The sequence below is a fragment of the Podarcis muralis genome, chromosome 3 (genome assembly GCF_964188315.1).
Source record: "Podarcis muralis chromosome 3, rPodMur119.hap1.1, whole genome shotgun sequence".
In the NCBI taxonomy this organism is placed as follows: domain Eukaryota; kingdom Metazoa; phylum Chordata; class Lepidosauria; order Squamata; family Lacertidae; genus Podarcis; species Podarcis muralis.
This window is the reverse complement of record NC_135657.1, coordinates 60,400,969-60,458,265: the sequence shown is the minus strand read 5'-3', so window position 1 is coordinate 60,458,265 and position 57,297 is coordinate 60,400,969. Positions and strand designations below refer to the sequence as shown.

Genomic DNA, 57,297 nt, shown 5'->3' with positions numbered 1-57,297 from the left:
TTGTCCCCAGCGAACTCAAATTCCCGCCCCCTCCCTTTAAATTCTGCTTGGCGCTGGTTCACATTTGGGGAAAACAAAAATCAAATTCGTTTCTGTTTGTTTTCTCTGGATTGTCACCTAGGAATTGCCTTTCAGGAATTCCACTGCAGTGAACTCAAAATCCCCATTGCCGCCCTTTTAATACTAGTTGGCTCTTATTTACATTTAGGGAAACAACATGCAGATTTAGAAGCTACTGTATTATTGTTCTAGTCTAGACCATGGGTAGGCAAACTAAGGCCCAGGGGCCAGATCCAGCCCAATTGCCTTCTAAATCCGGCCCGCGGGCGGTCCGGGAATCAGCATGTTTTTACATGAGTAGAATGTGTCCTTTTATTTAAAATTCATCTATGGGTTATTTGTGGGGCCTGCCTGGTGTTTTTATAGGAGTAGAATGTGTGCTTTTATTTAAAATGCATCTCTGGGTATTTGTGGGGCATAGGAATTCATTCCCCCCCCAAAAAAAACAAAATATAGTCCGGCCCTCCCCAAGGTCTGAGGGACAGTGGACTGGCCCCCTGCTGAAAAAGTTTGCTGACCCCTGGTCTAGACCCATGTGCATAGCCAGGGTTTATGTTGGGGGGGGCAGAACCTCAGTTAATTGTTTTTATTGATTTACTTGATTTAGGGGGGCACCTGCCCCGCTGGTCCCCCTTGGCTACACCCATGTCTAGGCCCTATCATTTAGGATTTGTGCTCCTGTTTTAAGCAAAACCTCCACCCATATAAACCCATTGTCAATAACGTACATAGGTGGAAGCCCTCTTGGAGTCTTGTGAAATATTTTCCTCCAGCCATTTATTGCAGCCAAAGTGTAAATGTTGCATTGGGTTGTGGGAGAAACTTTTTTGTTGACTTCTAACTATTGTTTTCTGAAAAATGCACTGCAAACTTCCTTCACAGTGAGGTTTGATGTGTGAGAGAGAAACGAAAAACTGTTAGCCATACTGTGTAGCTTCATGTAGTTAGACACTGTTGCAGTGTTTCTCCCTGTTTATTTCTTTTTAACATAAACTTCTGACAGCACAATCGTATACATATTTCCTTGGAAGTAAGTTCTGTTGTGTTCAGTGAGGCCTCCTCCTATGTAAGTGCGTACAGGAATGCAGCTTCAGACTACTAAAAGCTACATCTCTTTCTACAAGGCAGATTTATTTATTAAATTTATATCCTGCCTTTCATCCCAAGGGAGTCCAGCTGCTATATTCCAGGAAGCCATTATATTGTCCAGACATTATATTGTTCCAGAACAAAACAACTTACCACAACCTATGATCAAGGCTTTATAACTATGAAGCCCCTGCACTTTGATGGCATGAGGACATGGAAGGAACGAAGGAGGGGATATATGCTTCCTTAAAACATATACAGTCATACCTTGAGTTGTGTTTGCTTTACGTTGCGTTTTTTCAGGTTACAAACGCGGCAAACCCAGTCTGCGTGCTTCATGCATGCGCAGGAGCGCTCTATCATGACATGCGCAGAAGCGGCACTCTATTTATGGACTTTGCGGGGTGCGAAGAGCACCCCGGAATGGATTGCGTCTGTAAGTAGAGGTACCACTGTATCTTCAAACAGCAGATTGGCAGTAGAATGCATATGGAGATTCATTGCCTATTTTTCTTACAAATGAAACTGAGCAAAGATGTTAAATGTGTTTTGGGGGTGCTATCTGCCTTTTGGGCTGTCAGTTTGCCACTCTTGTTAAAAAGGATCACAGCATTTCATCTCTCTTACTGTCCTGATCTAATCCTGCAGAATGTAGAAATAAAGAATTAGAAAAGGCCATTGATTACTATGCTGCAGTACAAAGAGCTCTGCAAAAGAACATAGGAAGCTGTCTGAGTAAGTAAACAGAGAAAGCTATCTAAACATGGAGATTACTCCTACCCCTATGCTCCATTCCCCAAATGCAATGGTAATATATAATATAAACTTAAAAATGATGACTCACACTTCAGGCACCAAAGATCCTTCACTGGTCAAATCAAAAAGAAAGGAAGGAAGGAAGACACTTTGATCACCTGGCTTTTTCTGAAACTGAGTAGGCTGCTTTGCCCAGCATGCTCAGAATAAGGCAAAGCAGGTGAGATGAAAAATGAGAGAGGATTTTGGACTGGGGAAGATGCTGAATGCTAGTTAGTTAGGCTAGGTGTTTTTAGAGCCAATCTATGTGTCAAGAATAATCACATGACAGAGACTTTTGTGGACCCTATCACTCCTCCAACCTGCATGCTTGAATGTTAGGAGAAGAAACTATGATAGTGTAAATCCTTCACTCGGACACGTACAGTGGTACCTCAGGTTAAGGACTCAATTTGTTCTGGAGGTCCATTCTTAACCTGAAACTGTTCTTATCCTGAGGTGCCACTTTAGCTAATGGGGCCTCCTGCTGCCGCTGCGCGATTTCTGTTCTCATCCTGAAGCAAAGTTCTTAACCCGAGGTACTATTTCTGGGTTAGCGGAGTCTGTAACCCGAGGTACCACTGTATGTTTCTCTGTAGACTGAAAGCTGTTAAGAGTCAACCCAAAGGCCTCCCTCCACTTCTCCCTGATCCTAAATGTACTATTTTTGCCAGAGGAGGGAAACTGGCTAAGAACTTTTAAGTGATATGATGAAGAATGAGCTACAGAAAACACACTTCCAATGCAGTCCTAGGGATGTCTAATCAGTAGTCCTGGGATCAGTGGGGCTTAGGTGGCAATGCCATACCCTCTTACTTGGGAGTAAGTCTAATTGAACTCAATGGGGTTACTTCTGAGTTGACTTACATAGGAGTTCATGGTTAGTCTCAACTGCATTTAGAATTTAAGTGGGCTATAACTGTCAGTTTGCATTTCTTAGTACAGAAAGTATTGATCTGATGTGTAGAGATCTTTCCTGTTCTGCAGCCCTGTTTAGGGAAGCTTTTAATGTTTGATGGATTACTGTATTTTAATATTTTGTTGGAAGCCGCCCAAAGTGGCTGGGGAATCCCAGCCAGATGGGCAGGATATAAATTATTATTACTATTACTATTATTATTAATTCAAGAGGGTTTTGGAAGCTTCTCTGTGTGACAGAAAGTTCATGATGTTTGGGTTATTGTTTAGGTTATAGCTTCAGCTGGTTTAAACTGGTTCTCTTATCTCTTTCTGTCAAGGTCATGCTGACTATAAAAATACGGCTAGAAGAAGCCTGGGTTTCACTTTCTCTTTCTATCTATCTGTTCTAGTGTGGTGTTCTGTTCTGTATGCTATGGTGTTAAGGTTTAGTCTTATTATAAGTTGTTAAGGTTAAGTCTGCTGCAACTGGATTTCTCATGGACTGTGCCAATCCTGAATGTATTGGATCTGTGAATAGTATGCTCATTTGCCTTCAGTAGCAGTAAAGCTCTGCTGGGTGAAGTATAATTGCCTCTGGTCTATTTTTGGGAACTCTGCAATGTGTTTAAGTTTTTTTCCTCCTCTGGATGACAATACAGTGGTGCCTCGCAAGACGAAATTAATCCATTCCGCGAGTCTCTTTGTCTTGCGGTTTTTTGTCTTGCGAAGCACGGCTATTAGCGGCTTAGCGGCTATTAACGGCTTAGCAGCTATTAACGGCTTAGCGGCTTTAAGAAAAAGGAAACAAACTCGCAAGAACTCGCAAGACGTTTCGTCTTGCGAAGCAAGCCCATAGGGAAATTCGTCTTCCGGAACGACTCAAAAAACGGAAAACCCTTTCGTCTAGCGAGTTTTTCATCTTGCGAGGCATTTGTCTTGCGGGGCCCCACTGTAACTTGCTCATTGCCACAGGAAGGTCCGGCAACTGATAAGTCATAGCTGAACCTGGGAATAGCCTTTTGAAAAGTATTGTAGCTGAGACAATATCAAAAGTCTGCCTGAGTTAATTTGTTGCCTTTCTACTAAGGCACCTAAGATGTTGTGAGTTTGGGGGATTCCATTGTTGATGAAACCAGACAGATTTCTTGGTGAGGTAATGACCCTAAATATTGGTCATTGGTATAAGAAAAGAATTTGCAAATGGGAGGGACCTCTCCTTTACCTGACTGATAGTGAGAAAGACAAAAACCAAATTGTGTGTGAGCTAGAGCTGGGTTAAAAGCAGGCTACTGGCAGAATCCAGCAAGTGACAGCCATGCTTGATTTCTGCTTGAATCCAAGGCTGTGACTACAGGAGAAAAAAGACCTTCTAGGTTGTTAATGCTGTGAGCCCCTCCACCATAGACTCAGGTTGCATATATGTGAAAATAAATCATATATCAGAAAGACACCTCAGTCTCTGCTGTCCCTCATTCCAAGGAAACCGAACCCTTGGAATCCCACACTGCTCAGAGATTGGGGTGGCATGCACCACTAATTTAAAATATTATAATTACAATTTAAACTTCTGCAATAAACAAATAGTACAAAATATTCTCAGGCCAACTTCAAGAGCTGGTGGCACAGGCTTCCTGGTCTGGGCTTCCACACTTCTACCTTCTCTCAGAGCACACAGTAACTTCTGAAGTTGCTGGACATAGGCGCCAACTCCTGGGGCCCAAGGGGTCTTCACCTTCCATCGCCATTCAAATAGTGTGTGCACACCACATCATGTGATCAGTTATGCAGGGTGGGGCCTACTTATCCCCCCAATATTTTATTCAAGTTGGAACCCCTGCCCTGGGAAAGTGGGAGGGGGGCTACTCCACCAGGCTGTTGATGATTTTTGGATCTATAAAGTTTTTTATTTGTACATACAAACCATTGACTGATGCTGCCGTAGCATATAATGAACATACAGGTGCAAACCAGCTGTTATATCAAGTGTGGAGAACCTTTGCCAAACCCCCCCCCCCATGTTGCTGAACTACAGCTCCCATCATCCCTGGCCACTGACCATGCTTACTGGTGCTAATGCAGTTGTAGTTCAGTAACATCTGCAGGATCGATGGTTCCTCACCTTACCTAAAGTAGGTCTACACATCACTTGTGAAAACTCCACAAACCATTTCCCCAGGAGAACTCTGTAGAAGTGAATCCTGTACCAAAGCCCATTATAGAAGCAGAGTGGCCAGAGGCAAATCATCAGTGGCGTAGCGTGGGGGGTGCAGGTGGTGCCGGCCGCACCGGGTGCAACATCTGGGGTTAGGGCAAATCCACAGGTTAGGGGGTGCAAATCCACAGGTTAGGGGGCGCAAATCCATGGGTTAGGGGGCACAAATTACTTGCCTTGCCCCAGGTGCTGACAACCCACGCTACGCCACTGCAAATCATGAAAGGGTTTCTGTGCGCTGAACAGGTCTGTAGAAGAAGCTTTTTTGCTGAAATACCCTCTTTTACATTGGGAAGAAGGCAGATCTGGATCAACTAGTAGGTCTCTATGTGACTCCCACCAGTTTAACGATGGCAGCAACAAAATGAGTCCCCCCTGCTTTACACTATATAGAGAAAATATATATATTCTCTCTATAGGTTAAGCAGGAGTGGAAGGACTGTGGACTTAGTTCAGTTCTGGTATTCAAAATGAATTCCTGGGCTTACAATTCTTTAAATTCTTTTGAATCAGGTTGGGGCATCTCCAGGTTCTGGCGGGGCCAAAACAGATCCCGCAAGTATGGAGTCTGCTCACGCAACATTAACAACAGAGGACAGGGCTTCTGTACCTGTTTCGCTCGCCCCACCTCCTCTCCCTCTCCCAAGAGAGCTTCTGTTCCTTTCTGTGGGCGGCACCTACCCTATTCTTGTGCCTTTTTTTGGCAGCAGCTTCCCTCCTTCTGACACTCCCTCCGAGAGCCACACTTCCTCCTGTACTTTGCTTCCGAAGGCGGCTCCTTTCTAACCATTCAAAGAAACCGGAGGAGGAGGAGAAGGAATCCTGCGCAGGGGAATCTGATCAAGGTGAGCGTGGAGATGGGGGCGCACCACGAGGGTGGGCAACCGGTGGTGGGCGGCGGCGGCATGGAGGGGCTCGGTGGTTGGCCAACCGACTCAGACCTGGGGCTCATGGATGGGGGGAACAGGCGAATGCATGCAGCCATTAAGTAAAACCTGCGTTTTTGGCGCCGAGATCCAAGCCGGTGGCGATTTTGGGGAGCCCGGGGATCTCTCGCCCTGGCCCTGCTTAGGAAGGAGGCGGCGTGTCAACCTGCAGTACTTCCGCACCGGGGTCCCCCACGTGACCTGCTGCACGCGGTTGGGGACTGAAAGGAAGAAGCCGCCGGTGCGCGTCACGTATTATTTTTTATTGTAAGAAAAAGGGGTGGGGAAGGAGTCTTTAGACCCTCCTTTTCTTAAATTAAACAATAAAAAAAATCCGTATTCTTTGCTACTGCTAAGGGTTTGTGATGGGCTCTCACCCCTATAAGGCGCGCGCTGGTTTCATATGGAATCAGGGCTGATCTTCTCCCTAGTAAAATAAAATAAATCAACATGCTTTGCGGGACTTAATGCTCAGCATAATGGCAGCACCAGGGTGGCATTCCTAAGCAAGCTCATTTTGGGTGGGCGGAGTGAGGCTGGCTTCCAAGCAAAAAAGCCTGGGGTCGGGGCTGCAAGGCTCGCTCCCGGGGCGGCACGTGCGCCGCCGTCCGCTTTCCTCCAATCGGCGCCTGCGAGTTGTTTCCACGCCAACAGTTCCCACTTCCCCGCGTCCGCCCCGCCTCCGTCTTCTCATTGAGTCTCCAGCACAGGTTTCCTCACGGAAGAGCTGACGCGCGGCGTGCCTTCTGGGCTTGCTGCTGCTCTTGGAAGCAAATGACGAAGAAAGCAGTGTGGGGTGGGGGACGCGCACAGGCAAAAAGCTGTTTTGCCGAGGTAGCCTGGGAAAGGAGGGTTTGTGGGAGCCCAGGGAAGCAGCAGCAGCAGCAGCAGCAGCAGCAAGGAAGGCTCCCTTGGCGTGATCTGAACCCAGAGGCAACATTGCCAAATTAGGGTGTGCAAAGCATCAGGAAGGAAGTTACTCAGCGACTGGTTTGTAGAGCGCTGAACTAACCCACACGAAAGGAATTTGTGGTCCTAAACACAACCAACCCATTTCCTGCCTCTCCTGCACTCCTAGGACCAGCATCCTAAGTCAACTCCCCCACTAACATTTAGCTGTTGCAGGGGTGAGGAATCTCTGGTTCCCCAGGCTCCAGTTTCCACTTTTTCCAGATAGCATGGCCACTGGTCAGGGGAGATGGGAGTTGCAATTCTACAGCTTCTTGATCTATTGGGATCCAACTTCATGCCTTAGCACGCTGTGAAAATTTGGAGATAAATATATCCTTTCAACACCTTGGAATAATGTGTGAACAGAAACATATTCAAGGAGACATTGGCCACTTCCTGCCACATTTATTCTATTTCAAGTATTCCAGTCTTCAACTGGGAATATACTTGTTCCAAGTTGTTGCATTTCATGTAATTGTGGAAGCAGGATCATGACAGTGATAAATGTGTGTGGCAGCTACAGTCATTTACTCACTTGCTGGGCAGTAAGTCTCATTGAACTCAATGGCTCTTCTGAGTAGACATGTTTAGGATTCTACTTCTTAACTGGAAATATGGCAATTTCTTAGCCATCATGGTTATGGTGAATAGACAGGAAATTAAGAGACAGTCTGCTAAAGTCTCTGCCCTGCTTCTAATATGTTCTGTGTTCTGTGTTAAAATGATAAGGTGAATGTCTCTATTGAAACATCATCTGGGGGCAGTAATAGTTTGTGGACTGATTCTTGAAGAAGAACTTGCATGTCTGTCAACTCCTGTTCAAGGGTTTAGTTCTGGACATTCTGTGGGAGATATCCAACTAATTTGTCCCATCAGCACAAGGATTTCTGCTGGCACAATGAAACTCAATCCCCCAGCCCCTAAATCTGTTTTGGGATTTCCCCCAGCTCTTCAGTGCAGATTTTGGATGGGTGTGGGGTATGTGGGCAGGAGAGAAGACAGAGGGAAAGTTCTGCTGTGTAAGCAGAAATCCTTGTGCTGACAGGACATGTTAGGGCGGTATCCAGATATGCAGTTCATATACAGAAACAATAATTTTATCCAGTAAAAATGCCATTGGTTGGCTTAAGAAGTAATTTGCTTCAGCGGGTCAGTATCATTGGAGGTGGCAATGTTACAGCATATGTTGTCAGGATGCTGTGGTCTGTGACCACCTGCCTATCTATGATAAAATTATGTTTTTGGTGTTTGGCCGTTTTACTCTTCCACTTTTTTTTCAGAGGAACTGTGAAACCATTTCATGTGCAATGTCTCTTTTAAAAATGTATACCCAATGAGACAAATATGTGTGGAAACACTTATATTCCACAAGTATACAGATCAGAGAGACAGCATTGACTGCAGTTCTCTGCTGAATGTACGCCCAGTGGCAAATCCTAGTTTACTGCTGTGTAATGTGTGGCATAATCCTCATGGCACGCTACCAGCTTACACAATTCCACCATCAACTGTAACTTCATTGTTTTTGGAAAAACAACAACTTCTCTTTTCTTACCAGAGGAACAAAAAAGATAAAACTAATGACTGGCCTCCACATGTTCACTTTGCATTGCTTCATGTGACTGCCGTTACTATATAATGAAACACTTGTGTTCAGGGCTTACTACACAGATTGGGTCATTTCTCTAACGCAGAGCAAATTATCATCAAAGTTTGATGTGGCAGCATGATAAGCACTGGCTGATGCACACGGTAAACTCCTCTAGTGCTGTTTTATGTGCTGTGTGGAGCATGTTAAAGTGACAGCAATGTGTCAGCAGCAACGCTTAAACCTTTTCTCAGCCTATGGACAGATATTCTGTTACAGTATTACAGATATTCTGTTCTGTGTATTTCAACCTGTTGCACTTTGGGTGCCACACATGCATGTTCACACACACATGCCCTTTCTGAAAGCATATGGAATACAATCCTTTAATTAGCCATGCTGGAATTAAATATGGCACTTCTCTCCAATTTAGACCAGAGCTGAAGGAATAAACCACCTGTGGTCTCAAAATTAACAATGCTTATTCCAATAACCTGAGCACAAAATGCACATGGACCATAAAATATCTAGAACCAGTAATCGGAGAAGACTGTGCCAGCTTTTCCTTGTGTTTTGTTGAGGAAAGTAGTGATTTAAATCCTGCAGGTTGTATCCAGCTCAAGTCATACTCCAAGTAGACCCACTGATATTAATGGATTTAAGTGAGTTAATGGTGGCCAATTTAAAAAAATAAAATGTAAAAAGATGGTGAATCACAGAATCATAGCATTGGAAGGGACCCTGAGGATCAACTACTCCAGGCTTCCTGAACCTCAGCCCTCCAGATGTGTTGAGACTACAATTCCCATGATCCCTGACCACTGGTCCTGCTAGCTAGGGATCATGGGATCCCTAGCTGTAGGGAGTTCCTAAAATCCCTAGTTGTAGGCCAAAAACATTGAGGAAGCCTGAACTAGTCCAACCACCTGCAATGCAGGAATATGCAGCTGTAATTGAGGCTGTGCATGAGACTGGGATCGCGGGAAGCATGGCTGCCGCATCCCCACACTGCCCTCTCCAAGAAGCCTTGCAAGGCTCGGATCCACAGAGGGTGGCACGAAGAGGGCACAGCAGCCATGCCACTCAGCACTGGTGTTGCTCCAGTGGCGGTAGGGGCTGGGCGGGCACAGTGGACTCTGTTTGTAGACACATGCACACATGCACCCTTGTGGCATGGAGACACTCTCCGCCGCTGGCACTGAGTCCACAATAATCCAGTGTGGTGTGATCTGGAAAAGAAAAGAAAGAAAACTGAATGGAACAAGTTGTAACCCATTAAATAATTTATTTGTAGGCAACAATGAACATTGAACATGAAATCGGCCTTTTAGTTGAAGAGATTCGGAGACTGGGGACCAAAAGTAAGTATCAGGAACTTAGTGGTTAAGAAAGAAAGAAAGACGGTAACGGTTTAGGAATCTACCTCACTCTCAAACCATGGGAGACTGGATGCACATCAGTCAAGATTTCTGTACTTAACTTTCTGAGAACAACTCAAATGTGATAGGATACAGTTACAAAATTTGTTCCAGTCTGGAGAATTATCTTTAGCACCTCTGTTTTGGGGTTCACCTATGACTTACGTACTGTAGGAAGTGTCTTCAGAACTCCCATTTCCAGTTAATGTTTGTCCAGCTTCCATTTTCCTGGGCTCTGATCTAGCAAATTCCTAGCTAGCTATGCTAAGAAGACTAGCAGAGTATGTGTGTTTGGCTTTCACTGGCAAAGGCAGCTCTGCTCTGCATTGGCTTCTGTGCTACCTAAATGTGGAGTTTACAGTGAGGGAAAAAAGTATTTGATCCCCTGCTAAATTTTCCCGTTTGCCCTCTGATGAAGAAATGACCAGTCCATAATTTTAATGGTAGGTTTATTATAGCTGTGAGAGACAGAATAACAACAGGAAAACCCCCAGAAACCCAGAAGACAAAAGTCATTCACTTTGACTGATGATATACACCAGGCACCCTCAATCTTCGGCCCTCCAGATGTTTTGGACTACAATTCCCATCACCCCTGACCACTGGTCCTGTTAGCTAGGGATGATGGGAGTTGTAGTCCCAAAAAATCTGGAGGGCCAAGTTTGGCCATGCCTGCTTTATGCCATAATAACTTTTTTTAAAAAGTTTTTAAGGTGTGACAAGAATTTTTACAGTTACCCCTGAGTTACTTTAGCTTAACTAGGCCTAAATGATTTTGGGTTGTATTAATAGTACTCAATATAGAATCATAGAATTGAAGTGTTGGAAGGGACCATGAGTTCGAATCTGCTTTTGTCCTTCCAACTTCCTGCGAGTTGAGGGGGGAGAGGCTTCACCAATTTGCCGTCTCACACAGATCCACTTTTTTTGTTCCCCTTAATGGCCCATCACCCAGGCGATCACCTCATCAGGAGGCTGGCCTGACTATTCCAATAATTAGAAGCCTTGATTGGATTTTAACACTTGCTGTAGCCTTAGAAAGGTCTCTGCATGTAGTCTAACATCCCAAAGTCATAAAAGTATTTTTCAGATCTGCTTTTAACTGAAAACTGTTCACAAGGCACTTTACAGCAATTCTAAAAACCTAAGTAAAAGCAATTCATACAAAGCACAAAAAAACACCAGGACAACTAAAATAATAAGACCAAAAGTGTAAAATCATGCATGAAAATCATGTAAAAGACAATGAATTAATGCTCGATGAAATAAAAATATTGTCTATAATCACAATGTAATTATTTCTTTTGTCTAGATCCTGATGGGACACTGAGTGTGAAGTTTGGCGTGCTCTTTGCTGATGACAAATGTGCCAACCTTTTTGAAGCTTTGGTGGGGACTCTTAAAGCTGCAAAACGAAGGAAGATTGTTAGTTACCCTGGAGAGCTGCTTCTGCAAGGTGTTCATGACAATGTTGACATTTTGTTACTGCAAGAATAGCATAGCTTTCTACGTTCGTTATTTTTTCAGACAAATGAATATACAGAATTCTCAGACCAAGGCCAAGTTTGCATGAACGTGTATTTTGTTATATATCTTTATAATGAAAATGAATGTACTTCTTTGGGGACCTAAGCCTTTCCTTTCCCTTCTATCATTTTGTGAATGCATTACTGCAAATGAGTGTTGGATAAAATGATATCATGATCTCCCTTTTTCTTTTGTCTCAGGTATTGCATTTTTAAACTGTCCAAATGGTTATTAATGTTTGAACAGGAGATTTTACAAATAATTTAGCTGTGTTTACTAGCTAAAGGCATGAATCCTCAGTGGCCATGCTTATGTTGGTTTCTTTTTTTTGTTTTGCTTTAATTTTTTTATCTTTGTAACTAGGGTAGCCACTAAGATATTGTCGTCGTTCCCCCCCGCCCCCCGGACACAGATGTGTATGAGCAAGTAAATAAATAAAGCTGCAGATTTAGAAATAATTACTGTAATTTAAGTAGAAATACAATACCTCTCACCATAGTGGGGAGTGAAGACTGCTCAGTCTGTTATCTAGGTGCTAAGCCCTGAAGGGCAACTTCAGGGCACTTCCTGTTCTTTATTTTTAATGGTCCTTTATCTTGAAGCCAGGCTTGGACAAGGCAACCCTTCAAATGGAGGAGGCCTTCAAACCAGCATCAATTACTCTAGGCAAAACAAAATAATACAACAGAAGAACAGACACACACAAAGAAGCTTGAAAAAGTCTGTATTTAATAGACTCTTCCCATGTGACATTTGAGAGGCACAACACAGTAGTCTTATGTGATGTATCTCTTTCTGGCCTGTAGCACATCAGAGGGGTTGTGCAAGGGATAGAAAATGTCTTAGAGACCCGATAAACAAGATAACTGCACGACACTTTCATTTTGAATGACCACTGTGTAGGACGATTATTAGAGAGCCCGATTCCTCTATAGAACTTGACGGTGCTTCCCGTCTGGGAAAATGGGCAATTCATACCTGTTTTCCCCCAGGGAAATTGGGTGGGCTCCTATAGGCTGCAGGCTGCTGGAGGTCCAGCCCTTGGTCCATTTGAGAACCAGAGAGCCCAGAAAGGCCTCCCTCTTTCTAACTTGAAGCCTCTGTGGAGATTGTAGTTTCTTAAGGGCGCATGGAATTGTTGATCTGTGAGGGATATGCTATGTGATTCTTGGGGAGGGTGTGTGTGCTTTAAATGTGCTTTGAATGATGGGAGGAGCATCTCATGAAAGAAGAAAGCGTTGTCCTGGAGAATCAGCCAAAACAAACAAACGAAACCAAACTGTTCTACAAGCACATTCCATGATCTTCCACTTCTCTGCTCAGGATAACTGAACTGTTCTTCAAATGTGTGTCATTTGTTCAGAGAACTAATAGTATGACATTTCTGTCCCAATAAACATTCAGGGGGAATATCCAATAGCTTTAAGGAAGTGGCAGTACAATAACCACCCATATTTTGCTACTTACCTTCTAAGTCCGTGGTGAACTTCTCTCCATAGTTCCGTCATGAACTTGAAATGCACTGATGAGTCTGTTGGTTTTGCACTTTCTTTCTCTACTGAATCAGTGGCAAAGTGGTCTTCAGTGAAAGCTTGCCAACAGTCCTGAAAGCTCCAGCTAAAATAGAAAAGAAAAAAGACACACATATGATAGTTATTTTTTGCCATCCTTTGTCTGTGTAAATAATTTCGCTTTGACTCAAGAGACTTTACTTTGTATGTTTGCACCAGCAGAATTTGGTTCAATAAAAGTTTCAACTTTCCCCCTGCTCTACGATGAATATTTTCAAGTTTACAAATCTCAGCAGTACTCATGTATTTCTTTCAATACTGGAAGACACTTGAGCACAGGAACCTTGTTCTGTTCCTCCTCTCCTATTCTACACACATATTAACAGCCTCAGGGCTGATTCACACATGAAGTTGAAAATGCCGTTTCCTTCCTTTGAGGAATATTGTCTCTCCATGTTAGGTGACGTGAGTGGAGCAGCTGGAAAAATGAGGGGGAGAGAAATGGAGCTACCAAGGGTGGCAGGTAGAGGGAAGAAAGAGGGCTGCTTCAGGAGTCAGGGGAGATAGAGCATATGGAATTGTCAGAGACAGGGAGGGGCTGGAGCACCAGAGTGAAGGCTGAATCTGGTAAAACATTCACATAAAAATACATTTTTTAAAAAGTGTCACCCTCCAATTAAATTACCAGTCACATGAGTTTTCATTAACTGAACTGTAAAAACCACAGATCTAGTATGTTACAACACTGGGATCGCAGGGGGGTGGGGAAGGATCCCTGGTGTGGCTTGTTGTAGTTGTTCTAAGAAATTCCCTCAGAACCATAATCTGATCATAGGCTATCTCTATGGCCTACATGTTTCCTCTGATTTGTTGGTGCTTTTGTTGCCATCCTGTGTAAGAATAATGAAGGTCCATGAGGATCTGTGCCTTGGGTCAGTGTTTTTTGTGGTGCTTCCAGCCCCAGATCTGTACTGTGCATACATGCCCACAGGTGGGAGTGAGATCTCAAGTCTGGAACACAAGAAAGGCTAGACCTGGGGCTGGCAGGAACTTGAGCTGGTCACTGGGAGCTAGCAAGTACCGGTACTCCAAATAGCAGATCTACACCACACTACTGAATACCACCCCAGTCTCTGAGCAGTACAAGAGTCCAGGGATTCTAGGCATTTACTGGTATACACTTTACTTGGGGTTTGTGTTTCTTTTGGAAATGAGGCACAGCAGAGACTGTGGTGTCTTTAGGATATATGGTTTATTTATGCGTATATAGTATATATAATATATACAAACTGAGCCTACGATGGAGGCGTTCACAGCATTAACACCCCAAGGGGGCCTTGCTTCCCCCACAGCCACAGCCTTGGATTCAAACATCAATCAAACATTGCTCTATCTCTCTCTTGCTTCCCAGCTTTCTGCTTTGCTTCTAGCTCACATCACTCCAATTCTCTGCTCCCAACTCTGCCCTTGTCCTTCCAACTACCTGCAAATTGAGGGAGGGGAGCTGCACCCATTTGCTGTCTCACACAGACCTTTGTTGCCCTTTATTTTGTTCCCCTTTGTTCACTCAGGCTATCAACTCACCAGGAAGTTGGCCTGGCTAGTCCAATAATGAGAAGGGGGCCCAGGCATTCAACCTAATCCCCCCAAACTCATAACAATACATTTAAAGCACATCCAGTGCACACTTCAAGCCCATGACTTCCCCCAAAGCATCCTGGGAACTGTAGTTTCCCACCCACAGAGCTACAATTCTTTCTCAGCACCCACAACAAACTACAGCTTCCAGGAGTCTTTGGGGGAAGTCATGGGTGTCAAACGTGTGTTGGATGTGCTTTAAATGTATGGTGTGGATCTGCCCTGAGTTTCATCTGAGCTGTTAGAGACTTTCAAAGGCTCCATCTCTTTGCTGAGAAAGAGAAATAAGAAGAGAAGGAGAAAGGGAAAGGTGCATGGTGGTAAGGATGACATGAGCAGGGTAACAAGGATATGTATGTCCTATGATTAGCAGTTTTTAATCAGCTATTGCCTTCTGGATTTAATAAACATGTGCAATGGAAGTGGAACACATAGACAATGTTCCAGCCTTGAGAAGCAGTCAGAAAGTATAGATATTGCGAAGGTGTAATTGCAGGGGTGGGGAAGGCTATGGTGTTAGTCATGTGTTTGTCAGAGTTGCTCTAAAGAAGCCTTCATAAATTCTAGTTCCCTACTCCATAAATAAACAATAACTTGACTTCAAATCTTGTTGGGCTGAACCTCGCTAGTAGAAAACCCGCGGGAGCAAATAAGAAGAACTGCCAGAAAGCAAGGAGCTATCGGTGCGCATGTAGGGTAAATCAATTGCAGTCCCTTGAGAGGCCTTTAGTTGTCTGAAACATCTTGTTTTAGCTGGTATATGCAATGTTTGTTCCCCCATCCCTGTGTTCTCTTATTGTTTCACTGCTAGCAGTCTTGTGGGTTGGCAGGTAGTCCCTGGAGAACATAAATGCAATGAAATTACAGAAGGAAGTAGGCACAGTGGAGACTTGGGGTGTTTTCACACATGAGGCTAAAGCCGTGCTCGTTTCAATCGATTCAAGCCTCAGCTAAGATGTGAAAAATGCTCTTGGAGGTCTGCTGAAATCTGTTTGGAAAAATTCCGAGCACAGGAAATGTGGTTAATAGAATCTATTTGGAAAATTTCTGAGCACAGGAAAGATTTTGTGTGTTTTAAAATAGTGGTTAACGAATAACCCCCTACATTCTTAAATGCTGCTTTGAAACCATCCAAGAGCATTTATTCTGCCTCCCTCCCTCATTTTTGGCTAAGAAAAGCCCCCCTGTCAGTGCTGGGATGACTGAAATGGAACAAAATTTACCTGCCTTAATCAAAGACTTCATGAAATATGCCTTTTACTTTATTTCAGCAGGGATTATAGGTAAACGTTTCTCATTTAAGAAATTTAATTTTAAGTGATTTTATTCTTTGTATCTCTTTTGTAACCACATTGTACATGGTTTAGAAACTATGGTGTTAAATGGTATATACATTGTTGAAATAAATAAATAAATAAATAAATAAACAATAAAACCAATAAACCAGATGGTGCTGCTGCTGTAATGTCCTGTGCTCTGTAGTCTCTGCTTACATTTCCTGAATGGTGCTGTTTCACAGTTGACAATCCCAGGAAGTGTTTTATCTGGCCTTTTCACAGTTAGCTTCCAAGAATGTGGATTTCCATTGTATTCACCTTATACTGTTTTGCCCATTCTTCTGCCAAACCAAGAATCCCTTCAGTTATTTCTGTCATATTTCAAGGACACACAAGTCATTACACAAACAAACATACAGCCTCAACCCACATTTCTTTATATATTATGTTGTTGTTGTTAATGCAGGAGTAGGATGCTCTTCCAGGGTAACATTCGCAAGCAAGCAAGCAAGCAAGCAAGCAAGCAAGCAAGCAAGCAAGCAAGCAAGCAGTATGGCCACTGAACCCCTTCCATGCCTGTCCATTCTTGGGCCACAAACAGGGATTTTTTTCCAGCCAGAACTCACGGGAACTCAGTTCCTGCATCTTTCAGGTGGGTGCCATGGCCATTATAAAAGAATAAGGGAGGCATTCATGGTGAGTTCCGCCACCTCTTTTTCTAGAAAAATAGCACTGGCCACAAACCACTTCCCCACCCCCACAGCCAATGAGCTTGGCTCAGTTTCTTCCCTGTAAATGCTCCCCAGCCTTTGCATGACACCATGAGAAGACCCCTTGTTTCCTTCCGTCAGGAGTTGCTGAATTTGTGTGTGCTCCTTGGTGTGGTGAACTGCCAAACAGCAGGTGGCAGCTTGTTGGAGAAATACCTGCAGGTTATGGTCTGACTCTGCCCACCCAGGCTGGCCAAACGGATCATCTGGGGCAGGCAGGAAGTAGTATAAAGTGCTTCCTGTTCCAAGTTGAGCCTTGCTTGAGCCATGTGGTCTTCCTGAGCTTTGGTGTATCCCTAACTTCTGGTTTGCTCTTTGATTCTGCCTCTTGGTTTGCCTGTTGGTTCTGACTTACTCGTTCCTGACTCCTGGCTCAACCCATGGCTCCTAGTTTGCCTCAGACTGCTACCCACATCCCAGCCCTGATGCCTTCATAGAATCTAGTTCTTCCCTCAGTGGTATCTGAACAGGAGCAGCTGGCAGGGAATGGCGACACCATGGACCTGTCCTCTGAGCAGCAGCATTGCTGCCCCAGACATAGATGGTGCAGGGAAGTGGCAGGGCGCTGGTGAGGTTGGGACAGTTCGGGTACAGCGGTGGAAATTCTGGATTGGCTTGTTGTTGCTCTGCTCTGCTCCTACACTGTCCTGATATGCAGTGACACCACCATCAGGGTGCTAGATCTATAGCACCGCCCTTCCCCGCTACACAAGTCTGCACAATATGTGACACACCAACTATGTATTGTGACATGACAGGTGCTCTAAATTTCCCTGTGGTGCCAGTTTTGGGTGAGCAGAATAAATATCAAGCTCCTAGTAGGCGACTCTACATGGCTGCTGAGAAGCATTTGTGGGAGAGGTATGTATCTCCAGAATCTCATCCAGCAATGTCACCTGAAAAAATGTGCTAGGTATCTCTACTGCTGTTTTGTTAACAAGGGATGCAGAGTCTGGTGTTACAGAAAGCAGAAATAAACAGCCACATTAGGGAATGTTAAAAACAATCACTCTCGTGGAATTCAGAGGCTTATATTTCCTTCCACAGCAGGAAGGAAGTAAATTGAATTTTCAGGGACGCATACAATAAATATGGGAATTCCTCTTGAGAATACATTAGCCAAAATTAGACCAGAGGGGGAAAAAGGTTTTATCCCTTTCATCATCATTATTAACCGTAGTGACTAATATAATATAATTCTATGTTGTACAAGGTGTGTTTTTAATAGGCAGCTTTTAATTGGGAGTATGTCTAATAAATAGAAAGGAGGACATTTTAAGATCTGAAATTGATGTATGCAAGGACAAATATAATTACATTTTTATTTCTTATTTTGTTTACACTTAATATTTAATGTTTTTCCAGAAGAAAACTTTACATTTTGGAATAGTATTGTTCCTTCATGCAGGCCTGGATAGGAGAGGATGGGATGGGATAGGACAGGACAGGATAGGATAGGATAGGATAGGAGTTGCTGCTGCTGCTGCTGCTGCTGCTGCTGCTGCTGCTGCTGTTGTTGTAAGGGCATATGCCCTGGACAGCAGGTTAGGGGTGGTCTTTACTGCACTTTAATCATTACTGACACTGTGCCAGGGAATGGGGAAAAAAGCCTTTTGATAAGAGAGGCCAAACTAGCCATGACCATTCAATTTAATTATGACCCATTCATCTAATTTATAGACTGAGTGGGTGATTGTGGGACACTTGTTAAAGACCAGCTCCTCCACAACCTGTGTTAAATGTTCAGCCCTGAAATGTGTGATGTCAATATAGAAATAGTGCCTTTGAGCATGTGCAGAATGCCTCTTTCTTGCTGCTGAGGTAGCTGGGTTGGTTGACAGGAAAGTCATGAGCCTTCAAATCAGTAAGTCTTGACTTCGCTTTTCATCTTTTTTTTTAAAAAAGTAAGCACTGTGGAGAGGCTTGTCTTTAAAAATGACTAGCCTGGAACCCTTCTTTCCCCTGCCTTCCACCAGGGAGAGACTACAGAGCATACACCAAAGTATCTTAAAAAAAAAAACCAAAAAAAAACCACAAACCAAGTTTATTTGATTGCTGAGGTTTACAGGACACAGATGTTGCAGAACTTTCATATACATTGCAGGATGACAGATCAAAATGTGAAAGGAGATACAAAGGCAACTTTACCATTGGATGGAAGTTCTCACAAAATCGTTCCTTGCTGGTTTGATTAGGGTGAGACTTACTCCAAATGGCTAAGCAGGTGGCTCAGTTCTCCAGTTGCTTTTCAACACAGCCCACTCGCGCCAGCCTGCAAATGGCAAAACTATTTTTCAGGTAATCATCTTTATTTACTCCTCAGCCCTTGAACTGAATTGACCAGGTTCAGTAGAATTCTTTCATGTCTTTCTCCTTTGAAACATTTTTGCAACTTGTCAAGGATCATTTTGTTCATGTGTGTGTTCATCCTCAAAGTCCCCGTTCTTTTCCATTATCACTGACATAGCTAACTTGCTGCTGCTGCTTGGATGGTTGGGGTGGGGTGTGTGTGTGAGTTGGAGAGGAGGAGTTGGGAACAAACAACCTGCTATTGATATATTTTACATATTATAAATATTCAAATAAATAGAAAGACTTTAGACCCTTGGCATTCACAAAGTGGTGTGTGTGTTGGCAGTGCAGACTTTTGCCCCCTATAGCATTTTATTTTTAGATCGGGAACTGCTTTCACACATCCCATCCTTGGGAGTTGAAATCTAACATTTAGAGGACCACCCGTTAGCCATTCCCTGCTGTGAGTGTCTACTCAGATGTAAGCCCTGGCAAGTTTAGTGAAAGAAAAGCCTGCTTCAAAGGATTAGTGCTTCCACATCTCTAGAAAGATAAGATTTGTACAAGCCCTAACAGTGGATATACAGCTGAAGTAGATTCATAGGATCAGGGACGCAAGGATTTATTTTAAACTCAATTATTGTATGCTCACAATAATGCAAGTCTCTGCCACTGCAAACACACAGTAAAAAACGGGCCTCTATCTTCTAGATCTCTTCCCTGGTCTTCTAATATGGAAATATGTCAAAAATGCTTTGCAGGCTTGTCTGCAACAGATTTAAGGCTTTAGCTGAGTATCTGCACAGACATGTAGGCCCCTAAATGTGTTGTGCATTTTCAGAAAGATTAGCCTGGATTAGCTCTCAAAGATCATTTCTCAGCAGCAGCTAGAACTGCTTTTTTCCTGCCATCGATAGGGTACAGGTGGTGTTGTTTGGATTTAAAAAAGAGAGTAGCAGTGCTAAAGAAATAAAACTTATTTATTGGCATTACAACTGGGCAGGGGTTTTAAACAGATAATTGAAAAAAGACAATCGCAGGGGTAAACAAGAGTAGGTTGTTGTTTAATACCTGCACATAAAACTAATTATTCTAGTTGAAAACCACAGTACATATATTTTAAGGTGTAATGAAAAATATATTGAGCAGTATTGTGCAACCAACCCCTCTACTAATCTCAAAAGATTTTGAGTCCACGTATGGCTCAGGTGAAACAGCAAAAAGAATCTTTTATTGAAAAAGCAAATTATAAACATGTAGATCAAAGAGAAGACACAGAATCTTCTTGCATTTCAGGCTATAACCCATTTTGAGCTGCATATTTTATGGGCTTCATGATAACTGAGTTTTGTTCACTGTCTTTGCCAGCAAGCACCAATAAGAACCACAGCAACAACAAACAGAGACCCGTTTACTGGTATTTGCTAGAGAAATTGAAAAAATAATAAATGCAGACAGTGGAGCCAAAGATCTACAAGGAAAGGCAAGAGATGCAAAATTTAAGTGTTATACTAATTCTAAACAAAAAGTAATCCTATGCTCCCTGAGAGGGCAGATGGGGGCCACATAGGAAGTAGTGGAAGGGTTGCCCCACCCTCAAAGAGGGAGGCCAGCCACTGGAGAAACCTCCTAGCATGGTGGTGGAAAGCTCCTTCTCCATTCCTCTCCTGCTAGTGGTGTTCTGCAGGTTGTGGAGCTGAAATAGAGTCTCTCACTAGGACATGACAGTGTCTATGGAACTGCAGAATCCTTTGATCCCCTCCAAGCAGGGCCCAAACTATGCCAGCCTTGGAACTGTCTCAGTTAATTCCCTATGGCTTTTGGACATAGCTAAGATGGACAGGGAGGCTAAAGAATGCATGAAGAGGTGTGACAAGTGTCAGGCTTCAAGACTGCTGCCACTACATGCTCCAGTGAAACAATGGGAATCAACAAAAATGCCATGCTCAATGACTTCATATTAGCTTTTCATGCCCCTTCCAAGGGTAGACCTTCTTGATTGTTGTTGACTCATACTTCAAATGGTTGGAAGTGGTTTCTGTTTCATCATTGACATCCTGTGTTGTTGTCAAGGCATTATGCAGACTCTTCATAACACACAGGCTGCCAAACACCATTGTCGCAGTCAACGGGGCCCAGTTCACATTTGTGGAATTCTGTCCATTGGACTGATCCGACAGGTCACTTCAGCAGCCCCTTTTCATTCAGCATTGAATCGCCAGTCTCAGCAGATGGTCAGGACAACAAAGGATGCATTCAAGCTGATTTTTTTAGGGTGACTGAGACTGTTGCCTTGCAAGTTTTCTCCTGACAGAACACATCACACCACATTCCACAACTGGAAGGAAACTTGCCGAGCTATTAAAGAACAAGAGGCTAACAATTCTGTTTGATTGTAGGGCCCTGACAATCAGCATCAGGTGCAGTCCAAAGACCTGCACGTGTTTGCCCCGGACGACCTTGTGGATGTCAGAAACTATGGCCCTTGTGCTACATGGATTCCTGCAACTGTGACCCAAGCTATGGACTCAAAACACCAGATGGCCATGTGTTATTGACATGTAGGCGAGATGACAGGGTGCTTTCCAGATCTACCAGTTATCTCTGAACGTGCTGGGAATGCCCAAATGGAAAGAAACAGCAAGACATTGGCTACTTATAGGGTTGCCATATTTTGAAGAGCAAAAAATAGTACATATTTGTTGACTTCTACTTTTAGCTATGGATTGCTATGACAACTCTCATTTTACATACGCATGAAAAAGAGGACGTGTCCTGGAAAAGGAGGACGTATCCTGGAAAAAGAGGATGTATGGCAACCCTAGAAGAGCTTTTGTGCCTGGATAGTGGCAAATATCCAAATGAAGGGTTGAGCAGCATGTCAGCAGCACCAATTCACAGCTGGCACCAATCAGCCCACACAACAGCTTGCTCACATTATCTTCAAGACTATGTGAGCTTAGCGGTCAGGGTGTGGTGTACGTGAAGCACCGTCTTTTTCTGCATCACAAGCAATTGCCTGTTGCATGATTTTTTTACCTCCATAAACTGTTTGTATTTACACTGGTTTTGCTCATGCATTATGTGTGTGACTGGCAAACTCTTCACAATTTCCCCCCAAAAGATTGCACTATGAGCCTCCACCACTGGGTGGCTTCTGCTTTCCTTCACAGTTTTTTACACAAGGTGGTATCCTTGTGTAAGCAACAGTACTCTCCCGTTGTGGAAATAGAGGGAATGACTGGGCTATTTAATCATTCCTAGTGCAAAGAAACGACAGAGTCACCCACTCTAGAAGGAACTGTTGTGTCTCTCTGCATGACTCACTACTCTGGGCTTGCCTCTTTCTAGATAGCCCAGACCAGTGATTCACTTAGCATCACTGAGGTTTAGCAGCAGCAAATAGCTGGTTGTCCATAGAACCGGTCCAAGATACAGTATTTTGTCAGGTTTACTGGGATCAGTTTCTTGACTATTTGCCTTCCTGATCCTTGTCTTTCTTGAACAAGAACTAGCCAGTGATACTTGGCTGCCTGGGTCTGGAGGCTAGTAGAGACCTCTTTGTGTGAGTGGTTGAGATGCAACCTTTATGAAAGTGATGGTGGTGCAGTTCCTTCTCAAGACATCCTCCTCTGAACCCTAAGGTGTTTGACAACTCCTGGCTAGCAGTGAAATGGCTTTGGTCATCCTGGTTGGTTACCTATACCGAGTGGGAGATGAGGAGAGTGCAACTCTATTCATTTTCATTTATATCAGTGGCTTTTGATACCATCAACCATGGTATCCTCCTGGAACACCTCTTCAGATTGAGAATTGGAGGTATAAAGTTATATTGTTTCTCCTTCTATCTGCAGGACTGCTGTCAAGCAGCGGCATTAAGGAATTTCTGCTTGGCCATTAGCTTCTGGCCTGGTGGATACCACAGTTTTCCATTCTGTGCCCCACACTACTTAACATTTATATGAAAGTGGGTGTTGCTTTCTGGGGATTTGGAGAGCTATGACATCCGTATGCAGATGACAGCCAGCTCTCTTTACCCGTACCACTGGCCATGTGGCTTTTTGTCTCTTTGTAGCATGACAAGTCACTGAACACTGAGATATCAGAATGAAATCTGAAACACATGTTGATTCTACATTTGAAGTCTGACTGCTCAGCTAGACTACCATACCAGGTTTTTTGAAAGACGATAAAGCAAAACACAACTCAAGTCCTACACCTCCTTGCAAGACTGGTATCAGGTTGTAAGATTGGCATGCACAGTTTGGGTTACAAGAGTGGAAACCCATCTCAACCCTTGCCTTAACATCAAGAGATCTTCCCAGATATTCCAAAGGTTGAAATACTGGAAGCAAAGTTGAGATCCAGATCCAGGAAAAGGTTTTGCATATTTCCGAGAAAACCCACCTCAGTCCCCACAACAATTTCCCAGAGGGTTAGGAACAAGCAACGCCTCTGAAATGCTGTGATTATGGCAAGCAATCCTAACAGCTTCAAAAATAATAAATTTGTGGGAATAGAAACTGACTCGGCAGCAGGTTTTCTAACCAGTTATTTTGAAGAATAGACAACATTTTGAATTTCAGGCTCTCTATCCTACTGATTTTAAAGCATTTGAATGATCAGTTAGGAGGACTCTTCCTTCTATCAATGTTCATTCCCACTGTTCACACGTCTTACTTGTCCTGCTTTCAGTGTGCCCATGTCACCTCCGTCTAGGCATTCATGTGGCGGAGACATTGACCCACGTGCCTCCCTAGATGCTGGCACATTCTGCCTTGGTTGCTTCCAGCTGGGCTTGGGGCAATCCCTGACATATTCTGTTGGTATTCACCTGTGCAGGGAGAAGGAAACGCCTCTTTCGCACAACTAAGATCGCACTTCTAAAGCCCTCCGCTAATCTGGACTGACGCCTCCTGGTCTTATTCTCACAAAGCAATTAGAATCTCCACCCGATTGGGAGTCCCTGCGAGAGCAGAGGATGAGGGACTAGATAGGCCTTTGGACTGATCCCGCAGGGCTCTAGTTCTGCTTTTACCCCAAAATATGAACTGGGGTCGGGGTGGAGGCATGCGGAGTGAGCATCAAGTCCACACCACGAAGGGTGCCCAGCCAAACCATATCCCCACAGTGATCACGAGACCTTGGCGTCCCGACTCGAGGGACGGATCCGGCCGCGCAGCTGGAGGGAACCCCTTTCCCCACGGGCAGCGAGCACAACCCTCAAGTCAGCTCCGGGCTTTGGAGAGGAGGGGGGCAAGCCGAAGCGCCTCCCCGCTGCCGCTAAGCCCGGCCTCTGAGCCGCGCCTTCCTCCGTCCTCCCTCCCTCCCCTTTCACTTGCTCTTTGCTTTCCCCTGTCACCAAGGCCTGGCAGGCGAGAGAGAAGCAGGAGGAGGAGGAGAAAGAGGAGGCAGCGGCGGGCGGGGAAAGGAGCGCCGCGGAGCAGGCGGGGGGAGCAGCAGAATCAAAACAAGCGAGACACGCCTTTCCCGCTCGCTCCCTCGCTCGCGCGTCTTGCCGTGGCCCGGCGGCTGGGGTGGGTGTGCATGCGGCGGGGCCGTGGAGAGCGCGCGGGAGGGCGCCTTTGCTCCTCCGCCTGACAATGGAGCTGCAATAAGCCGCGGTCGGTGGCGGAGCCCAGCAGCCGAGCAGCAGCAACAGCGAGAGAGGAGGCAGCAGCAGCAGCCGCCGCCTCCGCCACCGTCGCCTTCTCCGCCTTCTCTGGCTTCCCGCTGCCGCGACCCGCTCCTCCTCCTCCTCCTCCTCCTCCCTCGGCGATGCCGAACCAGAAGAGTAGCAAGGGCAAGAAGAACAAGCGCGCCAACAGCAGCGGGGACGAGCAGGAAAATGGAGCCCTGGCGGCGGCGGGGGCGGCGGGCGGAGGAGCAGCGCTGGCCGCCGTGGTGGCGGCGGGGGGAGCCAGCGGGCCGGCGGCGGCCGCAGGCAGCACGGGAGGCTCCGGAGGAGCGGCGGCGGCCGCGGGCTCGGCGCCGGGAGACTCCAAGAACGGTAAGCACCCGGGGAGGCCGAGAGGGGGGCGGCCGCGCAACTTCTCCCACTCTCTCGCTCTCCCTCTTGCGCGCACCATCTCGCTCGCTTCCTTCCTGCTCCCGCGGATGGGCAGGGCGGGCGGACTCTGACTGGCGGCGCCCTAGTAGTTGCGAAGCTGCCCGGGCCTTCGATGGCGCAGCAGTCCGAGGATGTTTAAAAAAGAAAGAAAGAAAGACCGGGGGGGGGGGGCGAGCGAAAGGAAAGCGCGGGCCCTGCTCCGGTGCTCCGAGGGCGGCCGCAAGTGCGTGCGCGGCCTGCCCGCCCGCGCTCGCCTCGCTTGCAAATGCACATGGCTCGAAAGCGTGCACTGGGAGACCGTGCCTCCCTCCCTTAATTGTAAGGGTCCCTATCTTGGCCACCCTCCGCCCCTATTTATTTGCAAAAGCTTGCGCTTGGAACCGAAAGTAGGGTGGCCTGCCTTTTCGGCTCCTGTGCCCGGCGTGGCGTATTGAGACACTGCTGGGCCTGAGGTGTCGGACTCAACATGAATGGATTTGAGTCATCCTAGTGCAAGGCTGTGTGTGTGTGAGAAGTCGGGAGATGCGGGGAAGTGGCCTAACATCTACTAGGCATGCTGTACACGTGCGCACCCCGCTTCTGAGGCCTGCAGTTTTCGGCAGCTGGCCTTTGTTTTAACACAACCGGAATCGTTTGGTTCTGTTGAAAGAAATGTGCAAATGCTGGGGTGCTGTTTGTTAGTAAGACTGGTCGGTAGATAGTCCCGTGTCCATGCGTTTAGTCCTGATTCTCTCGCGTCCCTGCCCATCAGTATCTGTTACCTGAGGCATGGGAGAGAGAGGCCCCACTCATCTGCATTACTGTTATTGAATATATTAGGTGCCGAGTAACTAGGTTAGATAGTGAATGCTGAATAAGCATTAGAAGGGCAAAATAGAAATTATTTGTATTAATAGGGCAGGGTAGAAATTTTTGTATAAATAAAGATCCTGACCATGATTACCAAGTATGCATACCTAGCTGACCACTCTGAACATGCCCTCGATTCTGAGCGATTGGTGTTGATCCTCAAGCTTTAGCCAGGTTGCTGAGCCTATTTGGCCAGCTGACCTCATTGTACCATGGTTTGAATTGCTGGGAACAAGTGATTGATTAAACAACTCCTATTTCTGCAGCAGGACTGATGTGTGGCCCAGCTGCCACTGTGCCATTGATCTCTCTATACTTACCTACCACCATCTGTAATGAACAGGAACTATTGCTTTCTCTTCTCCCTGACCTTTCCCTGTAGGTCCTGGGTGCCCATAATAATATTGCATTGTGAGTACTTCAGGTTTGAGTGGAATGGGATGCCTATTTTGTAGGTGAATTTTCTTCTTTGGAAAGGTACGGGTGGGTGCTTGGATTGCTTTGGTCCAAGGGTGTGTGTAAAAAGAAACAGAACTATTAGACCCATGAATAAAAGTTTGGAAATTAGTGATGTAAAACTTCTGCACCCAGACATGGTTATTTGCATGCTTAAAACATTAAGGATAGGGTTGATATTCAGCGCTGGTTTTATTTAGACTAGAGCCACTGAAATAAATGGACATAATTAACTGCATTTCACTGGGTCTTCTCTGAGCAGGACCTGTGTTGAATACATGTCTAGGAGTTTGAAGGAAATAGGAAGAATTTGTGCTTTGCTTCTTCTGCCTACTACAGTGATGGGCACAATAACTGCTGTCTCCAGTTATTATTAGTGCCCTTTCCAGCAAAACAAAATCAGAAAATTTGCAGTCACCAGGAGTAGCTTTTGGCACAATGCCCACTAGTGATGAAATATAGCAATCCGATAGTTTGTGCTAAATATAGGACAGATTTGGATGAGGTTTGATAGTGCATGTGTGTAAAGGATGGCTATTTTTGCATCTCAATAAGGATGTGTTCCCAGACTTTGGCTCCTCTTCCTCAAGCTGGCATGTTTCAAAAAGAGTGTGTAGAGAGAGTGGGTGAGTGGGCGAGCATGAGAGGAGGAGGAGTGGGATTTGCTCCCTTTGCAACTTGTACACTATTGAGGCTTCTAAAAATTAGGGGGATACTGTGGTCCTTTCCCCCATCCTCCACCACCTATCTATTGCACTACTTGGTGCACACAAACAGTACTTAGTTTGTTGTGGAGCATCTATATTCTACAATAGTATTAGCTCTCATGTTAATAGGACTTCTTTTCTGATTTATTTTCTTACAGTTTTTGTAGCAAAATTATATTGGGACATGGCCCAGAGGCTCCCTGGTAGTCATCAAACCACTGGTGTGATGCTTGCTGTATGCTTCTGGGTTCCTAACAATTCCAGTGTGCAGATTCTACAAGGCTTGCTTTCTGTTGTAGTGGCTTAGATAAATTTGAAATGTTTAAATGGCACAGAAAGTTTCAAGAAAGAGTAAACACACACACACACACACACACCATGAATCAGAAAGCATTTCCTAAAGCTACAGTGTTTTAAAAATTGTGGTTTGGACTCCTATAAAAAAGTAAATAAAATCATGTGTGGAGATTTCTTCTATCATGGTGTAGAAAAATCTCCTATTAAGTTTTTCAACAACTGGCTCAAATTTACAGGTAAGAATTTCAGAGTTAAGTGTACAGTGCAGTATGAAAATAAGTATCTGATGGAAGATTAGAAGCAGGTGAATGCAAATTGTCTGGAACCCTTCAGGCCCTGAGATATTTTCAGCTGAGTCCTGAGGTCAAAGAAACTGTTAACCTCTGCCTGGCATTGTATTGCTTGCTACATCATGCTCACTCACCTTGAATATTTTTTGCATTGTTAAAGCACTTGTGGGTATTCAGATCTGCTAAGATTAATGAGACTATGGGGGAATCCAGACATGCATATCAGTGGAGTACAGAACACTTGGTAACTCACAAATGAATGTGTTCACTGATGCTATTTAAAAGAGAAATCATGGTGTCTTGGATTATATGGAAGTTCTACCTGTTGTGTGTGATCACTGATGGGTCATTCACATGTGCACATTATAACGATTGTTTACCACCATCAAGTGGTGAGCATACTGTGTGAACTAGCCCTGCATTTGCCTTAGTGGTCTTCTCAGCAACAAACTCAGCCAAAGTTACTATACACTACAGCAAGCTTAATTGTAATGTGTACTGTACTGTATTACACTTAACAAAAGATTGCTGTTTAGAATAGGTTTGCAATGAGCTTCAGTCCCTGTTTTATGAGCCATTAACTTGTTAAGTTATAAAAGGGAAGGTACATGTTTGTACATAATGATAAATCAAGAACCTTGGCTTAATAAACCATACTTAATATGCAGTCTATGCTCCCACTTTCCTCTTTCAGGAAAAAGAATCATGGTTTGTTTTCCATTAACAACCCAAGATTTGTAAGCCAACAGCAAACCTTGGTGCAAGGCTAGCTACCTCTCTCCCCCCCCCCCCCAGCTTGTTAGGGAGAAACAAACTAGGATTCCCAGGTTTGGATGTAACACTAAATTATACCCTTCCTGGTTTGTTTACCCACACATTCAAAAGAAGGGAAGTGGGAGCAATTGTGCTGCATTCATTAGCCTGCAACTCAAGTCCAGTAAGGTTTTTAAAAGCCGAGATTCTTGGTTTTTCACAGGGGTGGCAAGTCCATGGATAATATCTGGCCGGTGACCTGCTACCTCTCCAAAAATTGGCTCTCTTTTCTGTTTACTGAGCTGTAATATCTTGCACCAGAGGGAAAAGAAGAAGGAAAGGATAAATTGAGGGCTTTCTTCCCAATGCAACAGGAGGAGGGGTTCAGCTGTAATGGGGAGGAGCAACAGTGTTGCCTGCCTGCCTTAGTGTTTGTGTGTGTCATGAGGACATGGATGCACATGTGTGTGTACACGAGTGACTGTGTGTGTGTATATGTATGAACAAGCATGGTTGAGTGTTTGGGCTGCTTTGGCCATGGCCATGACTGGCATATCACACTTGGAGTGTTGACAATCCTCAGTGTGGCCTTCAAGCCAAAAAACGATAGTCAGCTCTGGTTCATTGTTACGTACAAATGCAACCAGCATCTCATACTTTTGCACAACCCGCTTTCCATAACCTGTCACTGCTGTTGTCTTAAGCTTTTAGATCTTCATGAAATGTTCATGGCTGCTGTAGAAGTATATTGTATTGTCAACTTCTTTTGCTAAAACCCTCTCGACTGGAGTTGAATCTCCTTTTAAAATATACATGTTGGGTAGATTTTTTTTAAAAGAATGACTTTATGGATTGTCCGTATGTGAGGGATGAGGAAGTCCAGAAATTCCTGGACTACAACATCCATCACCCTTGCTCACTGGTTATGCTGGCTGGAGTTGATGGGAGTTGGTGTCTGACTATATCTAGAGCAGGCTTCCTCAGCCTTCCAGATGTGTTGAGACTACAATTCCCATCATCCCTGACCATTGGTCCTGCTAGCTAGGGATCATGGGAGTTGTAGGCCAAAAACATCTGGAGGGCCGAGGTTGAGGAAGCCTGATCTAGAGGGTCACATAGCCCATGTCCTGCCATATATATCATACCTAGGTATATACGAAACTGCCTTATACTAAGTCAGACCAGTGATCCATCAAGCTTCAATGATCTCTTCATTAACTGGCAGTGGCTTTCTAGAATTTTGGACAGGGAACTTTCCAAGAGGCCGAGGAACCTGGAGAGGCCGAGGAACGAATCTGGGACCTTCTGCAAAGCAGATGCTCTATCACTCAGCTGCAGCCCTTGCCTTTAAAAAAAGCCCCTAACTAGCCCCTACTAAAAGAAATGTGTAAGACAGAATGAAATTGTAGAGTAGTTGGACCCTTTTGTTTTGAAATTACGATTTGTTCTTACACCTATTCTACTGGCTGAGAGCTAATTCAAACATGCAACTTTCAGCACGTAATACAGTCTTCTCAAGGCTTTGTACCAACTCAGTATTCAGGTACTGGGTGTTTGAAAACACCCCACATCACTTTATAAGCTTCTGTATGTATAAAGGTAGCATGCCACCTTGATTTCCACATGAATGGAGGTTTTGATGTTTTTCAGGGGTGGTATAGGCACATGAGAGGGCTCTACCAATGTGTTGGACCAAAGTCTTAGACCAGTTTGGAATGAAGTCTGCTAGCAGAGACTTGCTTTATTTCTTCATAGTTGTACAGAAGCTGCCATTTTTAGCTGATATTAATCAGCATTGCAAAATGTTACAAATCCCTGACAAGTATGGTTTGTTTGTTCAGCTAGTCAACAAAACAACCCCAGACCTGCAAGGTTTGCCTTATATAGGCTTCATTCAAGGTTGTCCTGAAATGCCATTCAGTGCTATCTTACAGTTTCCTGACTTAATTATTGTTACTGTTTCTCTGCTTTTGAGCAAGGGTTGAAAACATGCAGCCTTTGACCCAATTTCAAGTCTTCTACAAGCACTCAGATCAGATCTCCTGGTTGCTTCCTCAGCAGCCTGCTGGGCTTTAAGGAGTAGAAAGAGATGGGGGTGACCTGATTCACTTTTGGTTCTGGTTCACCCACTGCTGGCTTTCGTCCTGCCCACAGCATGTAGTCCCCAACATACTACTCCTGAAGAAAGGCAGCCATCAACAGACGAAAGGATGCCTATTGCTGCTTCAATTCGGAGTGAAGGCTCCTGATTGTCCCTCTGCAAGTGTGGGGCTCTCACTCTTGATTGTTCCTTAGCCAGCATGGTTTGCCTTTGGTACTGTTAATTTGGGTGCTGAATGCAAGCTGCTTTGGTTTGCTTGGGATTGGAGCCCCCTGATGTCATATGATTAACAGCTGGGCAGCCATGGAGGGTTGGCCGTGATTGCTTAGACATTGGGCCATACGTGGGCTGATTTCTGCGACGTCTGAAACAGTATCTTTTGTTCCGTTCCTGTAAGTGACTGAAAAAATGTTGTATTCATTATACAGTACTTCCCAGAATTGCCTCCAGAGGCTGTTGTACTATGGGGACGGAAATGAACTTTCAAACTTGAGTGGTGAGCCAGCAGATGAAAATGAAAGTACAGAGCAATTCTAAATCATGGTTTGCTTGTTCATACACGAGAAGGTTCAAGCTGAGGTGGTGTTTGAGTTGAGTATATGCCGGCTTCTTGAATCCATCCGCTGTACCTTGTCACTTATAGAGAAGAAGCTCATGCAGCTTTTAATCCTTCTCTCTCAATATATGGGCAGTAAGGAACGTGCTAAGGATGCACCAAAATTCCCTGTTGCAGTTCATGCTCTGGCTGGGATGCTAAGAAGCAGTATTAACTGTACTGTTAATTATGGGTGCGTGTATATAAGTGCACATGTTTGCTTGTTTGCAAGGTGGAAAGACTTGGAACCATCTCCTGCTCAAGAGACATGTATCATTGGGTCACTATCTTAGAGGAGAGGGCAGCAGGAAGTTAATGTGGATCTGAGTTGAAGATCAGAGATGAAGCAGTGCTGGTAGCTAAGCTTGTGTGGGCATCTAAAATTGGGATCTGTTCCGCTCTTGGCAGTGGGACTTTTTTGTTGATAAAATGTAAAGGGGGAAAGTGTATATCTTGAGCTCTTTGGAGGAAAGGCTGGATATAAATGTAATAATAATAATAATAATAATAATAATAATAATAATAATAATAATAGATTAACCCTCCTCAACTGCATTGCCCATTTGGAGATTTTGCTGATGGGGTGTGTGTGAGGGTGTGTGTGCAGATGTGTGAGTGTCTGCCTGTGGTTCATCTGTGTGGCAAACTTTGGTCCCAACCAACTTTTGGACCCCACCCATCACTGGCCTCCTCTTCGATTGATGGCGACAATAGAATCAGACCTTCAGGATCAAAAAAGGTTCCCTACCCCTGGCCTGGAGAAGAGAGGGTTTGATTTCTACCTGAAAAATGAGAGAGGCACATGGGTGAACCAATACTTGTCATTGACAGCAGTACTTGGTTTAACCTGAATACACCCCATTTAGAACTGTTTTCTTTTTACTGTTGTAAATGGAATACATTTGCATTCATCCTTCTTTCTATAGAAGCTTGATTGCTTTTAGAGCTCCTGTGCAAGCACTAACCTGTTTTGAGTTTTTTGAGTGATCTGATTGAAGGGGATTTGGCTAATGTAACATTTAAAAAGTTGCTTGTCACCTTACAGTTACTAAAAGCTCCACTGCTGCAAATTGTAATGTATGTGTTACCTAATTAGGCCTGTACTTAGCTGCTCCTTTTACTATGTCTCTTTTAAGAGCTCGTGTACGTACTGTATTTCACCTCATAGCTGTTGTACAAAGATGTAATTGCTGTTGTGGTTATAAAAGCTGAGCTGAATGTTTCTCATTTCTAATCTCAAAAGTAGTGATTTGGGAGACCCTGAAAATCTATCGTTTTTACCTTTAGCCTCCATGGCTGGGTCGCAGTTTATCAGCCTTTTGCTGCCTCAGTAGCTGCCCCCCTTTCACTCTCCTCATGTGATCCCACCTAATCAGATCACTGGATGTGATGATGCTACAATCCTGTGCATCCATTCAGACTTGGCTGCTTACTGCACTAAGAGCAGATCAAGTCCATTTACAGAGAAGCAAGGCTTCCTATTCAGGTCACAATCATGGATCACAGAACTAATATTTCTGCTGTCCTTTTGACACAATTCCTGAAAAAACTGCCCAAATGTGGTGTGCTTTTTTAACATTCTGATTAAAGTTTTAGCAAAACAGAAGAAGTCCCATTTGGGCACAATTCTATTACTTATCTTTGAACGATTACAAACTACTTTAGAAGCAGTAGCTGGTGGTAAGAGATAAGCAAGAATCTGATCAGGCAGCTGCTGTGGTTTGGGAACAGCAGCATTCTTTGGGAAGATGGCAGTTTAATAATAATATTATTATTATTATAAACAGCAATGTTCTTACCTGCACACTCGAACACGCACACTTTTTATACTGTCTAATAATCTCCCTCCCCTTACACTAGATGGGCAACTGCTACCTTTTTGCAAGCTATATCTGATCATTCAGGTATGTGGAGTGTTACTTTGTGTAAGACTTAGCTTTTTATGAACAAAGGTGGTAAAGAAAATTCTTAGAATATTTACTTCAATCTTCAGATCACCTATTTTGGAAGTTCTGAGATAGATTTGGGAAGCAGGAGTTCAAGACAAGAATAGTGTAATGTTAAATTCCAGAGCTCACTGCTTCCTTGTCTTCAGAGAGCTGCATGTTTTCTGAATTCCATGTTACAAAATTGCTTTCAACATATATGCCAATCTAAAGCTATTTTTTCTGTTGAATATCACTTCATATTATCTACAAATCCTTTCTGAATAACTCTTGTAAGAAGATTGCTTGACTTACATCATTATCTAGCCTCTTGTATTGCTACTGCATAGTTGACATGTGAAATCAATCTCTATTCACCTTTCTTACAGGATGCTACAGATACATATTAGGCTTTCTTCATAATTTTGTAAGAACACATCTGTGTGTAGTTTTCTGCCCCCATCCCACCCTGGTACTTGGCAGTTTTTTAAGTAGATCAGATGTCAGGGCTATGTGTAAAGAAACTATGACCTTATTGTGTTCCCAGTGGTTAATGTCCAAAACATAGTCTTGAACAGAGTCTCCCACCATTCCACACACTAGAAGAAGTGTGTCCTCATACTGAGTGTTAATAATACTGTATGCATAGATGCAAGAAACATGACTTATCTGAATCTGTTTCCCTTCATCACATCTCATTCTTACAAGCAAAATATGTCATAGTCCCTTTGCCACCAGGTATGATAAATGGGGATTATAGACCCCTCTAGTAGTCTACACAATTTAGAGTGTGATGTTGGTGAGGTAAAGGTAAACCACTGAGTCTCTTGGGCTTACCGATCAGAAGGTCAGTGGTTCAAATCCCTGCGATGGGGTGAGCTCCCATTGCTCTGTCCCAGCTCCTGCCAATCTAGCACTTCGAAAGCACACCAGTGCAAGTAGATAAATAGGTACCGCTGCGGTGGGAAGGTAAACGGTGTTTCTGTGCACTCTGGTTTCCGTCATGGTGTCCCATTGTGCCAGAAGCGGTTTAGTCATACTGGCCACATGACCTGGAAAGCTGTCTGCAGACAAACGCCGGCTCCCTCAGCCTGAGAGCGAGATGAGTGCCGCAACCCCATAGTCGCATTTGACTTAACCATCCAGGGATCATTTACCTTTACCTTTTTTTTTGCCTTGGTGTTGATTTTTTCTGAACAGCACATGTACTTGGGTTTGGTGCTGAATCTGGAGTGAGAAATGGTTTAAAGTGAATACCTTTTAAAATATCACTGAAGAACAGTTTAAATGTGGTCTTAGGAAGGCTAAAATTGTTTACCTAGGAAGTGTTGTTCTGGTACTGCATAGTGACTGAGGTCTTGATTTAAACATGAATCTGGCAGCTTAGAGTTCTACACTTGTGAGCTTTTAAAACTTATTTGGCTTCATGTTTTAATCAGATTTCATAGTTCATGGCTTATGTTTATTTGCATGCTAGGCAGTTTTCAGTGGTTTATCAGATTCTGGAGTGGCCAGTTGCTAATGTGGCTTCTTTTTGAAATACAATTTTTCAACAAAAATCTGCACATGCAATTTTGATGTTGCATGTATTTTGTACCTTAGGACTACTCGTATCTTGATAAAATTTAAAAAGCCTCTTCCATCCCTCTTCTAAGCCCCTTCTTCCCTTTCCTACTGAATTTGTTATGAACAATTAAAAATAAAATAAAATTTGTAATAATACACATAATAAAATAACAGTGTTCAACACCTTATAGACAAGATTTTATTAAAACCATTGGGGGGGGGTGGCATAGGAATAAATTAGATTACAATACAATCATTGCTCCTTTGCTACCCCCAGCCCTACTCCATGGGAAGTCAGCCATGTCCTGCTGGTCCCGATTGTGGAGATGAAAGGATACTGATTTTGCACACACAATGATGCTGTTGTCGAATAGCAAAAAGCAGCCTTCCCTGTACCAGGGAAAATGTACGAGGCAGCCACACCCCACACTCTTGCATGCACATGCAGTCACACATGCATCTCTCTGTGTATATGTCTGTCTCTCACACCAAGCAATTTCAGATACACACAACCACACAAATATGTCTCTATTTCCTCAGGTACATGTCTTCCTCTCTCACACGCACTGCCCATGCACATAAACCTCTTCCTCTCTCTCTCAAACAAACACACCCCACACTCCCTCTCTGCCCAACTACATCTGACTGCATCAGACTACACATACATGCACACCCCTTTGTTTCACATGTACACAGAAAACATATACCGTATTTCTCACTCCATAAGGCGCACCTACTTTTTTTGGGGGGGGGGGAATTCAAGGGAAAAAAAATATATGCGGCTTTTGGGGGCTTTTGCGGGAGGTGGGGGAAGTGAGAGAGCCTCGCTCTGTCCCTTCCCCCACCTCCTGCAAAAGCCAGGGATAGCTGCGCGAAGCCTCCCCAGGGCAGCGGGATGAAGGCTCCCTGCTGCCCTGCGAAGGCTTCGCGGGCTACCCCAGAGCTGCTCGACCCAAAGAGCAGGTTGGGGAGCAGCGGAAAGGCTGCGTGCAGCCTTCCCGCTGCTCCCCAAGCTTGTCGGGGCTGGCGAGGGAAGTCCAGTTTCCCCTCCCCCCCCATCCCCAGGGACCACACTTTCGCTCCATAAGACACACAGACATTTCCCCTTAGATTTTAAGAGGGGGAAAGTGCATCTTATGGAGCAAAAAATACGGTATATCCTTCCCTCCATCAAACATCTTCTATAGCATCTCACCTGTATATTTGGGTATACACCTCTTCAAGTTGTTTCCAGTGCTCTCTGTTGTTTGCTTGCTGCATCCACACAAACCCTGCTGTTAGTTTTAGTAGTCCATCCATCACATAGATTTCTGTCGTCATGGTCTGTTAATATTGTAGGGTTTCCACACCAGCACTGCTTTTGCTCCATCAACCTGAGCTTTCTCTTGCCGCATGCCCTGCATGTGTCCGTTTCAGCTTTGCAGTCTTTCCCACTTGCTCTGTAACTTTTTATCTTTGTTGGGTCCAATTATTAGTTTTTCTTTATTTTAATGATGTGCCTAACATTGCTCATTCCAGGGCATGTTTCATTGTTCTTAACCTTTTTATGTTTCTTTGTGTCATGGTCCAGTTCTCTGCTCCATAACACACTACGGGTAATATACACGTAATGAATGTGTGCATAGCTTTCAGATCTGAGGAGACATTTTCATTTTTCATTATGAAGCTGAGTTTTCCAAAGGTGGCCCATTATTATTTCCTCCCCCCACTTTCTTCTTTGGTTTGATATTCTCTCCCCAGTATATATATATATTGTCCTAAATAAATGTACAGTGGTACCTCGGGTTACAGACGCTTCAGATTACAGACTCCGCTAACCCAGAAATAATAGAGTTAAGAACTTTGCTTCAGGATGAGAACAGAAATCACGCGGCAGTGGCGCGGTAGCAGTGGAAAACCCCATTAGCTAAAGTGCTACCTCAGGTTAAGAACAGTTTCAGGTTAAGAATGGACCTCCAGAACGAATTAAGTTATTATCCTGAGGTACCACTGTCTTCTTTAACTTGCTCTGTTTCCATCCAACATAAACACCACAAATCTCTCCCGACTCTCTATCACAAATTACACATACGTATCTTTCTCAGTCACAGATGCATAGAAAACAAACAGTGAGAGAAGAGGAACAGGAGAGGCAAAAATGAATGTGAGCAAATGCAGTTACTTGCTTTTGTTTCAAGTTGAGATGAGGGCAGTTTACAGGGTTCAGAACATGGCAGTCTGATCCATTAGGGGGTTGTTGTTGTTTAGTTGTGTCTGACTCTTTGTGACCCCATGGACCAAAGTACGCCAGGCACTCCTGCCTCCTGCAGTTTGGTCAAACTCATGTCAGTAGCCCATTAGGGATAGCTAACCTTTTTTGGGATGCGTTCCGCATTAGCCCATGGTAAGTGTGCTGAGGCCCATGGTGCAAAAGTGGGTGTGACCAGTCTTTATTGAATAGTATACATACTCAACCTGGGAGTTCCATTGAACTCAATGTAACATGTATAGAATTGCATTTGTAAAAAGTTTACTAAATAATATATGATCTGCTGTGCCTTCCTAGTAGGGCTGAAATTGATTAATTATATCAAATGAATCACTTTAAATGACTTGAAAGTTTGAGCCATTTAATTTAACTTATAGTATGTAACTAATCAGGAAATGCTGGTTTTTTAAAATTAACCCCCCCCCCCATTTTGTATACAAATGCTTGTAAAATTGCAAGTTGTAGGGATAATCTTAGAAGAGGCATTTCCTCTTTTTATCTCGCATAGGAAATAATATATCTTCTGGGGCACCTATGCAAAACTAGGTTTGAGCCATATGCAAATTTAATTGATTTGGATTTCTTTAATTGCCAACTTTGCAATGGATCACTAGTTTCAAGAACTGTATGAAAAGGGGGGTTTCCTCTCTGAGCACTTCTTTTACTTGGGTGCTAATGGACTATATGGTCTCGGTCTGGAAGAATTGGTAGAACCTGAGCTAGCCACCTTATGTTTTTATGCAAGATATTTAACTCAAATTATTTTGAGTTACCTCATACCTCTTAGTCTTCCTAAGGTACAATTTTCTTCACACCAGGAGGTCTAATTTCTGAAAGTGAAATTGCAAAGACTTTTACTGTTGGAAATCTGTGTTTTATTAGAACAGCTGGTTGAAGTTCATCAAGTGTATTAAAGGCCATGGGAAATTCTGACATTGGAATGCACAAGCATGTCTTGTTTTTAGCATTGTAGAGCTTGAAAACATCTCCCTCTTAGGCTTGTCTTTGCTTAGTCGTAGGCACAATTTTTAAAAAGGTTGGATTTAACCCATATGGCTTGATTGAATAACTTCTTTATGACATGCACAGTTTGGAGAAGATAGCAATCAGAGTTTAATCTTGTTTCTGAATAATTTTGGGCTCTAAAATAAAAACATTTAGGATGGAGGCCGATCGGGAAATAATGAGCTCTGGGCCCTTTTATAAAGGATGCATTATGTTTAGGCAGCAATGCAACATACAACTTGTTAAATTATTTTGTTACTAATTCAATGAACACAGTGTTGCAGTTGATAATATTACTTAATGTTGTGAGTCACATTGAGAATTTTGTTACGGAGTGGGTTGTATAAACACCCTAAGTAAAATAAATAATTGTTGAACCTGGTATCTTAGACAAGACATTCCTGGTGTCTTCTGGAGGAATTTTCACTTAGTCACTGTTGAGAGCAAAACATGCTGTATTTTTCCATGTATAAGACACCCCATGTATAAGATGACCCCTATTTTTTTAAACCCAAAATTAAGAAATTAAGTTGTTTAGCTTTTTTGGGGGGTGGGGGAGGTCACTTCCGCCAATTGCTCACCCGCCTGCCCCCCACTGTTGAATGCTTGCCACAGCCACTGCCAATCGTACACCTAGCCGCAGCCGCCAATTGTTTGCCCACCTTTGCCATAGCTGCCAATCGCCTGCCCAATTGCCACAGCCAAAGCCAATCGCCAGCAGGCCATGCCGCATCCACCAATCACTTACCCAATTGCTGCCGCCAATCGCCAGCTTGCTGCTGCCATTAATCGCATGTCCCTTCTCTGCATTCACTATCCGTGTATAAGACGACACCCAATTTTTGCCTATTTTTTTTAAGCAAAAAGCACTGTCTTATACAGTGGTACTTCGGGTTACATATGCTTCAGGTTACATACGCTTCAGGTTACAGACTCCGCTAGCCCAGAAATAGTAGAGTTAAGAACTTTGCTTAAGGATGAGAGCAGAAATTGTGCTCTGGCGGCGCGGTGGCAGTGGGAGGCCCCATTAGCAAAAGTGGTGCTTCAGGTTAAGAACAGACCTCCGGAATGAATTAAGTACTTAACCTGAGTTGCCACTGTACACGGAAAAATACGTTAAGTGGCTTGATATCTCCCTTCTTTGAAACGATATGGATTCTCCCATTACACATTCCTCAGTTTGTAGAATAGTACCAGTGTGTTCATGCAGCTTCATTTGTGTACCAGAAGCCCTGGATTGTCTCAGGATAACTTTTTCTTGAGCCCTTTGAATAACAATGGCAGATACTGATTGCATACAATACAATTGATACATTTATCTGTTCTTTGTCCTGCAGAAGCTGCTTGTGCTACCCCACTGATATGTAGCTTTGGACGGCCTGTTGACCTCGAAAAAGACGACTACCAGAAAGTGGTATGCAACAATGAACATTGTCCCTACAGCACTTGGATGCATCTTCAGTGTTTTTATGAATGGGAGAGCAGCATTCTGGCCCAGTTCAATTGCATCGGGAGAGCAAGGAGTTGGAATGAGAAGCAGTGTCGACAAAACATGTGGACCAAGAAGGGATATGATCTCGCCTTTCGTTTTTGCTCTTGCCGGTGTGGACAAGGCCACTTAAAGAAAGACACCGATTGGTACCAAGTAAAACGGATGCAAGACGAGAAGAAGAAGAAGTCTGTGTCCGAAAAGAGCACTGGGAGGTCAACCTCGGAGTCCTCGGAAGATGTTAAGAAGTGCAGACCTGCCAACAAACCGCAGAAAGGTTTAAACCACGATATCCAGCGGCGGCATTCGATGGATCGGCAGAACTCTCAGGAGAAAGGCACCGCTAGCAGTAGCTACCCAGTCCGTTCTCCCTGTGGTTCTCCAGGCCAGTCCCCTCCCGCTGGCTACTCTGTCCTTGCCCCCACACATTTCAGTGGGCCTCGCTCTTCACGATACTTAGGAGAATTTCTGAAGAACGCGATTCATCTAGAACCTCACAGGAAGAACATGGCCAATAGCGGCATGTTCCGGAATGCCCACTTCGATTATGGGGCATCTGGGCTACAAGCACACAGGTCGGGACATTTTGATGCCCCTGTCCAGTTTTTGAGGAGGCTTGACCTATCTGAACTTCTTGCTCACATCCCCCGGCATAAATTGAACACTTTCCATGTTCGGATGGAAGATGATGCCCAGGTTGGTCAAGGAGAAGATCTACGGAAATTCATTCTTGCAGCGCTCAGTGCCAGTCACCGAAACGTTGTCAACTGTGCATTATGCCACAGGGCATTGCCAGTATTTGAACAGTTTCCTTTGGTGGATGGAACCTTGTTTCTTAGCCCATCAAGACATGATGAAATTGAATATGATGTTCCCTGTCACCTTCAAGGTACGGGTTGCTTCATTTCTTAATGAAAACTTTGCAATTTATATCTCATTTACTGTGCTGCGTTTTCTGGCAGAAATATACCTTACCATGGAACTGTGTTTAACTGCAGAGAAGCTCTATACTTGTTCAAGTGTAAGAGGAATGGAGGAATATTAACACAGGAGTGGGAACACGGGGATGAAGATGTTAGATCCACCTCTGTCCCCATCAGTCCATGCTAGTTACAAGTCTGAAGTGGGCAAGCTGCTTCTACTTGTGAAAGTCCTTGTTACAGAGAGGGACTTCAAGCTTCAACATCACATGGGTTGTCTCCTTGAGAGGCTCCTCTGCTTCATACAGTTGAGGACAACAGGGATTGCGGGGTAGAAAGAAAGTGGATCCAGTGTTGTCACAGTGGCCTTTTCATGTGCCATATTCTCCGATTTCTCTTAACACCTGAGTATGTGAAAGGAATATGGGTTGCTTTGCTCTTTCTCTGCCTACTGTTAGGCCTCAGCCCTCAATTACAGATTTTTATTTACTCTCACAAGCATGTGGATCTCTGCCAGGGATGAAGTGATATGGGTAGAAGAGTTGCTGGGGGTGGGGTGGAATGTCCCTGCAAAAGAAGTGAAAAATGACATGGTTAGGGACAGGGGAAGAAGAATGAAGTGGTATGCCATGATGGATATATGAAAGGTCAGAGAATATTCCAACTACGTGTTTATAGAGAGGAGGAAGGTAGAGGTTGTGGTTTTTAGTTCATTGTGACTCTGGTTCCCTGTATCTACATTGGGCAGTGTTCAAACCAGAGTCTGATCATAGTTTGAAGTTGTGTGTTAACCATAGTTCACCCACTTCATGTGTCATGAAATCTGCTCACAAGGTTCACTCTTGCAGCATGCTTCCAATCCTGGTTTAGAGGATTGCAAAATAGTTTGTGAATTGGACCAACCTGGAGTGGCCAGAGTGGTGGGGCATTGGCAGCCTCCAGAAGGAAGATGGGGTTTGAGTAACCTGGGTATTCTGAATTGGGTAGAGTTGTATAGACACTGCACCACTTTCCTGCTTTCACATTTGAATCTTCTCTATATTTACGCACCCAGCCCATGTACAGATTGATTCATTTCTTGTGGTCTGAGCTTTTCTTTTATTTCCTGGAACTGAGTTAAAGCAGGGACTTTGTGGTATGGAGAAATGGCATACTTTTTGGTCAGTAGGATACTTTTTGCATTTCCTGAATGCTTCTGTTCTGTAAGGGCTTATATGATTTTCTGTTCTGCTGAACCAGGACATCTGTGTAAGACCTTTAGTTCATTAATTCATACTAACATAACTTGGCAGATGTTCATGGCAGCTAAATAATAATAATAATAATGATGATGATGATGATGATGACAATAGCAGCTTAGAGGAAATTACATCTCTCTTCCATGATTTTGTTCTTCAAGGGGCTCAAGGTGGTGAACATAATTAGTTTTCAAAGTTTGTTTAGCTAAAAAAGCCAGCTTCATAACCCATGGATTGAACTTGGCTTGTTTCAAAACTTACTAAAGTTTATTGTAAGCCAGGATTCCTGGTTTGTACTACAAGAGGAGCTGCTCTTCCTTCAAATGGAAGCTAATCTCCACAGAAGTCCTTTTCCTGGCCATGCGGGAGAAGGAGAACAAGGGGAGGGTGCATCATGTCCCTGTACAACTATGGTTTGGATCGATGTGTGAAGAAGGTCATGCAATGCATTTGATGCTTGATTGGGAATTCAGACTCTGGTCTCTTTGCTCGTAGTCTGGCATACATGCTAGCTACTACACCCGACTTCCTCAACCTCGGCCCTCCAGATGTTTTGAGACTACAATTCCCATCATCCCTGACTACTGGTCTTGCTAGCTAGGGATTATGGGAGTTGTAGGCCAAAAAATTTGGAGGGTTGAGGTTGAGGAAGCCTGTACTGCACCATGTTCACTTGTTGGTTCTTAGTGCTGTTGATCTACAAGATTTACTTGTGTAGCATAAATGCTAAACATATTTTCTGCAGAGTTAATTGTAGACAACTTCAATGCTTGCATTTTTTAAATGTTTAAATAGTAATCAGAAATTAATATTCTAATATTAAATGTTTAGATCTGAACATTCGCATTACTGTTTTTAGAGAGTAACCTCTGCTGAACTATCCACAGTGGTAGTGGTGAAGTCAGGAATTGCCGATTAATAGCAAAGCAAGGAAGTGGCTGCTGCTGCTGGGATTGGCTGTAGAGGAACAGGCAGGTTGAGAACTACAATCCTACAAAGCCCAGTTCATGAGAATATTTTGGGAAATCTCCTTTTTTTTTTTACTTCACCGGTACATTCTGGCCAGTGTTTTAAGTCTGTTGCTTACTAACAGTCAGAGTGTGAGCTACTCTTTGAATAGTTTATAGTCCACTGTGTAAAAGGCTTATATGTAGTTTTCAAGCTTTGAATGCACTCAATGGGTTTTAGCCAAGGAAATCATTTTGTTCACAGAAGGCGTTCCACTTTTGCAATGCAACGTCCCCTCCCTCTTCTCCCAAATCCGTTCTGTTGTTTTCTTCACTTGCTGAAATTTTTGTAAGACAGAGAGGCAACTGATCTATCAAATTATGCTAGTCATGGAATTTCTCAACGTATATATTGCATAATCAGATCAGAATAGCCATGCTAAATCATGGCAAAGCTACATTTAGGCAAGCATCCTGTCTTCAGCAGGTCCAACCAGAGGGCCTTAGGAAGCTCAGAGTGAGGACATGCTCAGGGTAGACACCCCCTGTTTGTTTAGAGTAGGGCTGAGGCATCTGTGGCCTGCCAGTTACGGTTGGATCCTCTTAGCCCTAGCCAGCATGGCCAGTGGCCGGCAGCCAGCCATCATGTAATTGGAGGCTACTTCAGAGGCACATCTATTCCCCATTTCTAGTCTAGAGCTGTTGGTATCAGAGGTAAGTCTGCCTGGCTATATCAATTCCTCTGTGGGCTACCATGACTGGTCACTTTTAAAACTCTGCAATAAACTTTTAACCTTCTCGTATGCTAATAGCCACCATGGTACACAATGATGAATTCCACCTATTCTGCAAGTTACTGTTGATTATGTTAACTTCCTGCCTTCTTTACAGGATGAGCTCCACTGTTTCAAAACAGAAAATCATTTCTCTTTACAGGCCATTTATAATCTTGCAAAGTTTTATTACTATACCACCTAGTTTCTCTCCACACTTTAACAATTCTTAACCTCTTGAAGTGCCCCCCCATAGCCAAAGATACTACATTTCCCTTGTTAACTTCAGTGGCTGTCGTTAATATCCTAGAATAAAAAGTGGGATTTGAGAATAACATTTCATGTTATGCATATCTTTTTGGAAGAGTAGCGTGTGAGATTTCATGTGCCCCTTATTTAACATGCCAAATGGGAGCACAGAGGGGTTCCTTTATATGTGCCAAAAGCTGGGTATTTCTCAGTAATTTTATATGTATATAATTATTGCAGTACCCCAGTAGATACATCTAAGTAGACACATGCATCTAGGTACAATTTCCAGAAATTATTAAGGTACTTCCAGAGCGCAGGCCTGAAATTTGGTAAACCTGTTGTGTAACGTACCTGTTGTATAACATACACAGTTAAAAAGGGCAGTTTTGCATTATATTTATATACGGCACAAAAATGAGCTTCAGGGAAGTGATCACAAAAGTATAAAATCCACAATACAGTATTAAAAACAGCAAAAAATGATAGTACATTCTAGAGTTCAGGATGCTACCACATTCTCATTTCTACACATACAGTGTACATCTCTTACAATTAGAACATGGGATCTTTCTCTGTCTCTCAAAAATTTCCTAAGATCTACCACTATAAAATGGCCAAACTAACCATGGATGGATGAAATACTTCACTATTGCAGTTCCAAAGTACTTGGGGAGCGGTAGCTGGAAATGTCTGGAAAATGGAACTTCCCCTTTTTCGTTTATTGTACCCAGGAACATACCTAACGTTTTCAGAATGCATTTTCTTACCAAAAATGTCTTTCAGAGTACCAAATTTTTGTTTTCCTCTTTACAGGAAGGCTCATGCACCTCTATGCTGTTTGTGTAGACTGTTTAGAAGGAGTTCACAAAATTATCTGCATAAAGTGCAAGTCCCGGTGGGATGGAAGCTGGCATCAACTGGGAACCATGTACACGTATGATATTCTAGCAGCGTCTCCCTGTTGTCAGGTTAGTATACAGAATTACAGTTTCTATCTTATCTCTAACTAGGCAGAAAAGAAGAAGAGTTAGATTTCTGATCGGTAAAGTAAGACAGTTGAGATTTCCATTCAATTTATCTAGATAAAATGCATTGGGGGTGGGGGAGAGGGGAGGGCGGCAATAATTAGAAAAGTTGCAAGGAACCACTATATATATATACGTTATGCATGGGGGTTTCCTGAAAGCCTTCTGATGAGGGAGAGGCAGAGTCTGTTGCATCAGTGGTCCCTCCTTCCTGCCTTGTTCCTTTTTAGACAGCTGAATGCTTGAAAAGGGCCCATAGATTTATCTTGGTAACAAGAAGGTCAGAGACTAAGACAGAATACATAAAAAGGCACTTCCAATCCCTTCCTACTCAGGACTGATTCCTACTTTATTTCTTTGTATTTCGGCACATGTACCTGAAAACAAAATATATGCACAGCTTTTCAAGTACGAAAGGTGGGCATATGTAGAAAGCAGTGTGTGACTTGTTGGAAAAACCCGGTAAAACAAATCCTGACACAATTTCTCTTTCGGTGTTTCTGGGCTGCATCCAGCACTGCATGCACAGATTTCTGCTTGCACAACAGAAACTTCTTTTTCCTCTCTTATCCCTGCGCCCCTCCCCAAACCTGCCCCGGAGGGTCCCCCCACCCCCTGGAGCAGAGTTTGAGGGTGTGCTGGGGGCTGCAGGGGAGAGGAAAGGAGGAGGAAGTTCTGTTGTGCAAACAGAAGTCTGTTGCACAAGTGCAATGGCAACTTTTGATACCACCCTCTGTTGTTTTTTAATCAAATATGTCTTTACTTCTCTGTTGCACAAGTAGGCAAAACAGTTACAAACAACAACCCTCTGTTTTAAGTCTAAAAAGAAACACATGCCTGTCTGACTCCAAACATATATGCTATTCACACTTACTGGGGCACACATGTCTGCCCGAGTGCAAAGAATTAAGTGAGAATCTGTATCAAGTTCCTGGCTGAATCGTATGCAAGTAAATGATTTTTGAGACATCTCTTGTTTTGTCTCCCTGTCTTCCCACACCCTCTTCCAGGCTCGACTGAACTGTAAACACTGTGGGAAACCTGTTATAGATGTACGTATTGGAATGCAGTATTTCTCTGAATACAGCAATGTTCAGCAGTGCCCACACTGCGGAAACTTGGACTACCATTTTGTGAAGCCATTTTCGTCGTTTAAAGTTCTGGAGGCTTATTGACAAAAGCTTTGCCATAGTAATAGCTATTTTATGAGTATTGTTCCTTTATTTTACATATCTTTTATAAGATCTGTTCTGTGAGGGGGAGGGGAGGGGGCTTATTTTTTTTTCTAACTGAAAGAAAGTGCAGCAGCTTTGTGTGATTGTGTACATGTGTTCCTAATGTAGATATGTGTCATCAAAACCGTGGTCCTCTTGCCATGATCTCAGTTGAAGGCAAGGGATGGGGCAGCAGATTGTCTCTCGCTCTCCGCACTCATCTAAGCAGGGGGGGGGGGAACACCACTCTCTTCTAATTAGGGCAGAGTAACTTCAAGACATGGAGAGAAGTTATGGAAACCAGCGACTGGTTCCAAATAGATTTCTTTTCTTGCTGTACGTGTAGATTTGGAGGGAAGGGGGAGGATCTTCATAAATGGCTCAAAGAAGTGAATGGAAAATCCTATGACTGTCCTTACAGATGGATGGAATATTATCTATGGAACAGGGTGATAGGACCTCCTAGCTAAGGAGCTCTTTGTTGTTATTTCTGCCCTGGCCCCATGCACTCAAATACACTCCACATCCCAGTATGATGTGTGGGCCACTGAGAAGAGAAAGAGGCATTCTGAAGGGTCTCAAGTTGGCATAATCTCTCCATGGTTTAAACCACAAAGCCTCACATCTTGCCCTTAGATCCACTCTGTGCATTTGCTGTGTCTGGATGAGGTTGGTGGTCAGGCTGGATGAGATCCCAGTGTTTGCCTCTTTCGTAAGAGAAATTCCCACGCTGTTGTTCCCTGCTGAATTTGCCACCGTCATCCCTGGGAGCAAGATCTTGTCTTGATAGTATAAGTAGTGCTAGCTCATATACTTTGAGGTTCTGTCTGATGAGGTGAACTTAAAACGTTGACAAATGAATGTAATGCTATGTCAGAAAATGCACTGTTTAAAACAACCCCCCTTATTTTTGCATAGTGTCTTCCTGGAGTATATATTTGATAATCGGAGCTACTCTCACTGACAGATCATACTGTTTCCGCTAACATTGTAATTCTAGTAGTCAGGGAAGTTGCTTCTACCAAAACAAACACTGAGATCTTAATTAGTTGCATTAGTTCAGCTTCTTTGAAAGCATTAAAAAAAAATTCTTGCGGTTCTCAGAAGGATTATTGAGCTCAGTGCAAAACCTGTTATTAAGAGGTTCCGTGCATCGGTTGGTTTGACCCTTTTGTCTCTTACTGCACAAATGTAGGAAATGAGGTACAAACCAAATGGATTGTGTTGCTTAAAGTGGTCCACTCGGATGCCTGAATTTTCCTGTAGGGTAGATAAACTAAATGAAATACTACATTTTAAAGAATATAACCCTCCACTTGAGCCAAGCTGGTATGCACCAGTGGTACAGGGTTTGTCCAAACACCCCATTTTAAAAAATAACTAGTATTGCTGTAAGCATTCCCTAAGATTGTGTGCAGGCTCATGTGTAAATGGGAATTGTGGAATCAGCTGGGATGCCTTGGAATGGCAGGCTAAAGGTTCCGAAGAGCATCTTTGGATCACAGAATGGGCTTCTGTTTTAACAGGTCTTTGTGCCATATAACAAACTGCAGCACTTTGTCATGTAGTAGTGGCCTGAAGACCCCTTGGGTGCATGGAATTAAATTCCATCTTTCTTTTTGTTTTTTTGCTTGTTTGTTTACCCTGGCCATGATCTAGGTGGTGCTAAAATATGAAGGTAGATGCTACCTTATTTTAAACCAGTTGACTTCTACTTTTGGATACCTGTTTTGAAATGGCATTTTTACTTAACTTGTAAAACCTGTAATTTAGCATTGGGTTGAGGAATCCAAAGTGAAATTAATGAACTGATTGATTTTTGCATTCCCAGTAGATTCAGAATCAAAACCAGTGAGATTTATGAACAAAAATTTCACATGATGTTTGTATTTTAATTCTTATCATAGGCTCCTTATGATTTTGTGCAAGATGTTTGGTTTTTAAAGGAGGGAATATGTTATCTTTTAAATTGTGATAGTCTGGAGTATTTTGTTTTTTGGAACAGATATTGAAAATGGGCGATCTGCTTGAAAACTTTATGGGACTATTATTCATAAAATAATTTCCTAAGAGAAGTAGCTTAAATTACTTTCTGTAAATTAGCAGAAATGTCCTTGTAGCCGGTGGAACACATAGGCCACTACATTGTTGCCTGGGTGTTTTATTTGGATGGAGTGGGGTTAGCCACCCCCCTTGTACACTGCAGCTCTGATCAGATCTACCCCCTGAGCTGTTTTTAGGTGCAGAAAATGACATGGGAAGAGCAAATCACAGTTCATCAATATAAGGTTGATCCTAAGTCATTGGCACAACCTCAGTGCATGAGAATACACACTTAAGCTCCATGAAATTTAAGTGGATCTAATCAGCCCAAACTCCCTACTGCATAATAGACACTGTGTAGCTTGGCAAAATATAGTTTGCAAAGATGTGACTCCTCCATTGTACTTACGGCAAGTATGGATTTAAAATGAGTCACACAGTCTCAAAAGAATGCAAAAACCTAATAAAGCAAATATGTAACACACAGTACGCTGCCTCGTAAACTAAGGCTTCTGCTTAATATTAAAATGTCCAGTCCTTGCAACAGCTCTGACTGCTTGAACAGCTGATGTAGTCTTTGGATCAAAATAATGCTACTTAGAATTCTCACTTCCCAAAATACTCACTTTCATATATATTTTTCTTAGTTAATCAAGAGGTCAGAACAACTGCAATCAAGGCAGGTCAGCTGCAGTTAAGCTTTTGTTTGTTTTCAGCTGAACTGGATATAAGCATTTTCAGATTTTATCTTCCAGTTTGTATACTCCATACAGCTAGGCATTTTGCATGGATTTCAAATCATGTGGCACTGACTGACCGTTCTGCATCTGAAGGGAAGAATGCTGGCAGTTCTGTCATTGTATGCCTCACTGTTTGAGGCCTGTAGCTCCTTCCAAATTTGCATTTTTGATTAGGTTGCCCTCGAGAAATCTGTGTGCGGCTCACAGAGGCCCTGAGCTCACACTTAATGTGCATGTTTTATATGCATGCTTAAGCCCACACCTCTGCAAACAGCCTCACTGTTCTGCAGTTTGTACACAGAAGTCTGTGCTCAGTAGGTAGCTTCACAGAACGGCCATTGTGAGGAGGGGACAGAGGGTGTGCCAGACCTCCACTTCCCCTGCTTCCTCAACAGGAACTGCCAGGAGGCCCTGTTGCCATAGCTCCTAGGCCTTCCACGCACCTATATTGCCAAGTGGCACTCCATGGGGAGCCAGATTGTACTCTCAAGTTGCTGATTCCTAGAGTTTAAGGTAATGGTGGCACAAGAGTGGTAGGACTTGGTATCTGAAACTACAGATGACCATGACAAGGGAGATTCAGGCTAAGTTTTAATGTTCCAGACCGGAAAGTGGTAAAGCAGCTCATAGACTACCAGATTTAATTTGCCTTTTAAGGAGGAGTCAAAATTTATGGGTCTAGCCCATCCAAGGCTAGGTAAGGTTTTTAACTCCTTGTTGTTTTAAATCGGTGACGAAAAACATAACACTGACGAAAACATAACAGTCCCTGTTCAAATGCATCTTCCCTTGTGCACTGGAAAGTGGCACTTGAGACCCTCAAAGATGGAATTTCAGTGTCTTCTGAGATACCACTGCATAACTGTGTGTGTCACCATCTAAAAAAACCAGTATTTGCGGGATTTAAATTGCAAGGATACAGTGTTAATCAGATGAAAGGTTAGGAGCTAAACCAAGAGGGCTGTACGAAAAAGGATATTAAATTTTGCCAACCAAAAGTATAAGTGGATTTATGTGCAACAAATGTGAGTAACATGTTGCATATAAAAGGTGCAAGCAGTTTTATATTAACAGCATGCACAATTGTCCACTGTATTTTAGTACGATCAGAGTATTTTTGTTTTGAAACCAGCTTAGCCATGAAATTCTTTATTTTAAGGCAATTGTCCTTGAGTTAATATGGGCCTGGCTGTCTTGTTCTGTTGCTTAATGTAATACTTCTAGGCAGGGATGGCCAACTTGGTGGTTTGCAGAAGGTGCCTGGACTGCTCCCCAGGAGCAGCCAGAGTGCAAGGCACGATGGCATCACTTCTCACCTGCCTCCTCATGCCACTCTGCTCACACATCCTGATGGGAGGAATGCCTGCCAGGTAAGCAGTGGCTCTTTACTTGCTCTATTTTGGCCTGGCCAGCCTCACATAGGAAGCAGCACTAATCTGGCAAAAGAAGCCTGCAAGGAAGATGCACACAGTTCTGTACCTGGTAAGCAATCCTTTCTTCAGAAGTTGAGAGTTACTGTGAATCTTCTGCTACGATTCTCATGCTCTGCGACCAAGCTGCCTTGTGGGGTAAGACAGCTTCATGGCGAGGGAGCAGCGAAGGCCTCACTGGGAACTCCTGGGTTATATTGCATCTGGGAAGTTTTTATTTTTCATCCATTATTTGTTTTAGTGAGAAAACAGACCTCTAAATTCCATGTCCATATAGTTTCTCCCCAAAATATCAGGATGATTTTATTTACTGAGGCACTCACATTGATAAAGCTATGTCAGAAACGTGACAGAAAGCTTCGTATGTCACACACCTCTTAACATGTTGAAAATGGGTGGGTTTGGGTTTTTTTGGCACTTGCAGATATAAACTAAGTTTTGTTCCTAAATATTGCTATAAAAAAGGCATTGGGAATCAGATATTGTTGGAATCTCTGATCACTGCCATGAACTCTGATCACTGCCAAAACTGGGACTAATGGGAATCTGAGTTGGGCAACAGGTGCCCCCATCCCTGTTGTAAAAGTACATTTAAAATGGTATGAGGGAAAAGCGCAGCAAATCTACATGCAGTCCTAAGATGTTTAGCACCAGTAGAGCCCTAAAGTGTAGAGCTTGACTTCATCTAGTATGATTCTGTGGCAACAATCAAACAAGGTCCTGCTAATCCGTTAAGTGTACCTAAGACAGTGTCAGATTGTGGCTTTTGTCTGTTAATAACACATGAAATGGGTGGATTTCTGAGAGCAAGGTTTGAGGCAACATGTGATTCTGTCAGTGTGTTCTGTTCATGGGAAGACATGTTGCAAGTTTATGTTCATTTCTCTCTGATTTTATTGTACGAGGTATTCAAGGACAAAGTTGTGAGGTTACAAAGCCAGCCCCGCTACGTTTGTCAAAAAAGCCTTTTTTTTCCAAAAGGGAAAAAAAACAAACAGTTTTGGATTGCACTTTTGCAGAGGAAAGAATATGTACATAGCAAATGAATGTTGATGAAATTTAAAATAATTGGTTATGATGCCATTTTTGTGTGGTGTTAAGTTTTTTGGTTGTGATTTATCTGTAATAAAAGAATAAATTGCAGTGAATTGTGTTCATGATTATTGTGTGGTGTCCTTATACCTCAGCCCAGTATACCTGAAGGAGCGTCTCTACCCCCATCGCTCAGCCCGGACTTCCTCCGAGGGTCTTCTGCTGGTTTCCTTACTGTGAGAAGTGAAGTTACAGGGAACCAGGCAAAGGGCCTTCTTGCTAGTGGTGCCCTCCCTGTGGAACACCCTCCCTTCAGATGTCAAGGAGACAAAGAGCTACAGTGGTACCTCGGGTTACAGATGCTTCAGGTTACAGACTCCGCTAACCCAGAAATAGTACCTTGGGTTAAGAACTTTGCTTCAGGATGAGAACAGAATTCATGCAGCGGCAGCAGAAGGCCCCATTAGCTAAAGTGGTACCTCAGGCTAAGAACAGTTTCAGGTTAAGAACAGACGTCCAGAACGAATTAAGTTCTTAACCCGAGGTACCACTGTAATAACTTTTAGAAGACATCTGAAGGCAGCCCTGTACTGGGAAGTTTTTAATGTTTGATGTTTTACTATGTTTTATATATGCTGTAAGCCACCCAGAGTGGCTGGGGAAACCCAACCAGATGGGTGGGGTATAAATAATGAAACAACAGTAATAATAATTACAGGTTCACCATGTTGTGCAGTAGCCCTTGATAATGTGTCACAATCGCTGCTTGCTTTTTAAAATTTTATTTTCATATTTGTTTCACACTCTTCCTTCAAGGGGCCGAGGAAGCATACACAGGGCCGATCCATTTTGTCGTCACAACAACTCTGTGAGTTACTTCAGGGTGAGAGAGGGCAAGTAGCCCAGTGAGCTGCATTGCTGAGATAAACTGATTTCGCAAGCCTTCCTGTTGAAGCCAGTTGCCACTGCCAGGATTTTGGTAATAGCTGAATGAACCATCTACTGCATCTTAATCTGGAATGCCTAAAGCAGGGCTGTGATATTGTTCGGCTACACCTCCCACCTTCCCTGATGATCAGCCACAGGCAATTAAAATCAAAAGCCAAGTCTCCTTAATAATCTGTTTGATTTTTTGCCATCGCATCGGATCCCTGCCAGTTCCTGCAATTCCAAGGAAAAAGGAGGGTGTTTGTGGTTAAAGATTTACAGTCTGATCTACAACAATTCTTCTTAGGAAGACTGTTCATGTGGCAGCGCAGATGCATCTTTTGTAGTGGTAACCAAAGAACAGATGAGAACAGAACAGTACAAATTGCAGCAAGTGACTGTGCCCTGGCACACAACTGATGTGCAGCTGACCTGTTGTTTTTAGTAACATGGGCACAGCTTAAGTCTAAGGGGGCCAAAGAACAAGTTATTTGCACATCCCACTGTGCTTGCCCCCCCCCAAGCTCTCCACAGTTGCAGCTCTACCCCAGTGACTCAAGCCTGTTTTAAAACTCTTGCAGGTTGTCTTCCTCTATATGGGAGCTACAGTGGAGGAAACTATACACCAGAATCTCCTGTTGCGTGCATAGTGACCAACAAAGATGCAAACATCTTTGTTGAAGGGCAGCTTAAGACGTGAATTTCCATTCTGCTTTATCCCCGTGACTGTCTCCTCTTGCCAAGCAAATGAGTTCATTTGCTGATATTACACTTTGAGCCCCCTTACTCTGGAAGTAGTATGTTATGATCGCTTGCTACCCAGGGAATTGCATGACCACAGGAATAAGGTCCCAGACAAGATGTGGGAGTCTATGATTAGAGTCTTCAAAATTTGTGTGTGTGTGTGTTTTAATAACTGCATGGCACTTGGGTGTGGAGATTGGAGAACTGTTGTCCACTAAGCTTTTTTTCTGATTAAAATCCTCCCACAGAAGTTATTGTGGAGAAAACTTGTGTATCGTGTGCATGCTTGCAAACTTTCTCTGTCAGGGCAAATAGCTTCAGCAACAAATGCAAAACCCCACAAGGATGGTGTTTACATCAGCTCCCCTATAATGGCCATAATCTCCAGCTCTGAATGGGCAGAGGTTTCCTATGACCACAAATGCTCAGTACCTTTAGTCTGTGCACACATTTAAAGCACCCTCTCCCAGAATCCTGGGAACTAGTTTACTCTTCACAGAGGGACAATTCCTTGCACCCTTAACGAATGATGGTTCTCAGGATTCTTTGGGTGTGTGTATGCTTTAAATCTACTTTAAATGTATGGCCTGTATGGAGCATCTTAGAGATTTCCTATTCTACGTATTGAGTATTTCCCCCAGTAGAGAAAAGAAGGGGCTAACACTGCACAAGGAACGGTTCTTGCTCATGTTCCAGCATTTATGTTTGACTGTGGTAGATCTGCATCCTGGAATGTTTTGAATAGTACCCAAATGTGCTTCTAGTCTTTCATCACAGTAGAGAGTCTATGTATGGGCAGGCTGCAGAAAAGGAACAGGTGTGTCAGTCAGTCTGAATGTTGGTAACTTAATGGCAAGGTGCCAAGGAAAGGGAGTGTTTGCAAATGCAAAAATACATTTGGCAGACTCTTTAGAGTGCTATCTGGACACAAAGTAAAAAGACAGGCAGCACTTTCATCTTGTTGTGTGAAGCCAGTTTGGGGCAGAATGAAACATCAGGCTGGTGACCCCTAACAAAAATTTACCAGAGTACAGTGGTACCTCAGGTTACGAACTTAATTCGTTCCAGGGGTCTGTTCTTAACCTGAAACCGTTCTTAACCTGAGGTGCACTTTTTCTAATGGGACCTCCTGCTGCCGCCGCTGCGATTTCCGTTCTCATCCTGGGGCAAAGTTTGTAACCTGAGGTACTACTTCCGGGTTAGTGGAGTTTCTAACCCAAAGTGTTTGTAACCCAAGGTGTTTGTAACCCAAGGTACCACTGTATTATGAAGAGAAGGAACAGCAAGTTAAACTAATGGCAGATGTTGGTCTCATATGTCAGTAACTAGTTTTATTGTTTTGGCTAGGAATATAGGAATATCTACCTCAGCTTTCATGATCTTCACTTGCTCATTTATAAGTTCTGCAGATGAAATTTCCTCTCACTTAAGCCATTTGGGGGGTGTTAGAAGGAATAGCTTTTGAAAACAGAACAGAACAATAAAAGTTAAGCTGCTTTTAAAAACAATGCTGGAAAGTCTTTTAGCTGTGTAGACAGGGGCTTGCTATTTTTGAACCTTAGCCATGGGCACATTCTGCTCCTTTCCATTTTTGTCAATCTGTCTTGGCTGTTGAGCTTAATTTTGTTTTGCGTAAGGGCTGTGTATGCTGGGATGTCCCTGCCCAACGGCCAACAATAGCGTCAGCTAACACCAGTAATGATACACCCTTCTGCTGACATCAGGAAAATGCAGCTTTCTGGAATCAAGGGTGTGAATCACTTGACCTGCCGAGATCAAAATATAAGATGTGCTTCTACTGTCGATTCGTTCTTTACATAAAGGTAAGCTATTTCAGTGCTCATAGTGTGGGTGGATCACTAGCTCTCAACAAGTGTTAGAAGCACAAAGGAACAAGCCGCTGGTGTTGCAAGGTCAGAGATTCGAAATGATCTGCAAGTTGGACCTGAATGAAGATACTGTTCTAGCTCCAGTTGGTCATCAATAATATTGGTCATTTCTGGTTTGTTTTAAGATGGCTCTTTGTTTTTTTTTAAAAAATGCATTCCTTCATTAAAGTTTTGTTTAAATCTGCCTGAACAAAAGCATGGCAGTTAATGGTGAAAGGGGGACAGCGGAAAACTCACACCACAGACTTACAATTGGTCTAACAGTCATTTCCTCTCCCAGAACACCTGGTATTTTGAAGCTTTCAGGTACGTGACTTTGCTGTATTCTTCTAGGTATACTTCACAATGCGGGCCAAGATGGTTCATGAGAGATGGTTTGTAGGACAAGAAAGGCACCTAGGAAACCTCAAAAATCATTCACAGGTGCAGTCTCTTCCATTTGCAATAGTACGCACGAGCATCTAGCTATTGTTCTGGACCTGTGCCCAGTTTTCAAAACCTGTAAGCTTACTACTTGCTGCCTTTCATTAATTCTGCATCACAGGTGTGGCTGCTGAATCACAGGCTTCACGTATAGACTTGCAGGCCATTAATTATTCCCTGGGCTGGTTTGTGTGGACTCTTCCCGGATATTATGTGAGAAGGATCAAAAAGTTTGATGTTACTCTGCCTACATGAAACTTTTTCCTTTTTTTTTTTTTTTTTGGCTTTGTAGTCTTTTATAGCCTTTGTAATCTGTCTTGGAGACTTGCCAATTCTCACACACCCAGAAATGCCCTCTGAAATAAATTAGTCATTCGGATACATTTGCTCAGAGAAACTTTCAGGTTTATTCATTGCCTAATGCTAAGGACAAGTCTACTCCAGTTTAGGCTACAAAGGAGACATGTCCTCAAACGTGTTTATAGCTGCTAGGCTTCTCCCAGGAGTCCCAAATCTAGCCAGCAGCACTGAAAGGTGAATTGGTGTAGTTTAATGGCTAAGGATTTGGGTGGTGAGGCAGGGAGGGGTCGCTGGTTCAAATCCTTCTGCAGTTATGGCCTAAATGCATAAGCCTCCATCAGGGTGAGATCCGGCAGGTACCATGGGTCATAATCTCAGTTGACTTCAAAGGAGCTGACCCTGGCACTGACAGAAAGTGTCCTTGAAGGTGTGTTGTCAGCTGATAGGTCCTGGCAGCAGCCCCACTGGCTGCACTAGGGAGTTCCTGATGGGGAACTTCACTAGTGTATTAGATGTTAGCCAAGTCTTTACCTGCCCAGCACCTGATGTCACCTGTGACATTAGGTGTTGCGCAGGCCTATGTGGTTTGAGGAAAATGGTCTCGTGGGCCTAATTAGGACCCTTGCTGGGCTTAATGATGCCTGTATGCTGGTGATTCCCAATCATTGCCATCCTTCCCTACAATGCAAAGAAAAAAGAATACCAACCCACCTTAACAGGCTGGTTTTTCTCATTACTGAATGTATCATACGGCTTGTCCATTCTAAACCACTTAATCAAGGTTGATAATTAGGAGGCCTACAGCAAATGTGTGTTTGGAACCCCTGTATATAATACAAGTTTTGTAGGAATGTTAGAAAATGGACAATCAGGCAATAAAAGAGGAAACAAGGAAAGCAGAAAAGTAGTAGGCATTGAAACTGTATTAATTCAGTGTTTAAACTACTGATAAGCAAGCAAAACAGTTAAATTATGAAATTCAGGATAGAATTCTACAGATTTAATCAATCCAATTCTACAAGGGAAAAAACCACCCCTTCAATTTTTATGTTATGCAGTCCACCAAGGGCACAGTTACAAGTTTAATTCAATGAGACTTAATGACAAATTGATCAACTGTGACCAAACTTGTTGAAATAGTGACACTGTAAGTGACACAGGGTAAAGTATTAAAGCAAGGCACATAGGTAAATAGTTCAGTTGAGGGAGCTAATCTATAGTCTTCCAGATACTGTAGGACTCCCAACTCCCATCAGCTCCAACCAGTAAGGCCAGTGGTCAAGTCTGATGGACGTTGGGAATCCAACAAAACTGAGAGGCCTGTAGGCTAGCCTACAGTAAAAGTATAATCTCATTAACTATTTTTCATATCTCTCTGTATCCAACACTTCATTAGCGACTCATAGACCAGTGTTTCCCAACCTTTTTTGGGCAAAGGCACACTTGTTTCATGAAAAAAATCTCGAGGCACACCACCATTAGAAAATGTTAAAAAATTTAACTCTGTGCCTATATTGACTATATAAAAAGTACAGTGGTGCCTCGCAAGACGAAATTAATTCGTTCCGCAAGTCTCTTCGTCTTGCGAGTTTTTCGTCTTGCGATGCACGGTTTCCCATAGGAATGCATTGAAAATCAATTAATGCGTTCCTAGGGAAACCGCCTTCAGACCAGGTCCGGGGACAGTCTGTCCCCCGACCTCTTCTGAAGGCTGGGGGGGGGGGGGACAAGGGCTTTTCTTCCCACTGCCAGCCTTCAGAAGGCTGTTCTGAAGGCTGGCGGTGGGAAGAAAAGCCCTTCTTCCCACCTCCCGCCCCGCAAGCTCCAGGGACAGGAGGGCTTTGCTGCCGACCGCCAGCATTTTAAAAGCCCCTGCTGTCCCGGGGCGATTTAAAAATGCTGGCGGGCGGGAGCGAAGTCTCCGCTGCCCCGAGGAGATTTTAAAATGCTGGGGGTCGGCAGCGAACGCTTCGCTCCCGCCCGCCAGCATTTTAAGATCGCCCGGGGCAGCGGAGAAGTCTCCGCTGTCCCGGGAAGGCAGGCGGGGGGAGCAAAGACTTTTGCCCCCGCCTGCCTTCAGAAGAGGTCCAGGACC

General features: G+C 43.6%; 2 protein-coding genes across 2 annotated transcripts; both read left to right on the top strand.

The window, feature by feature from the left end:
- Nucleotides 1-5,679: 5,679 nt before the first annotated feature.
- Nucleotides 5,680-13,228, top strand: ABRACL (ABRA C-terminal like). The gene is made up of 3 exons (XM_028723557.2): nucleotides 5,680-5,901; nucleotides 9,816-9,882; nucleotides 11,252-13,228. Exons 2-3 carry the CDS (start codon nucleotides 9,822-9,824, stop codon nucleotides 11,434-11,436), a joined length of 246 nt encoding a protein of 81 aa, XP_028579390.1. The 5' UTR covers nucleotides 5,680-5,901; nucleotides 9,816-9,821; the 3' UTR covers nucleotides 11,437-13,228.
- Nucleotides 13,229-24,303: 11,075 nt separating this feature from the next.
- Nucleotides 24,304-46,572, top strand: HECA (hdc homolog, cell cycle regulator). The gene is made up of 4 exons (XM_028723559.2): nucleotides 24,304-24,964; nucleotides 39,154-40,194; nucleotides 44,249-44,403; nucleotides 45,471-46,572. The coding sequence occupies exons 1-4, from the start codon at nucleotides 24,733-24,735 to the stop codon at nucleotides 45,633-45,635; spliced, it is 1,593 nt and encodes a 530-aa protein (XP_028579392.2). The 5' UTR covers nucleotides 24,304-24,732; the 3' UTR covers nucleotides 45,636-46,572.
- Nucleotides 46,573-57,297: the final 10,725 nt, after the last annotated feature.

Coding starts and splice junctions, on each gene's coding strand:
- HECA (XM_028723559.2), top strand. CDS start 24,733: ATGCCGAACCAGAAGAGTAGCAAGGGCAAGAAGAACAAGCGCGCCAAC. Junction 24,965..39,153: donor GCCGGGAGACTCCAAGAACG/GTAAGCACCCGG, acceptor TTTGTCCTGCAG/AAGCTGCTTGTGCTACCCCA. Junction 44,404..45,470: donor CAGCGTCTCCCTGTTGTCAG/GTTAGTATACAG, acceptor ACCCTCTTCCAG/GCTCGACTGAACTGTAAACA.
- ABRACL (XM_028723557.2), top strand. CDS start 9,822: ATGAACATTGAACATGAAATCGGCCTTTTAGTTGAAGAGATTCGGAGA. Junction 9,883..11,251: donor TCGGAGACTGGGGACCAAAA/GTAAGTATCAGG, acceptor TCTTTTGTCTAG/ATCCTGATGGGACACTGAGT.